Source organism: Lemur catta, chromosome 24 (genome assembly GCF_020740605.2).
Source record: "Lemur catta isolate mLemCat1 chromosome 24, mLemCat1.pri, whole genome shotgun sequence".
NCBI classification, from domain to species: domain Eukaryota; kingdom Metazoa; phylum Chordata; class Mammalia; order Primates; family Lemuridae; genus Lemur; species Lemur catta.
In genome coordinates this window covers 692,473-764,561 of record NC_059151.1, presented here as the reverse complement: position 1 = coordinate 764,561, position 72,089 = coordinate 692,473, and positions in this window count along the sequence as shown.

The following is a 72,089-nucleotide window of genomic DNA, read 5'->3' as shown; positions in this document are numbered from 1 at the left end:
TGTCGTTAAAAACATAAACCCAGCCTAAAATTTTTTATGTATTTCTCAAGCTCATAAATACTAGGACAGTGCTCGATTTGTTATAAACAAGCAAGAATGTTTATTGATGGATAGGCCTTGCTCATTTCAGAAGCGTATCACAACTTACTGAAACATTTATCTTCTGGGAAAACATCCCTTATAACATCTGCCTACTGTATTATCTCTGCTCTCGAAAGGGTTTAGAACAAGTTCTATAATGAACAATTTTTACTTTTTCAGTGCATATGTAATTCTATTCTAGGTCAAGATTAAGAAAAGAGCCTTTTATTCTACCATCTTTCAGTCTTTTCATTTAAAGTGAACACAACATGGACACAAATGTATTGCACCACTCAGACTTGAGTTCACTCCATCAACTGATATGTTGGATGGTGTCTAAAACTGACATTCAGAATTCCTAGACTTTCATCTCGATTCTTTCTCACATTTTACATGAGGCTAACTGTAAAACATTAAGTCTGCACATTAGGGTTCAGAATGTTTGAGTAGAACGTCCTTACCTGCTTGTGAGCAGTGGGCGAAGTCTGAGTTAGGGGCTGTCGGGTGCATTCGCTTCCTTAGAGAACAGCATCGTGTAGACACCAGAACTCATTGTCACTGCGTCTCCAAAACATCATTCCAAGAAATGTAATTCCCCGGCCTGAAACGTAAGTTAAATGACACAGCATACGCTTTGCTTGGAGCAGTGACAATGGGTGAAGCTGCCACCTGGCCAACAGGCCCGAAGAGGACAGCACCGGGGGGGCTGTGATGTCATTTATAACAATGCCTGTACCTTGGATAACAAGGGCAGCGTTGGCGGTCACCCCTGCTGGCTGTCCTCGCGGCTGGAGAGGCTGCTCTGCCTCCCGGAGCTGCTGCTGGGTATGGCCACCTGCTGGCCCTGGCACACGCTGCTCCCTGGCTGTCCCCTGGCCGTGTCCTGGCAGCCTCCCCGCGCTGCCGGGTTTGAGCCGGAGAGCACACGGGTGTCCGAGCTTGCCGCGGCTGACAGCAGGGCGTCCTGGTGCTCCCCGGGGTCCGTGTGCTGAGTGTCATGGGGATGGGCCGGCTGGCAGCATTGGTGGCTGGAAATCGCCCCGGAGAACGTCACAGTTGGCAAGGAAAGGGCTCCGAGGGAGAGGGCCTGTGCAGGAGGAAATAAACGATGCTTTACGTGTAGCTGTGAGCACTCTCTGCTCAGCCTGACTCGCGGGAGGCTTTCAGAACTGCTCTCAGAGCAGCTGCAATGAAACATCTGTATTTGCATCTTGCAACTCTTCATTCCGTGGGTTTCACTTCCAGCTTCCTGCCTAGAACTTAGACGCTCCCAGTTAGCCCGTGAGGGGTCGGTGGCTGCCGGAGTCATGATGGTTTCTGGTGGCCGAGATGTGACAGAGAGTCAGGAGGCTCCCCGGGCAGGGCCACAAGCACTGACACGACGCACTGGGATTTCTCATCATCTGCAGGACACACAAGAGGGTTTGGGATGCACCGTCAGCTCACTGAGGGATTCTCTCTTGATACGGGGGGAGCCATTTCTGAGCTGTCGTCCAAACCGGAATCGTCGCGGACGCTGCCTGTGGACAATCGGAATCACAGCAGCCGACGTGGCCCTGCAGGGAGTGTGACTCATGCCGGGAGACCGGCGTTTTCCGGAGGGTTTTAGGATGCGGATCTTATTTTTATTCGGGTATGAGGGGCCACAGATTGGGAGACGGCCTGGTGTACTCAGCCCCACCCCGCACGCCCGGGCTCCCGCGGGTCACCAGAGCCCATCAGGAGGCCGAGGTGCCAGGGGCAAAACGGGGACAGGAGCATCCGCTGTCGTCTCCGTGGGAAGCGATGGCGAGGCAGAGCGAGGAGGTTTACGACCGAGCAGTTCGAGTCATTTCAGCAGGCTCTGGGGTTAGGAGCCACCCGAGCTGCCTGGTGTGCCGGCCCTCCGGGGAGGACAGGGCATGGCGGCCTGGAGCAGGGGAGCCTGGAGGTGGAGGTGGCCGGGTGGCATCGGCTTTGGCTGCTCTGCACCTGAAAGCCGCCACACAGGTGAGACTTTCCCGGTCCCTGTTACCTCACCCGGGAAGGGCAGCCCCGCCTGGGCCCCAGATGTCAAATCACCGAGGATAAAAAGTGAAAAGATGCGTGTGACAGATAGAGTCTGGCAGCCGCACACTGTCGCGCAGCACTGAATTCGCTACATCAGCACCGTGGCTTATTCGCTCGAAATTTCAAATCCAAGAATCCTTAGCGTTTTCTAGCAGCCAATTTGGTGCAGCAGGGGAGGGTCAGGTGACCCCTGGTGTGCAGATGGCCGGTCATGGTCATGGCATGGCTGTGTGCAGGGAGGGGAGGGAAGAAGGAAACCTCTGCAGAGACAGGACTGTGTTCTGTGCTGACAGGGAGGACCAGGGTGGCAGGTCCATTTGAGACGCCACAAATCTCAAGAGAGAGAGATGGTAGAAAAGTACCAGGTTTTAATTTTGTTTGGTTTTGTTTTGTTGGGTGTTATGGTACATAAATCAGTTTTGTTTTGTTTTTGTTTTTGACTTGATATTATTTGGCTTGTAAGCAACAGGCAGTCGATCATAGTTAAGTTTGCAGGGAGGAGGATCTGGGTTTCGACCCTGGCCCTGGCACGGAGGAGCTCTGAGATAGTGGTTTGACCTTCTTTATCTTTCATATGCAGGTAATATACAGAAATAATAATAGCACCTCGACTCAGTACTCAAAAAATGTAAGCTTTGATTAAGTCAAATCCCATTAGAAAGAGACAACATAAGAAATCAACCTTGTATCTAGTAAGTGATTCTCCTCCTTGTTTAATTCTCTTATGAGTACGTATAGTGTTTTCACTTTCCATTTTTATTCCCTTCCACTGGATGTTACAATATTTCCAGGCTTTCCACCAAAATTGCTTCTGAAAAACAGGTAATGTGAGCTTGTGCTGGCATTAAAAACTATCGTGGGAAGGAAGACTAGAAAGTACAGACATGCTGTAAGGGAAGGCTAACATGTCAACAAATTCCTACAGTTTTGTGTTCAGATTTTCCTTTCACTTACGTAGAATAGTAAAGACATATTTATGGCTTTTTCACTTTTAAGAACCCATGTAGGCTCAGAGCGGAGGACTAGGACACTATTGAGTAAGAGAAGGAAGAAGAAATTTAAATCACCCATAGTCTTTCCATCTCATCTCCCCGTTGTATTTTTCATGTTTCCTCATTTTTTTCTAAATCATGTTCTTAAAGATACAATTTTTAACAGAAGATACGTATAATTTCCACCTTTTTCCTTAGCGTTGTATCTCAAGTATTTGTAAATCTGCCACATGCTCTAGTGTATCACTTTTAATGTCCAAGTAATATTCCCTCTAATACTTTTCAGACTATTATAAAAATTATTGAGAAGACTAAGAAAATGTGACCGTGGTCCACAGGCTGGAGCTGGCCAGGAGACGTATTTGGGAGGGAGGACCAACTTCAACAATCAAACAAAAAACACCAACCTTTAAAATATCAAAGAAGGTTATTATAGATAACGTATTTGTGTTTTTCTCAAAACCTTGGACCTGAAACTATATCAAACCTGTATTCTGCGGTGCAAGAATCCTCAGAATGGGCTCCCCGTGGACTCAGAATAAGCTTTTCGGTTTGATGTAATCTCCATTCCCTGTTGCTCTCATGCATTTAATTTAACTGCATTTGAGAATTAAGAAGACTTGGCGGGAGCTTGGGGCATGGTTGGGCTACGTGTCAGTAAGGCCACGTCAGACTACAAGGTTCTAAACCTCTCTTTTAGCCACGAGGTCCCCAGAACGGTGGCATAAAGAACGTAGAACTAGGCAATTAATGAGGCACTCACTAGAGGATACTTATGCAATTTTGCGTCTGGCTAAGCAGAAGAGTGCAAAGTCCATTGATAGGGGAAGATGGCAAATTTGGATTTTTATCTATGGATTTTTTTTTCCTCCAAAACGCTTTTTGTCTGGAAAAATTAAAAGTATAAATTATGACTATGTATCTACATTAACTGTGTTGCTTCCCGAGGGGAGTTTGACTCCCCAAAGCGGCCAGCAACGTCTTTGATTTCTCTTCCCGATGTTGAGCTGAGAGCACAGGAAGACTCGGACTGCAGCTGACAAAAGCCCAGCCCTGAGGTCAGCAGCGCTAACAGATCCTTCAAAGGCCTTTAAAACTAGAACAGGATCTCCGGAAAGCATTGAGTTTCCTTTCGCCAGGAGTATGTAGTCACGTGCTGCAAAAAGACTTATCAGGGACGCAGAGAAGAGACACAGAACCGGACCGAGTGACCTCTCAAGTCTTACCCAGTCCCCTGACTGCAGGGCTCTGCACGCTCGGGCATCCTACGAAGACCTGCGAGGCCTAGACTTGAGCTGCAGAAGTAGCGAACGCCGAAGCCCGGCTTGCACTTCTGCTGGTGCTGGAACTCCAGAGTGATCTTTCTCCTACTCAGCTCCGCACCGGCTGCCAGGCTGCAGGGGCGGGAGAGTCGCTGTTACCCTGATAGACGAGGGAGAATCCCACACAGCTGTGTTGTGGAAATGCTCTCCATTTCCCTCGTGAGAACACTGAGTCATAAAAGGAAGAAATGAACATTTATTTGCCGACTCCACCTGTCTGTTGGGCCCACAGCTCTATCAGCATCGGGGGAACTTGCCTATGGTGCTGAAATTTTTATCAGTAGGAGAAAAGCAACTGTTCTTTCCCCTAACTTGTGGTTAGAGCCGGTTCCTTTTTGCATCAGAAACTAAGTGATAAGAACTAAGCCTTTGCATGACTCATGCCTCAGTGGTAGCATTTAGGGAAATGTTTGGAACCAAAAAAAAAAATCTCAAAACTTTTCAGCTTCGTATTTTTAAAATTCAGAACGAGGGTGAGAATTACTTTTGTTCTGAATCCAGTCTCAATATGTGAAACAGTCTTTTAAGTTAAAAAGTAGAAGGAAAAAAAGACGATTTACTTGTATTCTCTAGATAAAAGGAAGATCCAATAAAGGAGGGAAAAGAAGATAAGTGAAAATTCAAGAGGAACATTTTCTTTAAATCCAGAGTTCTGGGATTTATCCTTTTCTTCTCTTAAATTTTTTTGGTAGATTTGCTATTTTTGAAACCACTGCCATGGTATCCCTTTCATTATCAAAGAAGATTAATTTTAGAGTTGAGTGAGAAGTCAGTTCTCAATCTATCCAGACTAACTGCTGCACTAATTGAAGGGCCTGTTTTCTTTTTATTTATATCTACAATTCGCTCATGTGCTTCCTTTACATTTTTAGGTCCAGATATCTGTTGGGCAGATTCCTGTTAAAATTTGAATCTACCACGTCAGCTTTGATCCACATTCCTAAGTTGAAGTGTGAGTATTACTTAGTGGGACAATGTGTGTATTTTTCTGTTTTTAAGAATAACGCAAACACCAAACACAAATGATCAAGAACAAAAAAAGCAGATTCTGTGGTCCACAACAGCAAATCAGACCTGGCATCTGAGCCCGACGACCCGTCCCCCGTTTGATTGATAACTGCGATTTGCTGACTGTCGATTACACTGATTTCATCTCAGTGAGACAGTTGTGCCAAGCACTCATTTGGTTCATATTCTCTTTCCAGTCTGCACTTGCATGAAATGCCCAGAACCGGCATTTCAGGAAAAGGATACTCCGTCAGCTTCTTCAGTGTGACCCCTGCAATCACCACGACACAGTGGTCTTGCCTGAGCCCCAGGGGAGACGTTTCCAGACCCCAGTGGATGTCTGAAACCTCAGGTAGCATCTAACCCACCCACCCACGCTCTGCAGTACTGTGATACCTGAGAGGTAGGTGACCAGTGGGCAGGTACGTAAACAGCTCGGATGAGCTGGACAAAGGGGTGATTCATGTCCCAAGAGGGATGGAGTCGGATGGTACCAGATTTTACCACGTTACTCGGAAGGTATGCTATTGAAAACCTATGAACTGTTTATTTCTGGAATTTCCTATTTAATATTTTCAGACTGTAGTTGACTATGTGTAAGTAAAACAGCAGATGAGGGGTGGGTACTGTATTGCACTATCGCCAAAAATCAGCTAGAAATGCACCATCATCATTCAGGGCCTTGCAAAGAACGCTGCCTTAGTCTGTTTTCAGTTCTCCCAACATTGGGCTTTTCTTGTCTTCCGCTGATCAAATCCCCTTTCTGGTCCCAGGTGAACTGAGCCATTTCTAGTGCGTCGTAACGATCCCCTTCCTCTACCTGGTCACATCTCACTCTCCGTTCAATGGTTGGGTGTTACTGAAAGTTCCAGGTACTGCTCTGAGTTTGGAAGCTAAAACTTTCTGTCAAAGTGGGAAACTCTGATTAAGCTCTTGCCTGGAGAGCCAATGATGAACACAGACTCCGGGAACGCCATGAACAGTTCCTATTCTTACAGACTGTAGAGTTTAGTGATCTCTATCCTAAAAAGACGTTCTAATTGTCTCGATCCATGCTATGTTGCACTAGGGTCAGGAATTGGCAGCTATGGCCTGAGGGCCAACTCTGGCCCCCACCTGTTTTGTAAAGTTTTAGTGGCTCACAGCCCGGCCCCGTTATGTGCGTATTGTCTGCCACGGCTTTTGTGCGGCAGAAGCAGAACCGAGTAGTTGCGACAGGCGCCATATGGATGGCAAAGCCTAAAATATTGACTGATCCTTACAGAAAAAAATTGCCACCCTCTCCACTAGGAGAAATGACAACTTATGGACAACTACTTTATCTCTTCAAAGCCTTTCCTTCTTGCACCCAATGAATCCTTGCTCAGAAAACTGAGCAATGTAAGGGATTTGTGGTTCCATGTTACCAAAGAGCTGGATTTAAATAGTCAACAGTAAGTGACTTTGTCTACTTCTATATATCCAGCTGTTGTTATTAGATAGTTTTTTCTAAAAAGTTTTATCTTGCTGTTATGTTATACTATGTTCCTAATTAAAATATCAGTTACAAAATAGTTACATGTAGTCAAGGATGCTCAGATGACTTAAATTTGGAGCAAAATATACAGCTGTTAAAAGATAAACTGAGGCACGAAAAAATTTCAACAAATTTATTTGAGCAAACAGCACTTCATGAATTGGGCAGCTCCAAACCAAAGATTTTCTTAGACTTCACCAGGGGAGCTTTTGATAGAGCAAACCTGGAAGAAAGGCAAAGAAAATATTTGATTGATTAGAGTTATACAGTTGCTGATGGATTGAGTCCATCCTGGTGGGGTAAGTTCCTAGTAATATAAGGCAGTTGGCAGCTTCTGATTGTTTAGCCTTAAGTTTCATATTTTTTTCGTGTAGGTATTTAGAAAACATGGCTTGTTAAGTTTCACCTGTGTTTGCAAATCAAGCCAGGGTTAGGTCGCTTATAAGGACTAACGGGCTTTGTTTGCTTAGGGATTCTTCTGGCCTGGTCTCCATTTAAATTTACTTTAACACTGAGATCAGCATAAAAATGGCAATTCCTGTCTTATTATTTTAGGAAGACTAAGGCTGTAAAGTAAAATATAAAAAGTATACAATACTATTTTCTAACAGCTACTATAAAATTACCCTGGGATTTATTGCATTTTACTAAGCCACGATTCCTTTGTTTATTCTAGTTTCCCTGTGGTCTAGTTATAGACCAGTCTTGTAATGATCGCCTGGAATATGCATTATTTGCTTAAAGTGACTATAAATTACTTGTAAATGATCAGAGCATTCTGTTCCTTGTTTCATATTTATTCTTGAAGATTTCTAGTATCTAAATCCATGGAAACATTCGGATTTCATCTGGCATTTTTGGACTCATCTATACACAGCAACCTTCCTGGGAAGACCATTGCTCATTTGAAAGATAAAACCTAAGTAATTACCTGTGTAATTAAATCCCCATATCATTTTTTTTCATTAGTATATTCTTGTTTAGGAAAATTGACTTTTTGTCCCAAGTCCCAGCTCTTCTGGTAGAGACTGGAACTTGAAAATTAAGTAGATAAAATAAGCCCATCCCCACTGTCAATCAGCATGATGTGGTAGTTCTTAAATGTGACAAGATTACATTTCCATACTCACAGTATACTTGGCTTTAAAATTATCAATAATTTGCAAATTATATGCAAGCAGGATGAATTAGGAATAAAATTACAGGTATACCTAGCTTTTAACAGAAAAAAAGCAGAAGGTAAAAGCATAATTTTAAGTAACAGATTTGATAAGCGCTTGAATTAGAAATGGGTATATTACTTTCAGAAGGGTTCCTATTTTTTTCTTCTAAAAAGAAATTTTCCTATTCACATACAACATTTTTTGGTTTTTAAAAAATTCCATTTGACTAAATGTCTAGGAGAGTATTACTTGTACTCTGCATCAGTCTGTGTCTGATCAGAAAACACTGATAGTTCAAATGGAGAAATGTAATAAGGAATTGGATACAAAAGTGTCAGGATGGCTGGAGGAGCAAAAGTAAGAAGGTGAAGTAACCCAGGCAGTAGTAACTGTATAAAGCAGCCATCACTGGTAGGAAGGAAGGTCACCCAGATTCAGTGATCACTGGACACAGTAACACTGCAGTCCCACAGTCTGTAGCTGCAGACAGAGCCCAGAAGCGTTTTGCCAAAGGGCCCTGAAACACCTGCTGCTTCCCCTTCTGCAGCAGGATCGGAGCCGAGACTTGAAGTCCTCCACCCCCCCCCCCCCCCCCCCGTAAAGGGAGGTTTCACCTCTGCTAGGATTCTGCCCCGGCCAGAAGTACAGCCTGAAAGAAAAAACACAAAAGTCATCGAAGGTTGCCAGGTGTTTCTGAAAGAAGCAATTAGCAAAAATGATTCCATAGTGATATTGAAAAGAACCATTTAAAATAAGTTAGAAAGTGAAGTCAGATAGGGTGATTTTTCTGTTGCTGTTATTGCAGTAATTTCTGAGAAAATTATTAAGCTTTATTAAGTATATAACCTGAATATTTCTGTAAGAAAAATAAATGATTGGGCCGGGCGCGGTGGCTCACACCTGTAATCCCAGCACTCTGGGAGGCCGAGGCAGGAGGATCGCTCCAGGTCTAGAGTTTGAGACCAGCCTGAGTAAGAGTGAGACCTCATCTCTACTAAAAAAAAAAAAAAAAAAAAAATGCAAAGAAATTAGAAAAATTAGCCGGGCATGGTGGCACATGCCTGTAGTCCCAGCTACTGGGGAGGCTGAGGTTGCTGTGAGCAAGGCTGGCGCCACTGCACTCACTCTAGCCCAGGCAACAGAGCGAGACTGTCGTCTCAAAACAAATAAATAAGTGATGGATTTGCTTTAGTGATCTCTTCAACTATGCAATCAGGCAGAGTACAGGATTCTTATACTGGCTTAATGGTTCCTGCTATTGGCATGATATCTTAGAAAATGTATTAAGAATGCTGAAAGTGAACTTAAAAATAGTTTTCATCTCATTTTTCATAATCTTTAGTAGAATAATGATAACTCAACCCACCGTAGGCTCCTCTGCTGACATCTCGCTGGAATAATCTAAGTTATTGATCAAAACGCTTTGGTTCCCTTCAGCCGTAATATGCGTTTGCGCTTGGCCCTGGGCAGCTGAAGTGGACTCTCCTAACCCTCAGCCGTGTGATTTGCTTTGGCAACAAAGATGTTGGCAGATGTGACAAGTGAAGGACTGGGCTGGGCTTGCATGTCTGGGCATGTTCCATGCCTTCTGCAGTTACCATGACAGCGTCCTGGAGCCAGTTAGGGGCAGTTCAGCGGGAGCCTGGAATCCCAGCTCGGGGCGCAGAGCTGAGCCGGACCCGCCGCAGTGACTGGCACCGGCTCAGACCTGCCCACAGCTGGGGGCCAGGATCAGCCAAGCCCAGCCTGGCCCGCCACACCCTCACTGACCCGCAGCCACACAACAGAGAGTCAGTAATTGGCACTGTAAGCCCCTGGGTTGTGGAGTGATGGGGTAAATGACATTACTGGGGCAATAATGACCACTGCAGAAATGGGCACCCAGAACTGGGGTGCTGCCACAACCAAAACATGCAGCATTGGCTTTGGAATTGGGCAGCAGAGGGCAAAGAAACTTTGAGAAGAGTCCGAAAAAATGTTACAGGGGGGCACAACCCGCCACCTATGGGAATTCCCAAACAAGAAAAGAAATACCTGTTAAACTGCCCACACCCTGGAGGACGAGCTTTGGAGGCAGAAAGCCAGAAAGGAGCTGATTGCTGTTGGGCTGCAGTTGACAAAGTCCAATAATGCTGAGATGAGCTGGGAAGGAACGTAGTTACGTTAAGAACCTATTGTTCTTATTGTTGATTATTGTTTTAAGCCCTTGAGTTTTGGGGTGGCTTGTTACGCAGCATTATTGTGTGGCTGGCAGATAAAGGACAAAATCTCCATTAGTTTTAATTCAAGGACCCTACTGTCTTCATTCCTTATATGAATACTGGCAAATGTCTATGCTAGATGTTAGGGAGAATCATTTTAGTTTATAGGAATTTGTAGGTAATTAAATGTTATTTTTATAGAAAGTAAAATATACTTAATGACATGATGGTTAATAATTTTTACATGTCAATATTTTACAAACATGAACTCTTTATATGACAGATATATCTTTAAATAGATTCTGACATCATAATTATATGGCATATTTAAAATATTTAAGGGTTGATGAAAACTCTGAATAATTCCACAGTTAAATTCTGGTGTACTCACTAGTTTCTCCTGTCAGCAAGAGAACAATAAATATTCTTCTGTTTATTTTAATTGCTGGCAAATGCATCACTGACCAGAATAAGATATCCCAAAGTTGAACTGAACCAATACGGCCAGTGTGATTAATTTGGTTTAAATTACTACTGGAGTCTTAATTCTAGGAAGAGACCTCATAAATTCTAGCATGGTACGAGCCAACAAGTTTGCAGTGCCAGGGTTAACGTTTTTGCCTGTGTCCTGGCCCAGAATTTTATCCCCAAATGAAAACCAACCCAAACCTGTCCAGCCAGAGTAGGTTTGCAGCATTATAGCAACTTGTACATATTTATTCACCTCCATTGTCTGACTGAGAAAGATGATATCTATAAAGGACACACGCCCGACACGTAGGGGTATCACAGAATAGCAATAAAAATATGAACATGATTATTATGTGTCTAAGAAGTTCACCATTTGACAACCACCCACCAGGGTCACGCCTTGTATTTACATAGAGAAGTTTCGTGCACTATCTTGTTCTATCTTTCCCCCTCCTTTCTTGGCTACCCCATTCCTCCAGAAAGAAAAATAAGAGCACATCATGTACCCAAACCAGAACAGAAATTAAAAACCCTCACTGTTACTAGGAATCCATGTAATATACTTCAAATTTCAATTGTGTCAAACATTCTAAGTTTAATATAAATATTTAAAAATATTTGCTCGGTTTATATACCCAAGCGTATCCAAAAGGATCACCCATGAAAGATTATTTCTTCTTGTCCCACAGTGAGTTGGAGTCATGAACCCCAAGAGCTAGATACATGCCTTACTCAGTGCCATAGATTTCTTTCTTTCGTAACTAGGAAAAAATAGTCTTTGTCCATTGCTTAACTTGTGTTTTTATTCCCTACACCAGAATAGACCTTTGGTTGTCCTTTAAAAACATAAGCTTTCCAAATATTAAGAACTTTTCAAAGTTTTCTGTAAGAAGAAGTTTGTTATTGTTACTTCATTTTGGCTCTGATTATTGAAAAATGGGATATACGGAAGCCTATTATTTTTAAGGACTTGTTTTCATTTGCTGAGGGATGGCTGGGCTAAAATACGGGCTGTTTATAGGAAGTGGGAAAAGTCAGGAGACCAGGCGTGAGTCAGAGTAAACTGAACCAGCTTCCGGACCAAGATTTGATTCTGCAGGGTTCTGTTTGTGTGATAAAAATCTCTCTTGTTAAAACAATCCAGATCAATCACAATACGAAAGCCAAGGTTATTTGCATCCATCAAACGCAATCACACCCCTCAGGGCTGTGGAACTCTGGGCTCCACTTGCCCTGGGCGTGCAGAGCTGAGGCAATAAACCCTCAGCGTATTTCCACAGACAGAACAGTGGAACGATGGAATCCTCTAACCGGTGCCAAACCCTCGCATGCACCTCCTCTGCTTGAGAATTGAACCTGTCAGCTCCTAAATTGTTTGCATTTTCAAGCAGTTAGCACAGTTTACCGTCTGAACACCATCGCATCACCCCCACTTCTTCAGCAAATTGCTTCATAAATGTTAAGTTAAAGGATAATGTTATACTTCCAGGCATAATTGGCAGACAGAGATAATGTGTTCCATGTATATTTTATCACTGACTTAAGAGGGAATAGCAGAGAGAAGAGTGGGAACCACTGCTCACAATGATGGCTTTTTTGTTGTTTTGTTTTGTTTTTTTTTTCCCGCGAGCAGGTGAATCAAAAAAACCGGTACTCACTTATTGGGAGAGTCTGATGCTATGTCATGAAGAGACCGTGACCAGGTTTCTATGGCATTTCACATCTGCAAGCCTCAGCATTATTTCCATCAGCCGTTAACGATGCTACTAAAATTAGGGCCAGGAACTCAAAAGCTTAAGCAACTTAAGTGGGTTTGAAAATAACATTTGTTCATGCTCTCTTTAAAAGGTTACTTTTTTTTTTTTGTAAGTACAGTATGTTAGAGGAGCTCATTGTGGAATTTATTTCTACAGCATCAGCAGTAGCCAAGTTCAAGAGGTACAGAGCCCGTTCGAGATTTCTCAGCTTCCCTGCACTGGGTTGGAATGCCCTGCCCCAGTTTGGCTCGGAGACGATATTTCCTCTAGACTGGAGTTGTAAAGAAAGCAATTTAAAATGCATAAACACAGTGCCTGAGCCAGGCCCTCCACCCACCATCCAGCAGGGTATTCACAATAAAGCACTGTCTCACTTTTTAATTGCTCAACGGAAGTCCTTGCTCCCTTGCCCGCTATCAATATTTATATGCATTTGTATCAACTGCGTCCAGGCAGAATGAAAAGCAACATAGCAGACCATCATAGAATAACTTGAAAGTTCTAAGACCAAACTTTCCCCAGAACAAGCTCTTCAAAATGAAGAATCGGGGATTTTTATTTTACTGTAACTTTTGGTAGAATGAAAAAAAAAAAAAAGCCAGAATTAAATGTCAAGAAGTCTCAGTTTTATCCTTTTTTCAATCACTAAGTAATTAGATACTTCAAGCAATGTTTGTTGGTGTTTACTATGTGTTTGTCATAGTGGTCGAAATCAGAACAGAGAAAATCCATAGTCCTTGCTCTTACAAAGTCTACGATCTTGTGGTGAGAACCAACTGGACATTTCATTTTGGCTTGTAAGAACTGTACCAGTCTGTGTATCCTATCAGTAAGGTGCAAGGGTTGGAGCAGCTAGTTTGTGGGCTGTGATTTTATTATTCTATGTTAAAAAATGTATCTCACAAGTCACATGTTTGCAAAGCGTACCATGCACCAAGCACTGTGCATTCCACTTTACGTGCACAGGGTCCCTTAATCCCGACAAGAGCACTCTGAGGTTGGGGACTCACACAGAGAAGCTGGGTAACTGGTCTACGGCCACACAGTGGGCACGTGGCAGCGACCTGGAACCCCGGTCTGTCTGCATCCAAAAGCCGAGCTCTTACAACCACGGTCCACACCTCAAAATCAGGGTGGACTGAGGAACGCTTAACAAAATAGCCATAGAGGGGGCCTCCCTAAAAATGATACCAGCCGTATATGACAAACCCACAGCCACCATCATACTGAATGGGGCAAAACTGAAAGCTTTCCCACTTAGAGCTGGAACCAGACACGGCTGCCCACTGTCCCCACTGCTATTCAACATCGTGCTGGAAGTCCTTGCGAGAGCTATCAGGCAAGAGGGGTGTCCAAATGGGGACAGAAGAGATCAAACTCTCTTTGCTGATGATATGATGTTATATCTAGAAAACCCCAAGGATTCAACCAAGAGAACTCCTGGAATTGATAAATGAATTCAGTAAATTCTCAGGATACAAAATCAATACGCACAAATCAGAGGCATTCATATATGTCAATAACAGTCAAACTGAGAAGCACATCAAAGACTCAATACCTTTGACAATAGCAACCAAGAAAATAAAGTACCTAGGAATATATTTAACCAGGAAGTAACATACCTCTACAGGGAGAACTATGAAACACTGAGGAAGGAAATAGCAGGGGACATAAACAGGTGGAAAACCACGTCATGCCCACGGGTCTGCAGAATCAACATTGTTAAAATGTCTATACTACCCACAGTGATCTACAGATGCAATGCAATCCCTATTAAATTACCAACATCATTTTTCACAGATATAGAAAAAATAATTTTACGCTTCGTATGAAACCAGAGAAGACCCTCTTTAGCAAAAGCAATTTTAGGCAATAAGAACAAAATAGCGGGTATTAATTTACCAGACTTCAAACTATACTACAAGGCTACAGTTATTAAATCAGCTTGGTATTGGCACAAGAACAGAGTCATTGACCAGTGGAGAGTCAAACATGGTAGGTCAGATCATTTCTTTTTTTTTTTTTCTTTTTTGAGACAGAGTCTTGCTTTGTCGCCCGGGCTAGAGTGCCGTGGCGTCAGCCCAGCTCACAGCAACCTCAGACTCCTGGGCTCATGCGATCCTCCTGCCTCAGCCTTCTGAATAGCTGGGACTACAGGCATGCACCATCATGCCCGGCTATTTTTTTCTATATATTTTTAGTTGTCCAGCTAATTTCTTTCTATTTTTTTTAGTAGGGACGGGGTCTCGCTCTTGCTCAGGCTGGTCTCGAACTCCTGACCTCGAGCAATCCACCTGCTTCGGCCTCCCAGAGTGTTAGGATTACAGGCGTGAGCCACTGCGCCCGGCCTCTCTTACTGACTTCTATAAGAATGTTCTGTACTCCTCTGCTACTGAGCTGCTGTGACGGCAGATTAGATAACACATGTATACAGTGCTGGGGACCGTGTCTGGCACATAGAACTACTCAATAACCGTTAACTATCACCATCATCACCATAATTGTTAAACTGACCACACCATGTTATATTAGCCCCTTTGATTCCCTGTGTCATCTACTAGTGTTGTCCTTGGGAGGGTAGGGACCATGGCAGGCTGACTTATTATGACATCGTCAGCAACTTAGCACAGTGATTGACAAGAATAAGTAAATATTTTAAAATTAGTTGATGTTAAAGAACACATAGCAACTCACATAAGACTTTTACTCATTCAACAAAGTCAAGCCTTTATGCCCTTACATTCTAGCAAAATAGACTGACACGTGCAATTTAAAATAATTTGATGTCATGAGGGCTGTGATAAAGTTATGAACTAAGTTTTGTGGAGATATAGAAAAAGAAGTAATTAATCTTACCTGAGGGATTGACGTATGCAGCCATGGAGTTGGGCCTTGAAGAACCAAGAGGATTTAACATCCATTCTTGCATTTTTCAAGAGCACAACAATGTGTAGAAAACATGGACCAGTTCACAAATTTGCTGTGGGACCTTGAGCAATAATCATTTTGTCTCTGTGCCCCGGTTACTTTATACAATGGCAATAATATCACATTAATAATATAACATAATAATATAAAAATTATATAATTACATAACTAGAATACAAATATATTGGTCCTAATTCTATATAGTAAGACTTAATGAATATGAGTATATATAGTGCCTGGCTTATAAATTAGAAATTCTGGTTTAATGTTGCCATTGTTGTTTTTATAATTTTTATAATTTATTCCATGGTACAGGGGGCAGTTAGTACTGTGTCGCAGACAAAACTGAAACATTGTTTAAAAAGATATATATATTGGCCGGGCATGGTGGCTCACGCCTGTAATCCTAACATTCTGGGAGGCTGAGGTGGGAGGATCATTTGAGCTCAGGAGTTCGAGACCAGCCTGAGCAAGAGCAAGAGCCCGTCTCTACTAAAAAATAGAAAGAAATTAGCTGGAAAACTAAAAATATATAGGAAAAATTAGCCGGGCATGGTGGCGCATGCCTGTAGTCCCAGCTACTTGGGAGGCTGAGGCAGGAGGATTGCTTGAGCCCAGGAGTTGGAGGTTGCTGTGAGCCAGGCTGACGCCACGGCACTCTAGCCTGGACAACAGAGTGAGAATCTGTCTCAAAAAAAAAAAAAAAAAAAAAACTTATACATATTTAAATGTGACTATATGATAATATTATAACCTATTATACTAATGTGAGTGATATCAAACATTTTAAAATACTTTATGAATAAGGACAGACAACTAAATGCAAAATAAAATAGATTGTCTTTGGTCTGTGATGGTGTTTAAAGGCAGATGTATTTAAAAGCAGGAAGTTGAACTCTGGAGGCCCTCTGCAAGGCTATAATGCCATAATATAAAAGGAAATATTTCCAGTTTTGAGACTAATGCATGTACATTTTCTATTAAGATATACATGGATAAAGAGAGTTAGATAGACATATATTATAATTCAGATTTGTCTCCTTACAGATGGTAACATTCTGTGCAATAATAGTGCTCTCGAAACCATTTGCAAATTTGTCCAGCAACAACTCTGTTTTTAATGGCGAAGTCCCCACTGTGGCAGATGGCAGAGTGAGCAGTGAAGGATGCTGCCGACCCACCGGGGTCATGTCTGTCAGTAAAGCGATCTGGCTCCAAAAGCCAAAGTCTGTTGGGGTCAGACTGACTATTGCTCCATTGGAATGACTTGATTGATCACATTTGTGGGGAGATTCCATAAATGATGACCTTAGAGAAGGGGCCCGGGCAGCTTCACTCTGCCGCAGGAACGCGATGCAGAGAAACGCGCAGTGTCTGTAGCCGATCGACACATTGTAACATATTATAGAAACAAAGGGACCATTTCTGAAAGCTAAAAAAGTACACTTACTGATGCTGCTGCTTCCTCCTTGCATCTGAATGGTTAGGGGGCCGGTAGAAACAGTAGTGATAATACTGTTAACATTTGTATCACATTTAAGGAGAGAAAAAGAAACCAGAGTAAGAAAAGAAAATATATTATTTAATGAATTAAAAAAATCCAGCAAGATTTATTGTTCTAAGGAAAAGCATACAAATATAAATCAATATCCAATTAATTATTCTCTAAGCATCTAAAATTGGCAGATAGTGTAGACGAAAGAAAATAAAATAATTTTGATGCCCTAAGGAACCCTTGATATACTTTGAAGAAAATCATATACTGTTCTATGGGAAGTTTAACATAATGTGATCCTGCTTACAAACTATATGTGCTGATATTGCCAAGTTCCATGTATGTTGTGATATCAATGGACTCATTCACTGTGTGGCAAGCGTGTGTTGATTCACAGAACGTATCTTAGGCGCTAGAAGGAGTGGATTGTACCCATTCTTCCCCCCCACGCCCTTATTTATAAGGGTAACATAGAAAAATTATCCAAAATTATTTCTCTCGTGTCACTTAGTAAAATAAAGAAGCATAAATCCTGTGAGTGAAGTTTCTATTACTAATAATGATACTAATTATATCTTATAATTACTTGCTTTATGTCAGAAACTTCTAAGTGTTTTACATGTATTCTCTTTAATTTTTATGATAACCCTGAGAACTAATTCCACAAGGAGCCAGGCCAGTGGCATGCTGAGCCAGTAAAAAATTTTTCAGGAATTTTGCAAGCTCTTTGTCAAACACAGCCAATATTAAAAATTAAATTATGTAAACTTGCATTAAATGAATTCTATTAAAACAAAGATAATAACTACTCAAAACTCATCATAACTGAATTACTTTGTTGCATTTCACTGTTACATATGTTTTTGAGAGTTTTTCACATCGGCTGTTTATGTAGGAGATACTATGCAAGGATGTGCTATTGGGCATTTCTTCCCAACTCCGTATTTCAGGGATGTTACATAAGTAGTTTGAAATCAGCCCTAGTGGGAGTGTTTACACCATGGGAATTGGCCAGTGCTGTAAATCAGAGGTCTCCTGCCCCGGTAGTCACTTGTGGAACATTTGTCAGTGCACCCCTAGGTGAGATGGGCCTTTCTGAGTTTAAGGTCCATTGTTCAGCTGCCTTGGACAAACCTTTTGAACGGTTTAAAGTATGAGTTTTTAATGTGGTCTCTATTGGCTTCAGGAGAAGACTATGAGCATGTGTATCAGGCTTGTCTGGAGAGATAGTCCACAGCTTCTACTAGGTTCTCAGAGACTCCATGACCTAAAAGAAAAATTTTAAAAAAACTTACAGAAAGCCATCTTCACAGAAAAAATTCTGTGTCTTCTGCAAGCATTCCTTCCCTGTGAAATAAAGAGATCAAGTAGCTTGCGTTAGACATGTTCCTGAATTTTGCCCCTTCTAATGTAGCCAGAAAATGTCCCTTACGTAGATATTTTACCCACTATAATCTACTTAAGCTTCTTCTTTCCTTGCCATTTTCTCTCAAAGAAATAAGGCTCCCAGATTTAGCAAATAAGACTCCAAGTCAAATTTTGAATTTTAGATGAATAATATTTGGCACATATCTATTCTAAAATTTTATGTCTTTTTTAACTGGAATTCCAATTTAATGAGGCATCCTCTATTTAGTCTGGAAACGCTATTCCTAAAGGCCTTCTTTCCTCTTTTTTCCATCTTTTCCTTTTCTTCTTCTTCTTATTGGGTTTTATACTAATTATGAGGATAAGATTTAGTTATGCCTGAATCCAATCCCAGCTCCACCACTTTGTGGCTTGGATGTTGGGTAAATTATTTAACTTCTTCACGTCTCAGTTTTCTTGTTTGTAAAATAGGCTTTCTTAAGATTGCTCACAGGAGCAAATAAGATAACACGTGTAAAACAATTAGTGTGGTGCCGGCCACTTAGCAAGCCTGAAATACATGCTAGCTCTGGGGATGATGATGAGGATGATATCATCGTCATTTTCATTGTCACGGACTTGTAGCCATCAGGATTATCAACGAGCTCACCTCATCCTCATCTCTGCACACATGCATCTGCTTTCTAGCCTCATTCACTTTTTTTTTTAAATGAATCATCAAAACTCAATATAATTAGACCCATACATCACCGTCAGGGGAATCCCAAACCTTCACCGGATTCTATTTCCTGGTTTTCACATTGCTGTGGCTAAAACACGCTCATTTACGCCGAGGGATCAGAGCCGACCTAACCACAGCTTTGCCAGCACTGGCCAGAGAGCTGGCCGGTGAGGAGGATGATAATGACCCTTTATTGAGTCTGAATTCTGCCAACAATTATGCCAGAGCGTTTTGTGTATGGTCTTTTGTTTAATTCTCATAGTAGCTCTCCATGTATTAATATTGACATTCTAGAGGTAAGCAAAGAGAGAACCTTGGAGGTAAAAGAAGCAAAAAGGGAAAAAGTTTGGACTTGGGTATTGGTGGGATCTTCCCCATAGACCGGTAGCTATAATGGCTTGCACTGGTGTGGGTATCCTTGAGGTTTTTATTTTCCTCTAAGAATGTTCATGGGAACTCTCACTTATCCTTACATCTGTCGTATAACTTAGGAAAAATAAGGTACTACTGTCTCCATCACAGAGGCTAAATCTCTTGCCTAGAACTACGCCATTGTTAGAGTTATTACCAGAACAAAATGCTCTAACCGAACACCCTCAGTTTTTCCTACTCTACCAACAAGGGCAAATGGCTTTCATCACATGTAAAAATGTTAATCAATTGCTACAGACTGACTGGACCTCACATTCATAAGAATTCTGAGAACTTTTTAAGGTTCAACTGTAAAAAAAATGCCGTGATGAGTTACTAAGATCTGCCGTGGACAGGAAGGGGGGGCCAGGAATAGCGACCCCCAAGGGTACCAGAGACAAGGTAGTTGAGGGAGGTGTGAGGTACCAACTGGAAATAATAGATAACCAAACTTCAGAGTGACCAACCCGGTCAGTTCTACAAGTTATTTATTGAAAACCCAAAAGTGTCGTGTAATTGCCCCCAAAACAAAGGGATAGAGTCATTTCTCCCAAGCCACCATTGGGCCTCCACTACAGTTTGTTTCTCTTACAAAACCAAAACTCTCCCTGACCTGTTTGGGTTTAAACGTACCTTTCAGTCATGGCCTACGCTGATCAAACGGTGGTTCTAGAAGTGGTGTCTCTGGAGTGTAGACTTGCAGAAGGAAGAGGTGTGCAGATGCCCTGCATTCCTTATGGAGCAATGGTTAAACTCCTGGAAGAAAGATGGGATACATTTGTCAACCTGTGTAGATTATATATGCACATTTTTAATGTTTGTCATTTAATAATAAAGCATTTATATGCATTATATATATTTAGGAAATGTGGCCGGTTTGATCTTCTGTTCGGACCACGAAAACTTCCTCCACCTCAGCCATACAGCTGCTTTACTTGCTAATTATTTGTGTGTTCACTGCAGTAGCACTTTTTAACTCCCCTGAAGAACTTTTCCTCTGGGTTTACAACTCAGCTGTCTGTCTGGTGTACAAGGTTCAGCTTTCAACCTGTCTCAGCTTTTGACATGCCTTCTTCACTACGCGTAATCATTTCCAGCTTTTAATTTAAAGTGAGGGATGTGCATACTTGGAGGCCATCGTAGGGTTAATTCACCTAATTTCTATATTTTTGCATTTTAGGGAATAAGGTTAAGTTTGCCGCCTCATAGGGGCACGTAGTTCCACTTGTGGCTCTTTGAGGACGACTTTCCACAGAGATTGTCCTAGTTTGCACTCACACGCTGCTGGGGGGACTGCAAACATGTTAGCAAATCTTTCCTGCTCTCGAGCTTCCTCTTCCTCTGTTTCATGACGAAGTCTGAACCAGCAGGGAAAGGCCGGCCACACAAAACCCTTATCTAGCACCTAACTGGCAAGCAATGATAACCACGTCTTAGTTACAATGCTACAATTTAAATATTTTTGCAATTGTAGATAAGAATCCTCAAGGATTATACATTTTATGAACAAGAATTTATGCTTCAGTTACTTGTGGCAGAAAAATTGTAATGCCATTGAGAAAAAAAAAGCTTATCTTGAGAAATTTCCCAACAGTCCACTTAGATTGATATTGGAGATAGCACAGAATCTATTCGGATGGTCGGAAACAGGTATTCCAAGTCCTCATTTCAGTGGATGACCAACTCTTCCTATGACTTGTAAAACACTGAAACATTGTTTCAATTGCCTAGCCATGCCTGACGTTCCCTCTTCCTAATTCCTGAGAGAGGTTTTTGTTCTTATAAATCAAGAAATGACAAACTCACAGATGTGATGGTATTTACTGCTTGAATTGCCTCAGCTCTTGATAATTCAAGCATCAGAGTCCTTTGAAAAGTGTTATGTCCTGGGCCTTTTCTTCCCGAGGAAATGAAGATTCCGGAAAGAATGTAACTTTGCAATAGTCTCTGTTGAATATATTTGTTTTTCTCTGGTGATTTCTTATGACCAGAATCTATATGCATACATTTTACTAATAAATAAATAATTGTTTTAATTGCAAAATTAGCATACTTTTTAAAAATGCTACTGATTCTGCTCCAAGAACAGTGAAAAACACTTAGTAGTCATGGGGTCAACTTATCGTAATATAAATGCCTTTTTGCCCATGAGGTGACTACTTGTCTGCTCAATTCTGACCACCTGCCTTACGCACGAATGAAACGCACCAGCAGAAAACAGATCAGATGGTAGAATTTGGGAAAAAGCCAGTTTGCAGAATGTGAGATTCTACTGAATACATTATCAAAAAGTCCCATATTGAACTTCTTTGAGCACGGAGAGGAGACGGTGGTCGTAGCTAACTCTCGCCACTTGGTCCAAGTTGAACGACTGGTTATTATCTCACTGAGATTGTGCAAACCTTCTTCTTAGTACAGGGAGCATTCCTCAAGAAATTCCAAAGTAATTCAGACATCGGAAATTCAGAATTTGATAAGGAAGACTCCCCTCACTGTTGTTAGGTTAAAAAGCACCAAGTCCTTCATCCATTGTGCCATTCAACCTGACCCCACCCCTCAAGGTCCCTGCATGTCGATTTTGATGTAGGCTTGTAAAATAAGGATCTTGCTTAAAGTCTTTTTTTTTTTTTTTTTTTTTTTGAGAGTGTCGCTTTGTTGCCCTGGCTAGAGTGAGTGCCGTGGCGTCAGCCTAGCTCACAGCAACCTCAAACTCCTGGGCTCCAGCGATCCTCCTGCCTCAGCCTCCCGAGTAGCTGGGACTACAGGCATGCGCCACCATGCCCGGCTAATTTTTTCCATATATATTTTAGTTGGCCAGATAATTTCTTTCTATTTTTAGTAGAGACGGGGTCTCACTCTTGCTCAGGCTGGTCTCGAACTCCTGACCTCGAGCGATCCACCCACCTCGGCCTCCCAGAGGGCTAGGATTACAGGCGTGAGCCACCGTGCCCGGCCTAAAGTCTTATTCTTTAGAGCCAAATTTTAAGGACTGTAGGGACTAATCTGGACATCCAAGTTTTTATAAAAAGTTTTTCTTCGATGAAACTATTAGATTATTTCTGGAAAAGGTAAAGCATTCAGCTTCCAATTTGTTTAAATGCGGTTGAAGGAAAGGAGAAATTTTTTTGACATTCATTAGGAATCTAAATGCACCAAGGAGGGTTATAAAATACGTTTTATTGAAGCTCATTTAGGTTGGAAGCAGAGGAACATCTGTAACTGCTCTGAAGGGGACTCAGGAAGAACTTTTTATGAGTAAACTGGGATTGTTGCTTTTAATTATTCGAGTGTATAGATTGGTCAGTAACGTGTGTAAAGGGCTTCTCTAGCCACCACCTCCAAGCCCCATCACTGAAATACAAGAGAATATGGTTTCAGTTCATTTTGATTGTGGTCCGTAAATTAAAACACAATCTTGAAGGGAACTAACACAAGTGAAAGTGTGACTTGTTTGCAGCCGTGACTCGCTGTGGAATCCCTTTGTAGATGTACTTTTCCGTGAGCGTATCGTTTTGCAAGACCCAGTGATAGTTAGGTTGTATTGTTTTATACCATATTCCAAAGGCCTATGACACTTTTTTCCCCCCAAGAACTACTCATATGTATTCTTGTTTTGGAATTATTCTGCAGGAGTTTCCAAAATGAAAGTTAGTATGGCAAGCCATTCTCTATCTACAAAGTTATGTCTTAAACCGTTTGCTCTAAAATCTCACAAGGTATTTTGTTTTTGAGAAAGCCAACATCGTGATTCCAAAGATAAAACGGTATCTTCAGCCTCGAAGCTGTTAGTTACATTGCACAGGGGTCAACTATCGCTGCTCATTTATCAACACATCCTTCTGTGTTTGGAAAGGAAAAATAGCTAAGCCATAGCTTACTGTCACATTGGCCCTTATTTGGTGGAGAACACACTTAATGAATGAAAGGTCATCATCGTCACATCTTACCCTTTTTCATAATCAGTCAAGTAAAGGCAACAGAGATAATGACACACGTATCCTTTAACTATTACAAACTCCTATTTTTTGTTGCATTTTACTGAATGCATCTTAATGACAGAGAATCATTCTAAAACTGCTGCTAAACAGCAAAGCATCAGCATTTGCAAATCAAAAGGTTATCAGGATAAAAGGATTCCCATTCTAAAATATAACATTTTTTTATAGCTCGGATAGAATCATTAAACAGGAATTGAAAATGTCTCACCAGTCTACACAAAGCATTGCTAAAATAGCATCAATAATTTGTGAAAACAAAGTCACTAACAGCATTTTCATAGCTTTTTTTTTTTAACCCCACTTAATTTGGGAGTAACTTGGCTTTCATGGAAATTCACTAAATTATGTCTTTCTGTCCACTCTGTTTAGTGCCACAATTAGGATGAATTTTCAAAAGAATAAGCTTTAAAATGGTCACTCCGGCACGGCAGATTTTATTACGGATGGCTACGTGCTCCTCAGAAAGACACTTCTTGACTCCCTGGGAAGAAAGCATATGACTGAATTTCAGTAGTTCAGTTTTTACATTAAAATATGGCCAGTGAGGAGTTCCAATCTGTCAGGGAACAGTGGCCATCCGGCCAGAGTTATCATTTTACTTTGGGGGTCTTACGTTTGCCAAGTGGTCAGCCAGCTGTCCAGACTTTGAAAACGAGGAAACTAAGAAAAAAAAAATGAGAGGTAAATTGCACTGGAACATTTAATATTCTTTAAACCTGAAGGATTTTTAATAAAATTAAAAGGTGGAGAGCTGCTGATTGTAATTTGGAGTTTTAATAAATATTCTCTTAATTTCCATGTACACAGGCAGGAAATCTAATACCCCACAGCTGTGAGCATTGTTACATGGTACAAAGAGGTTGGATAAGAAGGCTGGTGGAGGCCGGGCGCGGTGGCTCATGGCTGTAATCCCAGCACTCTGGGAGGCCGAGGCGGGAGGATCGCTTGAGGTCAGGAGTTCGAGACCAGCCTGAGCAAGAGCGAGACCCCGTCTCTACTAAAAATAGAAAGAAATTAGCTGGACAACTAAAAATATATAGAATAAATTAGCCAGGCGTGGTGGTGCATGCCTGTAGTCCCAGCTACTCGGGAGGCTGAGGCAGTAGGATCGCTTGAGCCCAGGAGTTTGAGGTTGCTGTGAGCAAGGCTGACGCCACGGCACTCACTCTAGCCCGGGCAACAGAGCGAGACTCTGTCTCTAATAACACTACTTAACTTGAAAAAATGTGTTTGATGTACAGTAATATATTTAAAACGCCCGACAGAGAGATGATACTACATTACAATTAACTATTGAAATATACCTTAACGGTATCGCAGCCAGAGGCTCTGACTGCAAATTGGTTGCTTTTCCTTGTGAGCATCTATCAAAAAGTTCACAATTCCAGAACATGCATAAAATAAAATATCAATGCAGGATATTGATAAGGAAAATGAGCAGAGCTGTGCCTTCTCATCTGAGTCAGGAGGTTGAAAGTTCAGCCTTAGGAGCACCGGATCCAAACCACAGAGATTGTCCTGCTACCCGGGGTCAGATCCGGTCTCCTACTTTCATCGGGAGCCACGGGGGAGGCTGCAGGGGAGGTGCCAGCCGGCCACGTCTGCGTGAGATGAATAATCGGGTGTGAGCTCCGTGTGTGACTCTCGTTAAAATCCAGACATTGGAACAGCTCCCGAAACACGCTGCCACCGCCACCACCGATCCCTCTTTTGCATCTCATTGGCATTTGAGGACGTTAATTGACTCGTTATTGCAATTCATATTCAGGACAGGAAGTTGATTAAGGCAGGCAGATGCGGAATCTCCAGGCACAATCACGGCTGCGCTGTTTGTCCCGGCCGTTTACTTGAGTTATTAGAGCACTTAGGACGCTGTGGCCAGAGGGACAGGGGACGTGTCCCGCCGAGTGTCACCCTCACAGAATAGACTTTTACCATAAACAATATCCTTTGGAATCACCTCATCCTACCTTAAGGTCCCAGTAAGCAAAATTATTTTCCTAGCTCTTTTATACTAATTATGGCCACTTTATTTGAATCGCTCTTCTGGAAAATTGGCCTCTGATACCTGCGTTGTATCAGGGAATATTTTTTTTAAAAGTCGATACAAAAGTATCTCTAGATTCTAGTGAGTGAAAGAACATTTAAAGTGACCGCGATAGTAAAAATCTTATAAGTGATGTTTAGTTTCCATAGATTGCAATCCTTGATTTTTATTAAAAGCTGCGATGAATTTATAGATCTAAGATATTGCGTTATTCACTGGAGCGATTGGTTCCTTTTGTTACTTGGCTCGTTTTTAAACAGCTGGGCTGGTTTTCATTCCCAGTGGGAATGGGCTCTGCGGGAATCAGTGGGGGCAGCCCCTGAAGACGGTTGTACCATGCACAACCTAGTTTGGTGGAAGGAGAGGAGTCTGCAAAGAGAGTCTTTCTGCTTTCCAGAGACTTTAGTTTACGGAGGCCTAGAAAATACGGGAAGCTAAAGACAGAGGAGTGTGAAGAAAGAGCCCACAGAGACATAATTACAGCAACCCAAGGGCAAAAATGTCTCATTTTTTTAATTCAGTCATCTGTTCTGCTCTTATTTACCGTTTACTGAGCATCTCTGTGAGCCAGGGATTATGCAAGGTCTCAAGATACACGTGGTGGTCCTAAAATTCCAGACTGTTCTTGGTAACCTCATGCAATCCCTTGTTGATCTTCTATGTTTTTCATATTTCCATTGTAAGGGTTAATACTTACTAAAGCTTTTCCCTCATGTGCAATGATAATCATTAATTTATGACTATAATAAAAATAGTACTTGATACTTAAATAATACTCGTATAAACATTTGTTCATTTCATCCTCCTCACAATCTTGCGAGATAGATAAGGCAAGCATTGCTATTCTCATATTTAGATAAGAAGTGAAAGTATCAAACACAGTATCTAGGATGCATTCAGTACTCAGTAAAAACTGATCGACCAAATTCTACAAACTGATTATTCCTAAGACTCCCTCAAAGAGCTAGGCTGTAATTTTAAATTTAAGCATTTCTTCCCCCTCGCAAAAACGCTCCCCCCCCAAAGCTTAGAAAATAAATATCAGGTGAGATACTATCTACTTTATTTTTTCAAACCAAAACATTCTCTCTCTTTTCTCCTAAATACTCCATCACTAAATACTCCCTAAGTATACTTGCCCCAGCAAGTATAGATGTTATACCCAATACCTTCTAGGTTAAGAAGGATTTTGGAGCCATGTCTGGGTTCAGGGGGAGAAAGTGCCACTAGTGATTGTCAGCGACTGTCACACACACAGGACAGGAAAGAGAACACGTGTTGTTTTAATGGCAACTTGAACCAGATTATCCTGGGATCAGACTATGAGATTTCCAGAGGAAGCAGAATCATGTTCAGCTCTCTTAAGGACAAGGTCAGGCCTGCTGGCAGGTGCCCCTTAGAGAGAAATGCAGCCTTTTGTCAAGACATCAGCATGTGACACTCAAGGTGGCAGTTGATGTTTTAATCAAACGCGGACGTAGACAGCTCTTTCAGTCCATTCCTAACTGCGTGTTTGCAGATACTCTTAACCTAAGTCTCAGCGTTTCCTGCATTAACCAGTGGACGTTGATTGCAAAGGGAAATATAGGAATTTTAATCCAAATAAAAATTAAGCAATTGTTCTAGATTTGCAAAATGAATTGCTCTCCAGGGGTCCCACAGGGCTGGTGGGAATGGGCGTTAGGAACGTACATTCGCAGGCATCGACTTAAACAGAAATAACTAAACGCAACTGATGATGGCTATAGAGAAAACTCTCGGGAGGGCTTCGTGCGCTTGGACACATCCAAGTGTTATTTTTGTTGGTTGAGCTTTTCGTGACGTGGGACATCTCTGTAGTCCACTCTGTGCACAGTGCATTGCCGTCCCGGGCCCTAGATCATCGCTCCAGAGCCAGAGTTGCCCCCGCTGTAGGTGACTTGCTCAAGGTCACTGAAGATAAGGGACAGAATTAAGGATGTTTCAAAGGCGTCTGAGTTCCAGGCAGTTGCTTACCCACTGAACCTCACAGAGGAAAATGCAGAAAACCCACAGATCTATATGTCTCCATCTTTCTTGGGCTGAAACTGTGCATTTAGAAAGTGATACCTGCACTCAGTCACAGTCCATCCACCTCCGAGCGGTTAAAAAGAGTTTTACTCAACCCCAGACAATTCGTGGCTTTGAATGATTCTAGGATCCCGTCACTTCGACATAGAAAGACTTTGTAGATTCTTTAGTGCCAAATGCAGCAAGAACAATCATTTGAAAGTGAGAACAACGATAAAAGCTATCAGGTATTTTACATGTTTTGAGGAAAGTGAATCTCCAGATTGTCCTAAAAAAAAAGTCCCATTTATATCTTTCATCGGGCGTTTTGTACCACTCTTCCAGCTAGTATTTCGAATCTGTTTGCTTTACAGAATATCTGTCCTGACCCCCTGTGTCGGCTGCAACAGAAAGAGCACATCTGCAGCCAGTTTGCCGGGAACAATCAGACTCCAAACAGAAACCAGGAACCAGGACTGCGCAGGTCATGAAAGAGCTCAAGGCCACATAGGGGCTGGGGGGCAAACACGAGACCAGCAACGGCAGGAAGTACCGTTCCCAGAGCTGGAAGAGCAAGGCAAGGGGGTGATGTTCCCAGAACCCAGGGCCAGCTGGTGGGAGCGAGGACCATGCGAGGAACTGAGGAGGTGGAGCGAGACCACAGGGGGCTCTGCAGGGCAGAAGGTGACATCTCGGAGGCAGCCACTCGGCAGATGCACGGGGGACAAGGTCGGGGCAAGCGCTTTGATGTCCCTTCCTCACCCTGAGAGTGTCTAGCACAGCCTCCCTTAGCAAGACAGCAAGAGAGTTTGGAAAATACAGTTTTCTGAAATGCAGAGCAAGAGAAAAGAGAGATGAATCTAAGAGCAAATAAGCAGTCCATCAGCTGAGTACCTCACTCACCAAAGGATTCTACCTACTACATTCTGTATTTTTAAAAAAGCCATTTAGCTTCCTTCCCATGAAGAAAAAATCGATCTTAACTTTTTGTTTTGGTCTCTTTCTGTCCAAAGTGCACTGGTAGGATTTTATGTATTTTTGAGTAAGAAGTTAGACCAGAACATTTGGGGAGAGAAGGTATTCCGTGGCATTCAAAGTGAGAGTAAAGGGCAACACAAGTTCCTAGAACAAGTATTTTTACCATTGGTAAGCAAGCAGTTCCCCCATTCCTGGATCCTGGCCTCTCAGCAGCCATCTGACTGTTATTACTATTAATAGACCATCTTTTGTTCTGTTTAGAGACTTTTTTGAGAATATGATGGCTACTGTCTATATGCACATACACAAAAATCTTGAATATTATTTCAAGGCACCTCCCCGCAAAAAGCCTGATGCTCTGTATCTCTAGGGTGAAAACAGTTTTGCTCTGTTCTTGGCTGGCTTTTTGCTAAATGTCTTTATAACTCTTATGAGGACTGAAACATCACGCCAGGTAAGAGATCACGTGACAGGGCTTCAAACAGTGTCCTGGAACTCAGAGAAATCGTATGCTAAATGTTGTGTGCATGTGCTCATGTGCATTTTTAAGGGCATTTTCCAAACTCAAAAAGTAGTTAGAGGTAACACCCTAGATAGTCCCTGAGTGATGTAAAATGTGGATGTATGATAGGCAAGACCATCTTTAGGTTGATAGAGTATAAACATACAAATAGAAGGAATATCTGAAAGGTAGAAAAATGGTCTTATAAGAAGAAATCTCCTATTTCCCTTTTATCTGGCTTTTTAGAAAATCCCACAGTGGTTCCTTAGGAGTAGAAATTATGCCCCTCTTGGTTTCTGTGCTGAATTATGTAGTCGTCTTCATATGTTAGAAGTGAAGCTTCCGGATACGGCTTCTGTTTCTAGAAAGAAACACATCATGAGCACGTAATGAGTAGAGCTATGATTCTTTATACCGAATTTCATACATAAAAACAACATTCTAAAGCCTCTCTACCACTGAAGATTCATCGTAAGGTTGTCGAACGTCCGCCATGGAAGGAATCCTAGAACTTCTCCGTTTCCACCGTTCACTGTCTACAACCAGGACCCGCGACTTCAGGAGAGAATGTGCTTTGGCCCCGACCGGTCCCTTCCACCTGTCGTGTTCCCAGCTCCTCACTCTGTACTTGGCAAATCCAGTACTTGGGGCCACCATTTTACCTGCTATGAGGGTCAGTTTATAATTGCTGAGGATTTTCAATTTTCTACCAAACTTTTTGGCTGAAGACAGCAAATGAGCAAGTCCAGAAACAATGAAAATAAATATCCACCAGCTCTTCGTCCATCTTCTCTCTCTACAAGCAGATGGTTAAAAACTGCCAGCTCTTGAGAAAAGCTACTTAGGTGCAAGCTCTGATTGACGAAGGCCAAACATGACCAAAGATGGACCTTAAGAAGTCACCTAAGGTCTCATTTGCTTTATCTGTAAGATGAGTCTAATCAGAATACCTGATTCATACGTTGTCATGGTGATTAAATGAGCAGAAATGCATGGAAAGGTCTTACGACACGTAATAAATTCTTCGTACATGCTAGCAGTTGTTCTTAGGTGCTTTACTCACACTTTCCAGAAAGGAAACTGGAAAACATTGCCCTAATCATAAGCCATTGCAAACACTAAACCTCGCATCTGCCAGAAATTTATGGCTGATTAAAAGCAGGACAGAAAGAAACTTCCACTTGAGAAATGGTTAAATTGAGTTAGGAGACAAGAGCTGAGAGATATAAGACGATTCACTCTTTATCAGTGACGAGTTCACAGTAGGTAAAAATAAGTTGCTAGAAACAATCTTGAAGAAGCAGAAATGCACAATTGCAAACAAATTCTTTAAAGCTTATAGCCCAAAGCCCAGAGCCTGTCCAGAGCAGAACCTTATAAGCTGTCTGTCTGTGTAAGCAAAGATTTTGGAATGACTGAGGTAGTTGGCAATGCTATGATGGAAGAGAAAATCCCATTTTGCCTCTTTAGAAGCAAGGATTTTGCCCAGATCTCTCTTTATAATTGGGTTTTGCTTGTTGTCTGCAGTTTGGCACAGTGTGGTCACAAGGATGCCCCCGGCTTCTTCCAGTCTGCTTCCCCCCCCCCCACACCGAGTCCTCAAAGCCTTAACTCACAAAGAGGGAAACTGTTAAAATTGTTTCTTTCAATCTTGAGGGTTTTTTTCTTTATATTACTTTTGCTTTGGCAAATGCATCTACTCAGGCATAGTCTCGTCAGCACTCTAGAAAATGTGATACCATTTTGCACTGAATTTTTAAATGCAAAAAAAAAAAAAAATTGGCCGATTAACAAATATAACTTCTTGTGATTCTGTTCCAATCATCTTGGCGAATTGTTATACTGTAAACCCAGAAAATTAACATTGCCAGACAAACAGTTTGATCATATCTGGCACGATCAAGGTTTCGTAGTGAGAAAATGTACAGTCTCCCAAGACCTCTGACAGAAAGCCACTCTCAGACCTTGTCAAAGGTTTTCAGAAGTTATTGCTTAAGATTAACCATGGCGTGAACAAAAAGGGTTGAAGTCTTGTTTACAGTTAGCCCGTGGCTCTGAGTTAGCAAGTTCTCTCTCAGATGATGAGTATTTGAGTTCCGGGTGCTAATGAGCCAAGCAAGGTTAGCCCAGAGGGAATGTGGATAAAGGGAGCAAAAGACGAAATCATTCTCCATTGGGGGAGGGGGAGAAAGAAGCATTAAAATAAAATCTCGATGATTTTTAGAAGTCGAGTTGTGTTTTAATCAATGCCTCCCGAATACGCCGAAGAAGTCCCACTGCCGTTCCCAGCTGTAAGAGTAGAAGCCTGGTTTCACATTTGCATGATTTTGAAGGTCAAATGCCTGCTATCCAAGTCTTGCTGATCCATATGGACTAGAAATGCCACAATATGCAGTCATCACGAAGGCAGATTGTCTCCCGTAAATCTGTCCTTTCTGTAACACATGCAAAATGTACCGTATTGGCTGGATTATAAATCCTTTCAGGAAATGTGTGCACATTTGCAGAAGCAGCTTCACGTTGAGGGATGATGGCTTTGGTGTTCAGAGAACCCTTAAAATAATTTATCATATGTGTAAATCTGGTTTTGCATGTGTCTGGATTTCCTGTGGCCAGGTATACCTGTAACTCAAAATCCTTTTTTTCCAGAAGTGAATAAAACCATCTTCAGGCTGTTCCTCATGTTTTCTGTGGATATAAGATCTGAAGATTTTGTATTATTCCAAACCCCAACTTTATTTGCTAAGTAAAAATGTACTTAAATGAACCCTTAAAATTTGAGAATGCACGTATTAAGATTCTTCTTTATATTGTTTATTTCCATGAAGTAATCAATGTCCCTAGGATGTTCAAAATATCACTCACTGTGTAATTATTCAAATATATAAATTTTCAGAAATGATCGTGTAAAAGAAAGACAAACTAATTTGGTGGTGATTCCAAAGCATTCTATTATATTGTGGGGAAATTAGTAGCTTTTGCATACCTATTTTTGTGAATCTTCTAGTATGTCCTAAATATTATTGAACCCAGCAAATTCCACTATTCTCTAAGTAACTTCTCTCATTCTACTTGGGAAAAAAAAAAAAAAAAATCCCTTCTTCTGTCTTAGCGATCATGCACCTTTTATAGCATTGATAAAAGTAGCATTTTCCATGCTCCTAAATAAATAAATTAGATCCACTTCATGGACATTTGACGACTACTTTTCTTTAAAAAAAAAAAAATCAGTTCAAATTTCAATTGTTTGAAAATATGATAGGATATCTGAATTAGGAGAGATTGCTTTGTAGATAAATGCTCTTACTTAACAAGCAAAGAAAATGAAGCCCAAATGGAAGTGGCCACATAAAATCCAAGGGTGAGTCTGCGTTTGCCCGGGAGCTGGGACGAGACCCTGAGCTCATGCTCACGGGTTTGTGAGCACAAGCCCTTCTTGCTCTAGTAAAGATGTGCATGAGACATCAAATAGATGTTTCACAAGTTGCATTTTGTTTGTTTTGTGCAACTGATAGCCTGTTTCTCACTCTAATCGGTTTACTTACGGCATTTTCCCGGAAAGTAAGGTATCATTCATTCATTTACTCATTCATTCCACAAACGTTTCCCGAGAATTGGATCTATGACAGGCACTCGAGTGGGTGGCACGAGAGAATTGACCATCTAGTGACATAACCCCGTGTACAGGAGCCCAAGTATAGATGTCCAAAGAGCTTCCTGATGTAATCCTGACATATTTCTCCGGGTGACCTCAAAATGGGATGTGAACCCTGGCGTCGCTACCTGGTCCTGCTCTCTGCTCCACCCCTTCCTTCCACGCCCTCGAGGTCACTAGATCTCTCTGCCGTCCCCTCCTAATACGCAAAGTTACGGCACACGCCTTACAGAGTTGCCGTGATGATTAAATCAATTGCATTAATCAATCGACATAACGCGAAGAGTTTTGAATCACACCAAATACCTCAAAAGCATTCAATAAACAGAATGATTATGACTTTTCAAAAAGGAAAAGTCCTTTCCCCAGACAGGCCCCCAGGATGACTGGGGTCTCAATTCCATCTCATGTTATTTTAATCCCTTCCGGTTACCCCGTCTCCCCTTTATTTCCCACGGAGTCTCTAAGGTCAAGATCCACTTTAACGGCTATTTCTGCAAACAGAACATCCTGCCTGTGCCGATGGAGCCGGGGCAGTTGGAGATGCCGCACGCTAACTAGTTACACTGCACAAAGCCTAACAGTTTGCTTTCTGTTTTTAAAGAAGCTTTGCGTTTAGCCATACTTGTGGCAGCACATGTAATTGAAAAGAGGCATATGGAGACCAGCATGCGAAGCCTAACAAACACTTCGGAGTGGCTTAAAAACTATGCTAATCAGTTTGGGAAACCATGTTTTAATCTAAAAAAAAAAAAAAAAAAAACCCTCCTCAAACCTAAGGTGATTTTTAAAGCAATGTAGTCATTGTTGGTGCTGCCTAAGCACTGGTTTATTTCCCTCTGCTCTAGCAAACGTTGGAAATAAAATTAAGTAATATTAATGAGGGACAGAATGAGGACACCCACAACCCGCAGTTTTGTGGGGCAGAAATGAACTCTCAGCGGGGGTAATGAGGGTGCAGCCTGCGGTCGGGGTGCAAACCGCCCCCCCTCCAGGACTCAGAGAAGCGACACAAGCCTACGACACCCCAGCCCCTGCAAGGAGACGCTGAGCATTACCTGAAAACAAGGAAAGCATCAGATGAACAGACCTTTCTAACAGAATGTGCATCTGCCAAGACAAAAATACACGACAGGCTTCTGGTGCTGGCAGGCTGACAGTCTTAGCAAGCTGTCTCAGTAGTGATTTTGCAAATCATTTCAGTTTAGATTCTATATAGGCCGTAGGGCCCCTGGAGCATCACGTTCTATATTTGGCCTCCTCGTTTAGCCATGTTTGGAATAAATAGGCTATGGCTAAAAATCATGCCCTTTAAGAGTCTCGCACACACACGTTAGTCATGCATAGAGATCATACATGAAGTCGGTGATGGATGCAGGTCTGTGCATACATGCACCTACACACACACGTGCATGCAGGCTTCCAAAATGTATTTTTAAGTTGTTTTCCTTTGTGATTTTTTTTCTCCCTCTTTTTTTTTTTTTTTTAAGTTCAGCTCTCTGGCATTTAGTAACCCACAAGCTGCTGTTTCTTTTTCCAAAGAAGTTCAGCTCCGTGAAGGGGCCAAGAAAAAGGAGCCCAACTGACAACTGCAATCTCGAAAGAAAATATGCTTTTTATCAGAGACCACATGTTGCCAATGCCAATTAAAGTAAAACTGGGAGATTTCATTCGATACCAACCTGGAGAGGGGACAGGAGGTGCCAAGTGTAAAGAAAGGAAGAGTATGTTTCAGGTGGAATCTCTGGGGTCTGTCTCGTGGATGGGATATGTAAAAACTGAAGGTGGAAAGTGTCGCACACGTTGCAGACTGAGCAATTTATTAACCGTCTAGACAAGAAATTGTACAAAGCCAACATCATGGATCTCGTGTTCAGCTGATCTATGTTATATCCTGGCTCTGCCACTGACGGCTTGAATCATCTCCACATCTTTGAGCCTTGGTTTTCTCCTTTGTAAATCAGGAATAACAAAACCCTGTTTGGATTTAAAAAAGAATCATGTGGATTAAGGTACCAGTTGCACAATATTTACTTGGCAAATTTTGAAGGGAGAGAAAAAATAATTAATTTGTGCTAAATGCATCAATAAGAAGAACATGTTCCTTTTCTAAAGTATTGTGGGCAACCATTTAGACGCATGCATCTTGCAAACAAATTAAGTATTATGTTCCTTGTTCTAATGTCCTTCCAAGGGTAACAAGGAGTATTATAATGGCGTGGAATGTTCTTAGAGTCTTATTCCTGACACTAATTAATAATATATTCAAGAGATCATCTGACTGCATGCCATCAAACGAGATCACTGTTTGCATTAGCTTGGGAAGTATAAAATGTCAAGGTTAAAAGTTCCACTTGGAGGTTACGCTTCCTAAGTTTCCATCATTCCTAAAATGTTCATACCTATCTTGAAAGATTATTGTAAGTACAAAGTGAGAAGAACCACACAAATTTGCTTGTACCATTATACAGTGAAGGTTACTTCCTTACTTCTTTTCTTTCTTGTGAGTTGAATGGTTTTTGTATTTTTAAGAACCAGTAGGAGTTTGTTAGCTAACTGGGCTGGGTGTGCAGATCTAAAACTGGGTTCACGGGCTGAAATATGCAAATGGAGGCATGGGAATATTTTTATGCTTTCCAACAATGTTGAACTTGTGAGAGTTCTTAGAACTTAGTGAAAATAATTATTTAAAAAGTTACACCATGTGGAATATAGTAATGACGATATGAAAACCACATATCGAGCATGTATGTAGAACACCCTGGATGTTCTACCCTCCTACCCCTGAGTACAAGCTCCGAGAACCAGATATAATCCATCTCAGCTACAACTCTTGTTGCAAAGAACATCCTTTGCTTGGCTGAGAAGTTCTGTATTTTCCTATTATGTTGATCCTTCAGGGTGTTTTATTCCTCTTCCCACATAGTCCCAGCTTTCTGAAATTGCATGAAGACATTCTCAGGAAAAACAATATAAATGTCATTCATACGATTCATCTGAATTAGTCACCGATAGAAACAGCTATGTTATTTCCATAAACGTAGGCTCAAGTGGGGTCCATGCAAAAACAAAATTATAACACTCACTTTTTAAGCAATTTCTGGGCCTTGCTGTTCCCAGGTGCCGAAGGGTTTGTCTCAACAGCATGCAATTTGTTTTCGTGGGGTGCAGATGTATGTGAATTTCTCTACCGGTCCACTACAGCTCATCTTTATTGTTACCATGTTGCTATGGTTTGAACGTGTCCCCCCAAGTTCATGTGTTGATCACTTGATCCCCACGGTAGCAATACTGGGAGGTGGAGCCTAAGAGGAAGTATTGGGCTCACAGGGCACCACTGTCATGAATGAATTATGCCATCGTCACGTAAAAGAACAAATTCGGCCCCCTCTTTGCCCTTCCAGCATGAAACATTGTAGCAAGAGAAAAGCACCCCTTCCCATACCAAAACCCACAGATAATCAAGTCCCTTGTGTAAACTGGCATCGTATATAACCCACCCACATCCTCCTGTACACTTTAAATCATCTCTAGAGGACTTCTACTACCTCATACGGTGTCAATGCTATGTAAATAGTTGTTATGCAGTATTACTTAGAGAATAACAGGACAAAAAGTCTGTGCATGTTCAGAACAGACACTTTTTTCTGAATATTTCTGATGCGTGATTGTATTCCTATATGTAAGGGAAAGAGTTATATAATGACACCGTGTTTGAGTAGCAGAGTCATGGGCCATTTGGTCTTCCTTATAGATGAACATTGCATTTGCTTTTACAGAGTTACGTGTTATTTGCAACTGGGTCTATATGGCTGCAAATCATCCGACTGAAAAAAAAAAAAATAACCAACCAGATACTTTCTAGATACCACACCCATCTGTTTAAATGCTATGTTTAATAAAAATATGAGCTTTCTCTATATGAGCCTTCTTTGACTCAAGCGATTTTCCTCCTGATTTTGTCTCTTCCCCTACATCTACACTTACACACACACACACACACACACACACACACGTGTGCAAACATTACCGCTTACACTGAAACACTTCCAACCCGGCAAATTCCCACATGTTGTTTAAAATGTGGCGTCGAAGTTATCTTTCCCGGCATCTCTCCTTGATTCATTTGCCCAAACTTTCCTTCAAGGATTTGCCCAGAGACCTCTTCTCTTTGCCCTCTTTGTGTTTTTGATAGTCTGAACTATCAGAAACACAAAATATTTATATATCAATTGAAAAAAAAAAAAAGAACAACTTCTGTCTTTGAGTCTCACTATTCCAGGCCACCAGTTGTCACCAAGGATGAGTTACAGGTGGGTTAACAGGGCACATTTTCTGAGACAGGTGGCTAAGCAACCGCAGCATGAACTGGCTCCACTTCCTGCTCATCCCAGAGAAACTTCCACTCGGTGTGACACTTGCATTTGGCCCGTAAGCAGAGAGTATTATCTGCTATAGGGTGACCCCATTAAACATAAACACCTGTCTCTTCCAGCCCAAGCTTCCTCAGTTAAGCAACACAGCTCCCATTAAAGGTATTACCGGGGGACTCAATCACTTGTCCAAAGGGGAGAATGCATTGGACAGTACGGTGGGGACAGAGGTGGCATTGCCACGGATAAGAGGAGACACATCAGGCTCAGTTCAAAGAGTAGAAGTGACAAAGCTAGTCCCTGCTGACCAGCAATTACCTCTAACAAAAATAGCAACCATGCTTCAGAGAGAAACATTCTGCGTGCAGCTGGCTCTCCAGCCTCAGTGCTAGGGCCTGTCTCCCGAGCCCACCGCCCTGGGGTCTCATGCCCGTCCAAACTCCTGCAGGGAGGGTGCATGCCCACGCCTAAGTGGTTCACATCCCCTTGGTTAAAACATTTAAATACATCTTTCTGCCACTATCTCTTTGTGCAAGAAATACTCTTTTTTTTTTAATAGAAATTGGATTAAACAGCATGCTTTGCAAACACCAGATAGAAATGCTAATTAAAGGACAGACTTCACAGCCACGCAAAAAGCAGCTCTGCCCAAAAGTGTTCTTGTTTCATCTCAAATGTGGTGTCAGTGACTTGGTCAGACGGAGCTTATGTTAATTCCACTCACTAAAGATAGAACGGCAGCACAGAGTCTTAGCAAACAAGGGAAAGCCACAAATTAAAGCAATGATTTCCTTGCATGTCTATTATGATTGGTGGTATTTAATCGGTACGGGTGAAAGCTAATGTCTTGATTACCGATACCAGCAAAGGAAGTGTTGGAAAAGCGTGAGCTCCTTCTTAGAAAGGCAAAAATGCAAAGTTAAAATGTGATCTGTCTGCTGAAATTTAAACCTGCTTTTTAATTTGCTTACTGGGACAAAAAGTTTAATTAAAAAATTTTAATTTTAAAAATACCAACACAGTAGAAGCATGAATACACTGTAATCACTACTTTTACTATTTTTTTTTCTAATTTAGACATCATTTATTCATTCAACAGGTTGATATTCCATACATTAAGCCCTGACCTTTGTACTGAGACTGCAAAGATAATTAAGTCATAGTCTTCAATCCCAAAATATCATATTCTAGGGAGGATGAATGATGCTTGAATAGATAGTTACAAAACAAGGTACAAGATAGGAGGCTTTCGAAGTAATCTCAGAGAGTCCAGGACGATCTAAAGATAGAGGTAGTAATACTCAACAAAGGGGATAAATTCTAGAAATATTTAGAAAGTAAAATCAACAGGACATTATTATTGGAGGGAAGACAGGATGGACTTGGGGGGGAGAGAGAGGGAGGAAAAAAGTTAAGAATAAATCCCATTTTCAGCTTAGGTTATTGGGTAACCTAAGAAATAACACCAACCAAGATAAATAACACACCAGAAGTGTTCGGTCTTTATCCATGGCCATATGTAAAAGACATGGGAAAACCCCACGTTACATGCAGGGTTACATGTAGTGCCTACGTTACACGTAGGATTAAAATAAGACTTTACAGCGTCGATCTGTAGTGTGCCAGGAAAAGATAAAACATTTGATGACATACCAAGAGAATTTCAGAAATAGGACATTTCTATTTTCTCCCATGAAATGTCTCATCACATTAGCAGAGGCTTTAAATAAAGGATCTCAAACATTCCAAAAGTTTGAATTTGCTTTAGTCACCACTTCCTCCTTTCTGTATTCATCATTTTTTCCTATTCCCACTGGCAAGAACCAACCACACTCAGGTAAAAAAGCAACGCAACTGACACTCTGTTTTCCTCTGCCAATAACTCAGGAGGGAAGGAATCTACAAATTAGGTTGACACATGGTGTCTAGAAAGAATTAATTCCCACACGATTCTGGGCAGACGTACAAGCTGGGTTCCGTCCATAAAGACTGATGGGAATTCTGGGGTTTGGTTTATATGGCGACGCTTTCTGTTGCCATCGACAACCGGACAGGCACGAGCACCGAAGAACATTGTGTTGCTTTTGCTGCTGTGTTACCCAGAGACGCTTGGGAATTGTTCTACGCTTGGAAGTTGTTCTTGACCTGCACTGGATGGTTTTTCTGTATTTGTCATGTTGATATCTTCTGGCCGGAACACCGAGAACATTTATTGTAAGAGCTTTATCAGGGGACGAAAATATTTTGGGTACGCCAAATCAAATTACAGAGCATTTGAACCGTCATCATCCATCTTTTATCCGCCATGAGCATTCATTATGCAGCGTCGGGGGGATTTATTAACGCATTAGGAGTAATAGACATCATGGAAAAATATCTTTTTAAATGCTTCCCACTGAAACCTGTACTACTTGAGGAGCAGTTGTTCAGCATAACTGGATTAACTGCACCCATAATGCTCTCCAAATACGTCTAACACCTCAAATTAGCTTTAAGCAAAATGGTGAAGTAGACCAAATTTTATCTTTGGATTCCCCTTGATTTCAATTTGCCCTCATTTATTCAAAATGTATTTATTGAGTATCTACTATGCAGTGAACACTATTCTAAGCAAAAAGGTCCGACCCTCCCAGAAAGTATCCTCAGATCTTCTTCCAATTCTTCTAATCCCCAGCCCCTCTGTTCCCTTACTGTAGTTTTCCTGGAAATACAAAATACTAACTATTCTTCTTTCGCATTTGCTGTTCCTCATCAAAATTTTAATGTTTTCACTTATTTATTTTTACACATGTGGACTCACAGATTACAGTTCTATCTGCAGTTTTGCAATCCATTACTGCCATTCTTCATTCTGATGCTAAAATTTTCCTAGATTTGGCCAGTGGAAGCCCCTTCAAGTGGGCTGATGAGATTTTTTGGCATCATTGTTACAGAACCACAGGATACTGTAGCCTCATTTTTCACTTTCACTTTCACTTTCTCTGCCTCAGCCCTGAGCATCAACAATTTCTCCAAGAATGCTGTCTCTTTTTGTTAGAAAATGTCATAAAGAAACCCAATATTTGGGTGCTAACTGCTATTGAGGTATCCCGTCTCACAAGTCCTCTCAGCAGACAAATCTAGATATTAATATATAGATATTTGCCTCTGTATTTATTTCCATAATTACATAACATACATTGAAAACCATGAGATGTCATGGATACTTCCTCATCCAATCTAATGCATACAAATCATATTCTTAGCTCTCTCAAACCTCACTCTTATCTGTAGCACAAATCTCTCAAAGCCGTCCACAGATTTTTCCCAAAGTGGAGCTAAACACTTGTGGCTGACCATTATTTACTGCATAATTTGCATATAATTTCTTCTCATCAAATTCCATTGCCTTTGCCATGAATGAGAATTTTGAAGCCAGGACATACAAAGTAAAGCCTTAGGAGTGATTCTTTTTATAGAAACATCTCCGTCTACCTCGTTGGAAAACTATGAAGCTATTGGCTATCTTAATTCTTTGGAATAAGAGAATGCAAATCATCCCTTGTTTTGTGTTTGTTTTCTCTCTTTGTTTTCCCTCTCTCCCTCCCTCAAAGCTGTGATCTTCAAAATTTCTCCTGAATCCATAATTTGACTACTGTTTTCATTAGCTAATCTCTATATCGTACATTCTTCATATATTATATATTACCTCTCTGGTCCATACTTCCTATTCGATAGAGTTTGCTAACTGTTCCTCATTTATCAATCTGTCTCCAGCAAGTATATCTGCTGGCTTATGAGCTCTTACATCAGAGTATATTATGTATTGTGGTAGATGAATGACATTACTAATTTTAATTAAGGGCAATCCTGAATGCACACCCTGTAGTTTAATAGTTCATCCCACTCAGACTCGAGCATTGGCCGTACGACTTAATTTGACCAATGGAACGTTAGCAAAGGGAACAAAAGCAGAGGCTTAAAAAATGTACGTGCATTTCTAGTTGCAATCGCAACAATCGAGCTTTCTCACTCCTATACCTGTCTTTTCATGAGAACATGTGAAGAGCTGAGGCTATTCTAGATTAGTCATCAGCCACCAACCTCTAAATACCTAGGAGGGCTCAGCCCAAATTAACCTTCCCGGCACACAGCTATTTGTCTACGGACAGGGAGCACAGCTGAAACTAGAAGAACTTTCTAGTCAATCTGTAGCCTCATGAATAATAATAATCTGGTTATTTTTTAAGCCACTGAGTTTTGGGATCATGTATTAAGTAGCACTAGTGTGGCTTATTGAATTAAACTCTTCTATTAATTATAATTTTTCTGCAACGTTTAGTATTCCATAGGCATTGTTTTACTTAAAGATGGATAAACTATGGTCAGATTTCAAGGTAAGATAGGTATGTATGAATGAGACAACCGTAACAGGATAATCTCATCTCTGATTCGTTACATAACTTCAGACAACAACCCAATGCCAGAAAACGAGCTTTTCAGGGGCATGAGCAACATGTTATTTTTCTTTGTATATCTAGCACCTAGGAGCGCACCCTCTATATTTGCACTACTGCAGGGACCCTGTCAAGAAGTGAATGAATAAAAAGACACGTGCATTCTGGTCAGTTACTTTAAAAGTTGAGCGCAATACTTATTTAATGAATGAAGGAATGAGGATGCAATTTCACTCAATAGGAAGCACTCTGTTTATTACAATTGCTTCCTGTAATAAAAGTAAAGAGTGGAAAAAACAATTCAGTAGATCTAAGTCTACAAATAATGAAATAGGTAGGAAGAAAGGAGGGATGGGCATTGCTGATGAATGGAACATTTTTGTCAGGAAGCATCAGAAAGAAAGGGGAAGAAAAAACATTCCAGTTTGCTAGGACAGTAGATTCCCGAGAACTTCTCATGGAATGTTTTCAAAGGGAGTGTGCAAGAACTAGACCCAGGACTCCTTATTTCTGTAAATGTGGCCATGTTGCCTTAGAAGGGAATGTTATGAGGATGCATGTACTGTGATTTCAATCAAAATGCATTCTGTGGTTAGAGCCTTTTAAAAGTAAATGTAAAACACTGGCTTTCCTTTTCCAGATTTCAATTAAAGGCAGGACGTTCATAATTATTCTTGGAGACCGAGGGATGTTGACGCATTACTATGCAGATAGCTGTGTGTTGTAGCGGTGATGTTTTGTGCTTGGATGATAATAACTGTCAACATCCAAGGGGCTGGTGAGCAGGACCCGTGGGGAATGGCAGGATGACACTCTATGCAAGACAGTTTGCTAATAGGTCTGAGCGCAGTGACTGTATGGTGTATGATCACTACACTTAACCCTCTCCCTCTCGGACTGTGGGAAGCCAGCAGACCGCTCGAGGAAATGCTCAGCACTCCGTGACGTTTTATCAGTAAAGTCCATTTAAGGAACACGTTACATCGACGGCCAGATGTGTCTGTATGTTAGAAACACGAACGTCTATGACTTAGCTGCTACCCAGAGCACGAGCAAAACAGAGAAGCCTGGGATCCTTCAGAATCCCCCGATCCTGAACCAGCCTGTTCTAATTATTTGCATTTATAACTTTAAATCCAGTGGATCAGTTGCTCTTTTCTTGTTTTGTGAACTGCCTGTTTGCATTGGTGTTAAGATCCCTTTACGTTGTACTCGAGTGTTGTCACGGCATCTCGCCAGCCCCGTCTTCTTTAAAGAAAATGCAATCACAAGACTTGTGTTTACAGAAGACAACGCAAGCCCTTCTTCGCCCACCATTCCACATTCTTTCCAGAATATTCCACATCTGCCTTTTCCTTTCTATCAGACAATGAGATAACCTTGGCTTCTCAACAGTATCATTTTTTCTATACACCGGCACCTGTTCTGTCATTTATTTACCCCTTCATCTTCCACGATGAAGAAAGAGGAGAGAGTTGTCCTCAGATGTAAAGCATAACTAGGAGCGTGGGGACCATACACAAATGTGGTTCTCGAAAGGAAGCTTCAAAATTTAGGGATTTGGAAAAGGAGAGTGACAACGTGGTTGAGGCTAGATGTGACATTGAGCCACTAAGTGACTGGGAGATAGTTTCTGAGCCCACAAAACTCAGATGTAAGAGGTTTATAATTCTAATCAGCATGCTTTGCAGCGACTGACAAATTAAAAATTAACAAAATGTTATCTTCTAATTTGATAATTACATAGAACATAAGCATTTTTACAAGTGGCTACCATGAGGTTCTTCCAACAAGAGTGAGAGGAAAGTGTCAGGATCTTTTTGACAATCAGCTCCCGTGGGAATTAATAGAGTCAGAATTCATCCCCCACCCCCCCCAAAGGAAACACATTAATCTATTCACGGGGGATCCACTCCCACGACCCAGACATCTCCCACTAAGTCCCACCTCCGACATTTCAAATTTCAACATGAGATTTCGAGGCGACAAACATCCAAAGTATAACAACCAGGGTGTGATTTTTTTTTTTTTTTCCTTGAGAATCATGTTTTTCTCCCTTTTCTTCACTGGTATGTTGTGATGAAGGGGAAAGCGACTATGCTAGAAGAAAGGGGCTTTGAGGAGGTGATGAGGTTACGCGAGGCCACAAGGATGGGCCCCTAATCTGACAGGACCGGTGTCCCCAGGAGGAAAGGAAGAGGCGTCAGGAGATATTATTATTACATCACCTGTTTCTCAGTATTTCTCCTGTGGCTGATCGTTCACTTTCGTGATTCTTGGAGCTTTCCAACATTTTAGCATCTGCTCCCTCTTTTGAACATGCTGCTTCCCCACCCAGCCTTTCTGCACGAGGCTAAGCCCTCGTCTTCTTTCAACGATGCACATACTTGTTTCTTCTTTATAAAACCTTCTCTGATCTCCTGGCCACAATGTTGCCCTCTACGTTCTCAGGGCACATTGCACCTTTGTTATGGCTCTTAATACAACATGGTTTGTATCAGAGTTCCCAGCTACCATGTTCCATTAATTCTAGGATAAATAGATTTTTGCACTAAAACATCTTTGAAAGCAGCATGCATCTTACCATGAATGCAGTGACATCTTATAATTGCTTGGCAGGGTCTTGTTTTGTTTTTCTTCCACTTTGGGTTACATAAAATGATGGTGCCTCTCACAATCGATGGCATCTTAGTCATTTGTGTGTCCCTTAAGTTTAGAAACATTGTCTCATTCCTCTCTATTTATTTCCCAGCAATGAATACAATGCCTTGCATGAACTAGAAACTCAAAATTTGGATGTTGAACAAAATGCGTGTTTTAGATAGTGCTGGGATACTATCATTGTCTTTAGTGTCCAAAACATGCCCAATTATAATTTCATTCAAATTAAAGAGGCTTTGATGGGATAGTCATTACTTAAAAAGTAACATTTATTAGTCTACGTGTTGTGATTGGAGCTTTAATGTCATCAGGAAGAAGTTTAATCTGACTTCATTTTCACTCCATTAAAAGCCTTGTAACAATGTTCATAAATTAGATCTCCAGAGTCATAAAAGTATATGTCACAGCCCCAATCTGCACAATTTTGACCACATTTGGATATTTAGGATAGTTTTAGATTTGGAAATCTCCGTCATTTATACACATTAATGTTTTTCATAATTTTAATGAGGGGACACAAACATATAAATTGCATAATTTGTCTGCTCCTGTTGTCAGTGACACTAATAAACCAGGGATACATTGTAGCAATTAGAGTTCATTTCTTTGCTTAAAATGGACACTTTCTTTCATTGTGAGCTCATCACAGACTTGCCTTGCTTACATAAAATTATAATTAGGGATTATAAATACATTCAACTAGACTTATTATTCTAGGAAAAAAATGAGATCTTTGGGAACAAAATGAACCCAAATAAGTAGTACTATGGGATGGCTGTGATGCTTAAATACCTTCTTTTAATCACCAAGATTCTCAATTTAGAATTATTCAAGGGCACACATTTACTAGCTTGCAGGTAATTTTGTTTGTTTACAGGGGCGTCTGAAGAGCTTAGAGCAGAGAAAGAAAAACAACAATAGAGAGAGAGTCCGCAGCAAAAGGCAAGCCGGTCACATCTCAAACGCTTCCTCTTTTGGATGCCAGTATGAAAATAAATATTTGGGATAGGAGAACTTATTTCATGCGTATACTGAGTGAAAATATTTTCATATGCCAGGTAAATCTGCAGCTTTCCATATTTCATTAATTTTGTTCTTAAGTATTTGCTAAGTTTCCTAAGAAACAAAAAGAAATTGCTGGAATTCTAAGAGATGACGAGGTCATTCATCAAACAATGTGTTGCCAGGGCAATAGTTCCAGAAAATTCAAATTCTATTTTGATGATGTTGTTGTGAGTAAAAGTCCTCAGCCATGAACACTACTACTTGCATTTCATAAAGCGCTCGCTCTCTGTGCACATCTACTAGTTAATCAGTGTTCACAATAATGCTGAAAATCGGGGTCATCACACTCGTTTTAGATAAGAAAACAGAAATGGAGTGAGTACTGACCTACAGCAAAGCCAAGATTTGAATCTGGGTCTCGCTGCCTCTGATGGGCACATTCTGTTCCCCTCTCGATCCCGCTACAGACTGGAAATTCTGCTATCATTCTATTTTCTCTAAAGTAGAATTATTCCTCAGGTTAGTCTTAAGGTTATTTAAGAACATCAAATAGTGAAAGCATCATGTTTCGATCACATTACCTGTTATAAATACTTGGCCCACCTCGATATACCCTAAGTGAAATTTTGGTTTCATATATGAAAGAATATTCTAGCGCTTTTGAGCTCGTCAATGATGGCATGAAAATAACTCTCATGCAGGGGCAGGAACCCTGGCAGAGCTACTGAGCTACCCTGCTTCGGAGGAAAGTTTAGACAACGTAGATCTGTAAGGTCTTTTCAAATTTTTGACTATTCATGTTGACACTGTCCAAGGTCGCTGTGATGAGATAAAACGTGTAAAGTTATGGCTCATAAGTCTGGAGTCAGCAGTCAACAGATCAAGTCTGGACTTTTACTCTAAGCCTGTGTGAGGGTTAATTTAGCTCCTGGGCCTCAGTTTATTCAACTAAATAAAAGAGGGGGCATAATTGCCTACTCCACACAGCCACTATCAAAATGAATCGAGAAATTAAAAATAGAGACATTCAATAAACTCAAATATATTGGCCACCATGTCATGCGGCATATCGGGTATAGTGGGTCTAGTGATGCACCTAGAAGTATTCTTTAAGCTGGTCTTTATTAGGGACTTCATACGTCTTTAAGGAATTAGTTCATTTTTATTATATAATCCTAAGTCTCTCCTATTTTTTCAACCATTTTTTCCTTCTTCACTTACTTAGAAAAGTCTGTGTTTTTCTCTAGTCCCATGTTTCTGATTCCTTCCCGAGTCCAGCACGGGTTCCCTCTGTCAGAACGACTCAAACTTCCTTTAAGTGCCGGCAGCGTGTTGGATATTTCAGAGGCTCCTCTCGGGGGCTGTCACTCCACGCTAACCTGCAGATACGCGAGGAACCTGCTGTCCCCTGCGCCATTTTCATTTGTCCCTTCTCTCTCGCACACTCGCTCTTTGAAAGGATTTCTTGGTCAATGTCAAAATATGCCTGAATGTAATGATTAATTGTCGCAAAGAAGGAAAAGTAACTGTTAGGACCGTCCATGCTGTCAAACAAGTATCCTCTACTCTTAACAATCATTAGTAAAATTAAAATTTCTGACATTTATTTTCTGCCAACCATTGCTTGCTTAGACACAGTGTAGGATTGTTCTGTCTGGGTCTTAGGGCTACTCCTTATCTAAGGTAGTGGGGTAAAAAAGAGAAAATTCCTGGGTTTCATTTCATCCATACCTGTATGTTTCCCTAAATCATGTAAGCATTTTATAATTTACAAAACCTTTGCTATGAATGAGAGATCCAAATATGCAGAATGCTAAGAGCCCACACCTGAGGTGTTCAGTCTGTGAGACACAGCAGGTCACAGTTGGGACAGTCGAGCAGGGCCAAGATGGCAATAGTGGGGTCAAGGTCAGGGCCAGCACTTCCACCCAGGACTTGGAGGGCAATATTTAGCTCATGAGGTGACAGGGGAGATAGCAAGTGGCCAGGATCAGATACTGTAAATTGAAAGAATAGTTTAAAAAAAAGGTCAACATTCCTTAGCCAGTATATGTTAATTGCAACAAGATATATATGTGTGTATATATATATACACACACACACACATATATGCATAAAACTATGTATTTTTATATGACTACAAGTCTGCAAAGTATCACGACAGCTTAATTATTATTGTGCTTCTCTGAGTATCCTCTTTAATCCTATTATGCTTAAACAAATAATAAAATAAAGAGATATCTAATTTACAAAGTATTATGCTTTTAACAAAATTTATTTTTACCATTATTTCAGCAAAATCACCAATTATGTTGCTATAATCAATATTTTCACACAATTTGGGTTCTATTTATAGCAGTGACAGGTTAACCATTCTTTCTTGAAACCTTGTCGCCCTTTGATGGTTCATTTTAATTAATTTCCATTTAGAGACTCTTCATTTTGTTGACAAAGTAGCACCTGGAAATGTTTATAGCATTTTTAAAGCATTCTTTATATTTGGAAATTAACCATGAATTATTCAAATCATGTTTAATCATTGTAATGGGGTCATGTCTGACTATTATTGCAAAATTTATTGGGACAAATTTTAAATGTATCGATAAGTCACTATCACCTGTGTAGCAATTTAGCTTTCTCTTGAAGCAATAACTAGGTCTACAAAATATTTAAGCTCTGCTTTAAAATTTTTCAATACTAGAGTACTAGAATATTATCAAGAAAAATTAAAAATGTAGTCTACTTCCAGGTTTCTTTTCAAATTTCTCTGTAATCAAGACTATACTCGATCTATAATATACAGAAAATAATTTTGATAGAAATTATTTGGGGGTAATTTGTATGTGAATCTTCTCTTTACAGTCATGCAAAAAACATTCCCATGTCCTTCGTCCTTCTACATATTTTAAAAGAATGCCGCTTTTGTTGCCTACTTTACACCTAGTTTCTTATAATTTAGAAAAAATTGTCTAGGTGTTTTTTAAAAAGAAAATCAATCTTTTAAAAAGTGAAATACTCCAACTTAGATCTGCTTTGAGTTTTTGGTATCCAATAACTGTGAATAAGGCAAATTTTAGAAATTAATTTTTATTTTCCATGGAAGACTATGAGTCACTCTTTATCTGATACTTTGTTGTTAAGCTTAGTTCTTCCGATGTCCTTTTCTAAATTCAGTCTAATTGTTTTAACCTTTTCTCATTTGTCTCAGAGGTCTTAGGAAGACACCCAGCAGGGAGGGATGTTGGGGAAGGTTCTCTCTCTCCAAGACCAGGGGAAGCCAGAGAGCACGGATAGACTCTTGCTCTGCAGCCCAGAGCCCTGAAACCCCTCTCCACGCTTTGGGGGTTCTGCTCACTCCCCAGTTGCTGCAGGTGCTTCTGCAAAAGAACTTCACCTGCAACCTCTTCCAGAGGCTCACCCTTGGGTGACTGCGGTCACCTCACCTGCAGGTGCCTGGGACTTACACCTGCTCTCTGCACCCAGGAGCCGCGGGCCAAGCACTGGCTGGGGAGGAGCCACAAACACCCCGCTCCCTGGTCTCAGGCTGGAAAAGACCCTGCGTCCCAATTCACACTGCAGAGCTCTGCACGGTGTCGCGTCACATTCTCTGTGGCTTCTTTCACTCCCTGTCTGCCTCCCTCACTGCCCCGAGGGTTTCTCCTACATCATGAGTGTCCTCTGAAATACCGTGAGTGCTCACACCCCCGTCTCAGGACCCAAGGAGGCCGAGCCAGGAAAGCATGGGGGCCTCAGGGTGGAGAGAGGGGTGGAGAGAGGAGTGGGCGAGGGTGGGCGTAGGGCTGAGGGGCACAGCGAAGATTCTGGCCCACTGGGATATCATGCCACTGTCGGAGGCCCTGCCAGGCGCCATGGCAACGCCCATCACCCCAGTCTTCCTCACTAGCAGACCCTGTGTTTGGGAGTGAAAACTACTAAACTTGCCCACATCCCTTGAAGCGAGGGATGAGCCACAGCTCAGGCCGATGAGATGCAGGCGGAAGTCTCAAGGGAGATTGTCTCTTCCCAATTAAAAGGGCAAAGCTACACTAGGAGGAAGACATTTAGCCCCTTGCCCCCTCTTTTCTTCATGTCTGCAACACAGAAGCTGGGAGCCCAGAAGGGTCACAGCCACCCAGTGACCATGATCTGAACAGCGTGAGGACAGAAAGACAGCGTGTTGGGACAACTCAGTGGGGAGAGATTCCCAGCCTGTTGTGTCAGTCTCGGCTGCCTGTCCCTCAGTATCTGCTCACGCAAGAAAAATAAACTCTTTTCTTTTTAAATCACTTAGTCAGATTTTCTGTTATTTGTAGCTGAGCTCATTCCTGTGCCAGCAGCCATTAGGAGAATAAAGTAGAGTCATACCAGAGACGCAGAGTTTTATTGCGTTAGAGCAAAAGCCACCCGTAACTTAGTCTCTTTCACCTCTAAGCATTGAGTCCAGTTCATGGCTTTTGCCCTGAAGAGCAAAGCCAAGCGCTCTGGCAGGACACACCAGTGTTTTAATCATCCACAGACACATGGTTCTGTGGCCTGAGACAGAATATTTGCAGAGGACGAAGGCTGCTCGGCGTGCGGAACGATTTTAACAGGTGCAAGAAAATTAGCCAAATGGAAACAGGCTGAAGCTGAAGGTAATTCTCTGTGTCTCATCCAAAAATTTGTCTGGGAATCATAAATGCTCACGACCCTGGTTTTGCATCTTGCCCAAGAAAAGAAATAATAAGTCTTGTCACGACCAAGTCTTCAAGTGCCCTTTTGGCAGATATTGTGCATATTTTCCAGGAGGAATAGTTTTCTGGGTCAAGTAACATTTGTATTACATGGACACAGACGCAAATGCCTTATTTAAATAGCAGTGTACTGTTTGATAAGTGTTAATACTTCTGACAAGTGTTATAATTTGGGATCTATTTTTTTAAAGCCTTGTGGGTAACATCTCTTTGTCTTTGTGACATATATACAATTTTGTAGTCAAGTACCGGGAGCAATATCGCTGAGATTGAACTGAATCATTTGGGGGCTGAAGAATTATGAAAAATAACTAAGTAATAATAACCCACACTAATTTATCGCATCCTATATTAATGTGCAAAAGAGAAACTTTTCATAATTTTCAGGCAGAGATGATGAAGTGCTGCTTAGTCCAAAAAAGATGTTTTACAAGATGTTTTTATGTGACCTGTTAATGTGGGAAGTGGACCGTCAGAATGTACACTGCACACATGCACTTGACACATGCACACGCATGCACACACACTTCACACACACATGCACACTACTTCACCCGTGCACACACATGCAGACATGCACACGCACTTCACACACGCACACACATGCATACACACACTTCACACACACATGCACACTACTTCACCCATGCACACACATGCAGACATGCACATGCACTTCACACACACATGCATGCACATACACACACTTCACACACACACAGACATGCACACTACTTCACACATACACAGACATGCACACACACTTCACACACGCACACGCATGCATACACACACTTCACACACACACATGCACACTACTTCACCCATGCACACACATGCAGACATGCACACGCACTTCACACATGCACACGCATGCACATACAGACACACACTTCACACACAGACACGCACACACACGTCACCCCTTTATAATCCCTCACTTATTCTATTGCCTAAACCCAGTGTTCTCTGTAGCTTTGAACAGTTTTTTTAGGAGTCCCATAGTTGAAAACAAAATTCAGCCAACATTTATATGAGAGAGAATCTACCCTAGAGGATATGTATAAGAAACTTTATTCCCAGAGATATAATTTCCGGATATACGATGATATTCAAAAGAGGAAATTTAAACTATATTCTTGCCAACTAAAAAAAAAAACCAAAACACAATGAGTCTGACTACATTGGCCCAGTGCACAAATCAAAACACATTTGACCAGTGTGTTTAATACGATTAATGACTACATGGAGAAGCAATTTGTGGAGAAACACTCATTTTTGACAAGAAATGTTAGATTTGGTTTCGTACTCTCAATATTCTGAAAGTTTTCATGCGAAGTGTAAATACAGTGAATGACAGAAGAGGGTTCGTCGTCTAGGTCAAGTGGGTGGCCGACTTCACCTTCCGTTCATTCTCTCACTCATTCATTCGGAACAGAGACTGACCGATTGCTGTGTGACTGGCTGAGTACAGGACTTCAGAGACATAAATGGCAAAATTCCTCAAAGAGCCTGCAGCCAACTTAGCGGCAGGCAGATCTGTAAGGGAAGAGCAATTATAAGTGTGCACACCACACACACACACACACACACACACACACACAGAGAGGCTGTGACACGATGCAACTCCAGAGGGAACAGAGAAAAGGAACGTCAAGAAAAGATTCACAGGACACTGGGGCGGAATCTTAGAGAACTGGCGAGACTTTGTCAACTTACAAACTGAGGGTAAGAAGCGAATACCAAATAAAATGCATTGCACAGAAAATAAAAATGGTTGTGGGAGCAGTTGTAAGCCTAAGTCTGTAAAGGATTTGGATTTAAATGGGCGATACGGCCGCGTGGAAGAATTTTAAGCATATAACACGAGCATTTACGTATTTTTAAGAACCTGACTTTGACTAATGTAGCTATATTGGAGAGAGCACAAGTAGAAAAAGAGGTAACAGTGCAATACAAAATTCACAACACTAATGGGAAGAAACCAGACTAAAATGGTGATTTCAATGATAAAAAATAGACAGTATCAAGAAATGCTTAGATGTGGCTATTTGTAGGAAAAAAGCTAGTAAAGTTTCCCAGATTTCTACTCTGGAGGATTAGGTAGATACCGCAACATTTAATAATATAGGAAATATAAGAAAGAGAACAAATACGTGGAGGATTAGGTAGATACCGCAACATTTAATAATATAGGAAATATAAGAAAGAGAACAAATACGTGGAGGATTAGGTAGATACCGCAACATTTAATAATATAGGAAATATAAGAAAGAGAACAAATACGTGGAGGATTAGGTAGATACCGCAACATTTAATAATATAGGAAATATAAGAAAGAGAACAGATACGTGGAGAATAATGGAGAAGGTAGGTCAATCTGGGTTCTAGGGGGCACACGGGACCATTTTCTGGGAGCATTTGGAAATATGGACTTCAAAAGAAAGGTAAAAAATGTAGGGGTAAGAGCAGAATTTAAAGTAAAAGGATTGGATGCAATCTCTCTCTCATAGAATGCATTATTGAAAAAGAACTATGGACAGATTCTTAGAGAATATTCCTATTTAAGGATCAAGCCAGAGATAGGAGAGTGTTAATTTTAATTCTGTTATTACATCCAGTCTACTTATGTCTCTTTTTGGGTGCATTTCTGATTTGTTTGAATCTTCTGATCTGGATGGGATTCCATTGACCAGTGTAATAGGAAAAGAGAAAAAGCTTGAATTTGAATACCATATCATTAAATAGTATTAAATATTTTCAGATGAGTCTCACAAAATCAATGTGAACATATTAAAATATCATGCATATTTTTTGCATTTGCATCAAGAGTTCCTGAGACTTTTGAAGACTTTTGAAAGCGTCTGCATAATTTCACAAAAATATATGTAGAAAACCTCCCCAAACTACGTAAAAACTCTAATACACTGTTACACAATTCTTTCCAGTGACCAGACCTTAGATTACAAAGTCAAGCATGAAAATCTGGAAATCTGCCTAGGGGAATATAAAGAACACGTAAAACTGTGAAAAAACATGGCATTTCCAGGTATATATGTTTCAAGAAAGATCTACCACTGGGTAAATAGTCTTTCATATTTTTTTAATTTTCAGAGAATCTTAAGAGAGATGAAATATTCAGCAAATGAAATCTTCCTATTTGGAAAATAATTAGAACAACAACAAAATACAGTGTCTCATGTGTTAATTGAAAAAGAAAAATTTAATTGAAATGGCTATTTCCTACATATGACATCAATATGTTTCACTTTATAGATGCAGGAAGATGTAGCTTTGTCATTGACAGATAGTCATAACTCGGGTAGGAGCGACCTCCGTCCCAGTTTTACTTTCTTGCTGTTAAAGCAGTAGACAGAAGAGAACCATGAGATTAACATATCTCCTGGCAAGATATTTTCTAAGCCTTAACATTTGGCACTGTTCTCCAAGTACGTTTCTGCCCAAGAAAATCATTTATAAATTTCCTTTTCATATGTGTAGTTTTATATCCCACACTGCCTCATTTGATACCCAAAACAACCTATCGCATATAGACAAAGATGATATGATTATTTCAATCTGAGAAATGAGAAAACTGAGTCAAAATAATAATAAATATAGTATTAGTAACTTTTCAAAACTTAGCGTGTTGTAAGCACTGTGTGCTAGGAACATTTCTTTCATAACTCATCTTCACAGATTAATGCTGTTTTTTATTTTTTAGAGTCCAGAGGAAGAAACTGAGTCGTAGAGGTTTGGGAACGTGTCCAAGGTCGTGCAGCTGGTGAGTGTTACAAAATGGGACCCAGGCGGCTCTGAATACCGACACACTTGAACTACATGCATGGCCAAGTTCACTGTCATCCATGAACTCTGTCAATAGAAAACTAACTGCCAACTTTGAATTTTAAATTTTCATATCATTATATGATTATTTATGCTGACAGCCAGAGTCGCTGAATTTATTTGGCACTGACGTGGACTCTACGTGTGATTTAAGAACAGTTGACAAAAATCTCACTTGCATGCTAAACCTAAAAGAATCATAACAACAATGATAATAATGTCTAAGAAGCACTTCCTATGTTCCAGCACTTAGCTCCACGATTTATAAACATTACCTTACCTACTCTTAAAACATCCCCATCGTAACTTTATTTTTCATATATTTAAATTTCAGGAGGCATCGGGTTTTTAAGCGAACCAATGTCCAGGAGATAAAATTGGGCTTTAAGAACTGATAATAAGACTAGAAGACTTCCAGAAGCAATGTATGGGGTTTTCCAGAAGAGATTAGTGAGATCAAAATATTGCAAAAAGAACACCACTATGAAGAACAAAGAGAGAGCGTTGGAACTCAGTCCTATCACGAGACAAAATGTACCGAACACGCACAGTTAAGGTAACGGCCCGTGTTTTTATTCGGCAGGCAACCGCGTGCTAGCAAAGAACCAGTTTGCCCACCTAGAGGTTATATATGAAGAGGAGTAACAGCTTCTAAATTAAAATAATACTGTTCCTTCGGTGACTGTACGTGAGCATAATATTTCACAGAATCTTTTCCCCTGGACAGTTAAATTAACTCATTGGAAATGTAGCATACTAAATGATTCCTTCCAAAAAGTAACATGTAATCATTTCTTTTTCAGGCTTGATTAAATTCCCTCTGCCTGTACAAATTTTATGTCTGTGCCCAAATTTTATGTATCCATTTCTGATCATCGAACGGAGCACAGAGCCCACATGATCCGTCTCCAGTATCAGCCGTTCCAGGGCACTACCCCACGTCTGGGGCTATGTTCTAAGGGATGCTGAATGCGTAGGCTGTGGGAATGATGCACACGCCCCAGAAAAGTATATTAGCAGGATCTTATTTTTATCGAGTGGTAGAAAACAGGTCAGCTGAAGCAGGTCTTTGTTGGGAGTGAAACTCACAGCCACCTCAACCCCACCCTCTCATCAAGGCCTCTCTGTCCATAACGACCTTCTCAGGAGTGAAGAGAAACCAGGTCCCCTGGGTGACCCCATCTCACTTCATCTCCACTCCTACCACCCAACATTCCCATTCTGCTATTGCATGCCGATGTCCATCTGGAGACTAAATGATCATCAGCCAGGTTTGGGGTACAGGGGGTTCCTGTGCAGAGCTGGAGATCCGAGCAGAATCTCACAGCAGAGTTCAGGGGACAAACCAGAACAGAAGGTGGTTTCCAGGGATGGGGCACATCAAGCCAGGTTAGCAGCATTTGCATTCAGAGAGTCACCTCTTGCTCCGCCCAGCAAGGTAGGGGCTTAAACCATGAGGACAGGTGGAGCAGGCTCTGCGACCATGGTCCTGCCAGCCATGCTTGCGTGGCCATCTCCCTCCCCCCTGCGTGGACCTCAGCCCTTCAGCCACACGGAGCAGGGTCTAGGGCCGCCCTGGCTTTGCTGAGGAATCACAGACGAGCGACAGAAATAGAAACCAAATGTGAAACTCTGTAGAGCTTTGTTTAGTTGATTACTGTGCACCCTTTTAGCTTGAAAGCATTACAGGCTGTGTAGCAAGTTTATGAAAATTATTTAGCTGTTTGTAAACTTATCTGACCTTGGATTTTATTGCAAGGTATGTGAAGATGGTAAGAAAAATGAGTAAAAAGGGATTTTCTGTCTTAAAGAAAATTAAAATCAGGGTCAGAAATGAGTAGCATCCAAACTCATTGTAGTTAATACTCAGAAGTTGGCTGCCATTTTTTTTTAACCTTGCCTAACCAACAATGAACCTATCAGAGCTCCATAGTGGAAAATAAATGAAACTTTGGAGAAGATAAAAGGGAACGTCCTTTGGGTAGGCAATGCCTAAGCTTTGGAAATCCCAATGTCTTTGCAATAAAGTCCCCTTCTTTTTCTTAACTTTGCTTGAATAGCATTTGTCATTCTCACTCAAAAGAATACCAATGAACAACCCAGCATAATGACACTTGCCTTGCAGGTGTGTGACAAGGTTTGGATAATTAAAAGGGATTGGTACACAGTAGGCATTTCACAAATGCTGGCTGTTCATAGCAGGGTCAGTCCATCATCCTAAGTTTATCTGCATGTCTGTTTGCATTTTATACTCAACAAAAGAAAAGGAAAATCTACTCCTTAATGTTGGAACTGCAGAAGGGATGATGGTTGGTGAGAGGAAGGTGGGATTAGCACAGAAGCAAAACCAGCGCTGGAGGTCAAAGGTGACAGATATTGAACTACGTCGTTCTCACCATGTTAACTCAGTTATCTTGCCATGTGAACCCCAGTGTAGATCTTTAACCACACACAGTGCCTTCAACTAGGATTAGGGGTTCAAGGTTCTGTGGCAGAACAAGACTTAAACTGAGAGTTTACTTCTAAGAAACATATTGATTTCCTAAAGGCTCTTTTTAAATTTCATATGTAAAGCCAATGAAATTTTAAGCTAAACTTCCATTAAAAATGTTAATGCTTTGATTAGCACTCTAATAATAAACAATCTATTTATCAACATGTTTCATGTCAGGAACATTATCGCATAATACGATTAGGCCAGCCATGTTGAAAATAACTGTACAGAATTTCTGATATTTTATGTCCTTCTAATGATTTAAATCATTGAAAGGTTGACCTATAGTTACTTTGTGAAGACGTGATGTTAAAAATCAAGTATCTCAACACAAAAGCAACTAAATATCACACTTGCCCTGTATACACGTCTTAGTGTGTGCTAGGCTGAACAGATGATGATTTTAATATGCCTATTAAAATATAATCTATTTAAATCTGCCCATATGAATTAGTCCAAACGGTCACCCTTAAAACCATCTTTATTTTGTTTGGAAAAAAATACATAAAATAAATAATCCATCCACCAGGAAAAAAAAATAACATGCAATAAACCCAGGTAACAGACAAATGCTGTTGTGATCTCTATCACACACTCTCATTATAGTTATATAGATATTTGTGGTTTAATTGTGTTATGGCAAAATCATCTTTATATTAAAAGGTTGAAGAGTGGGTATAAATTTTTTTAGTGGAAGGATTTTACCTTAAATAGAAAGAACTACAAGAATTGTATGTAGATGATGACTGACGTTTCCAGTTTCTTTTTTAAAAAAAAAAAAAAAGTATCTCTCACGATTTGAAAAGAATTAAGCAAAACGTCTGGCTTCCGGAAGACACACAAGCAAAGTGCTAAAAGCAACCCTCTACAGTTTGCATCCAGTACAGTTTCCAATCAGTAGAGGGCCCCTTGTCTGTGCAAGACCCGCAGCCAACACGCACGGTCTGCACACGCAGCAGTCATCCGCCGTGTGCACACGCTGTCGCACACGCCGTCCTCGAGACCAACAAAGCTGTCATTTCTTGTCGTTTTCAAATCACCTTGAATAGCTGTGGATTTTAAAGCTCAGGGTAAGCCACGCACAGGCAGCACCCGCTGGCAATATGTTAGAACATTCTCCACCTAAAAATACTGATAGGTGTTTGCGAGTTTCCTGCATTTCACTGCGACATTCCTCAGCTCTGATGTGCATTTGGCTGCTTTCCTGACTTCACACGTCTCTCTGTTTGCTCATGCGCTTGTGCATTTTTCAGAAGTGTCACTACCCCAGCTCCACAAAATAACCGAATCTTCCAGGCGGTGCTGTGTGTGAGGCTGTGTTTATGATCCCCTCCAAAATGTGAGCCCTTAAGGAACAAAAAAGTCAAAAAACAATGCAGCTTTGATTGAAGTCACTGAGCCCAGCTGTGTCCCCCCCCCCACTGAAAAATAGATGAAGACATCCTAACTGGGTTGACTTTTATTTGGGATTTCACTCTCTCTCTCTCTTTGGCCTGTAGGCTAGCAGAGTCACTGATCCGTAATGAAAATGCCAAAACTATGCAAACCTCAATGGGGTGGAAATTTGTAGCAGAAAGGGAATTTCTGGTTGTGCAAAAGCAGGGCTGGAATAATCTCAGGCTGCACCCCCAGGCCTGTTTTCAGTTTTCATGATACACTTAACAACTGGCTGGGCTGCCAGCAGAATCGACTGTTTAAACATCTTGCTGATGGTTTGTTGTCATTGCCCAATAGATGCTTAAAAACATTGGTTTTCATGGACCTCTGGTGGAGACCTCTTATATCCAGCTGATCCTAGATTATTACTCATGTATTTATTCAGCAGCCACATCCAAGCATCCATGTGGATTCTCTCAAAAGAGAGAGAAGGGAGAGAGCCTCTGATTTTTCTTTAATTCGAGGATCACCAAGTGTGTGAAACTCTCCCCTGCCCACTCTTCATCGCAAGTAGAATCGGTTGTTCCTCCCTCATGAATGTCCCGCACTAGCCTCTCTGTTTACCTCTGTGATAAACTCACTAGTTTATTTATGGATCACATATTTGTATTGGTCAATCTGGCCTGGAGTTTTAAACGAGAAGACACATATTTCGTCCAAGCCCGTAGGAGGAGGCTGCAGCGTGTACCACTAACTAGAGGTGAATTTCCAGAGTTCAGGGTACCGGGCACACCCTGGGGTATAAGAGGGAGGACAGGCACGAGGATTCAAGAAAGGACTAGCAGTCTGTCCACAGATCCACTGTCTACACCCGGGAAACAGCGCCAGCCATTAATCAGAGCTCAAGCCAACATTTTAAAGTTAGAATCACATAATAGTTTCAATGTTACCCTTCCCAAAAATACATTTTACTTTACCAACTGATGTGATGGTCACATATTCTGGGGCCATGGGCTGAGACGGCATAGTGTATCAGTAAAGTGCATGGCTTCTAGAACCAGCCTTCGTGGGCTTGAATTCTCACCCTTCTATGTCTTAAATAACAGTTCTGTAACCTTGAGAAAGTTACTTAACATCCTTGTGCCTCAGTGTTCTCATCTGTTAAAATAGGGATACTGACAGTACCGCGGGGGTCGTGTTTAAGATTAACTGAGTTAGTAGCTGTAAAGTGCAGAGGACAATATGAGCATCTTGTACACAGAGAGTGATGTTTAAGTTTTCTTAAGATATAAATATAAAATGTAGATTTAAAACTTTCATCAAAACATCGTTCTCGATGTATAATTTGCCTTTGAGCTTAAAGACAAGTAGCTGTGATAAAAATGCTCATTGGGGTAACTGATTAACTGTACATTTATAAGCGTAACGATTTTATCTGTCCTTTTATGTCATCCCAATACTTTGGGAAGATAACTGCGGACAGTAATTATAATAGCAACGTACGGCAAATTTTTTAAGTTCTATTTTATAATAATTTAGATTTTTAGGGCAAATTTAGCAGCAAGGCCAAAATTTAGTTGTTTATTTTTCATTCCTACAAACAAACTCCATGTTTAATTGTGATTTGGCACTTTTTTCTCATGTGTACTGGTAGAACTTCCTGGTACCGGAAATTTATGGCTTTTCAATCCAGAATTATTGTAAATATAATAAAGGACATTTTTTCCCACTAGAAATCTGGAACAAATTTTCATTTCCCAAACATAAACTTTTTACAATAAAATAATTCTGGCGGTGGTCAAGCTCATTATGCCCTAGTGGTTCTGTTTCCCTCCGCACTGGATTTTTAAACTTCTAAATCAGTGTCAATTCCAGAGATAGCCAAGTTTTTTTTAACTAAAACAAGTTAAAATAGAGCAGAAAGAACCTTTCCTGCCAGTTCCGTTCAGCAGCATGTTAATCAGATTGCAGTAATAAGTATGAAACAATGCATGCAATTAGCAGTGGTTAATTTGAAACTACTTCATGTCAGTTTCTTTCAGGGAAATACGTTAGTAGAGTAATTATTTATTACCCCGAGGACATGATCAATGATATCCCTCCCTAATAACGTCTGCAAAAAGAGTAGGCATCTTCATCTGCATAAAAAGGAAGCTATAGACACTGATTTTTTTTTTTTTCCCAGCTAAATAAAAGCAGAAAACGGTTTCTAAGCTGTTTCCAACTATTTCATTAGCGGTGATAGATAAGCAGATCATTTGTCACACTTCAATATTTTTATGGTAACATCAGGCTGAGGGGGGAAAAAACAGCATTAGTGATTTAAATCCACAAAGACGATCGTTATTGAGAAAGGGGAAAATGACCCATTTCTAAATGTCACTGTCATCATTAATGTGTGCGTGGGATGGTCCCTTCCAAACACAGACAATAATTCACCAGTCTTTTAGCTGGAGCTTGAGGATAGAATTTACGGGAAGTCCTGAGTGGTAACACATGGTCCACGCAGCTGAGCCACAGTTGTCCAAAGGCGAGGAAGAGACGCCATATTAACCAGGTGGCTGCAATTAGATGGTGCATGTCAGTCATCGGGAAGGTTGTATTAGAGGCTACCATCTTCCCTTTCTGAGTTCACTGTGTACTGGACAAGAAATCCTATATGTCTTCACATCCAATTAATTTATGTCATCATATAAAATACTCATCATTCTGAGAAGGACTAGACAATACTGACCTTTGGAAGTATTTAGTCTGGACAAAGAAGGGGAAGAGATAGCAAAATGGAGGCAGCTGGAAAGGCTATACTAGACGTTGGACCAAGTGGATATGGTTAGAGTGATGCTCAGCCCTGAGAAGGGGCCTCCAGGTTTTACAACCCCAGGGGGCTCCGTTCATTTGGGGGAATTGCACTGCCAGGAGTTGAGTACTTGACCGCCTGCACAGCTACGTGGGGAGGACCCCACCAGAGATGGTGATTTGGGGGAGAGGAATGCTTTGTATAGATATATACATTTACCATAACATGAGAGGGAGAGGGAGAGGTCAACGTCCAGAGCAGGAGGACCAAATGGGGGACACAGGCAGGTTTAGGAGGTCGAGTGAGGTCGTGGTCTGCAAATGCCATTCATGATGACTTCGGTACTTGCCCATCCAGGGAGGAGCCCGTATCTCTAAGAGTCAACGACGAAGCTAAACTGATAAAATTACCAGTTATGCTGTGCCTTACATAAAGTCAGCATGGCACCGTGTGTAAGAGAAAGAGCACCTTTCAAATGAGTAAAATGAAAGTAATAATTTTCAACAAGATAAAAATATTTGCTTTTAAAAGTGTCGAGAGTTTTACATGAGAATTGTGTGCATGGTGGACTTCTACGTTACAACTGCCCAGAACCTTTTCCTTTTCCTCGGGAGTATTTCATTCTTACGAGAGCTGTTCTCCCTCCACACCAGGATCTCTGCTGGGTGTTGTTACATTTGTGTGTTACTCAGGCTCCTTGACCATATATCATCAATCTGGGTGCGGGAGCTGCCTGCCCTGGTATGTAGGCCGGTTCCAGTCTTTTTTTTTTTTTGTCGTCAAATAGGGAAAGAGTAGGATCTGGTGTGGTGCCCGATTAAACTAAGAGCTGTCAGCAGCAATGGTCCCCACAGCATGGAAGACACTGGTCCTTCAGCAGGACAGCCTAGAGCCCACACTCACAGAAAGGACAGAGTCCCGACGACTTCCAGGTTCCTGATCTTACCGTCTCTGAGACCCAGCTGAACCCTGGCTCTTCTGCAAGTTTATTTAGTCAACTCTTCCTTCAGTGCCATTATACACTCTGATTCCCCTTCAATAAATCCCCTTCTTGGCCGGGCATGGTGGCTCATGCCTGTAATCCTAGCACTCTGGGAGGCTGAGGCTGGAGGATCGCTCAAGGTCAGGAGTTTGAGACCAGCCTGAGCAAGAGCGAGACCCCGTCTCTACTAAAAATAGAAAGAAATTATCTGGCTAACTAAAAATATATATAGAAAAAAAATTAGCCGGGCATGGTGGCACATGCCTGTAGTCCCAGCTACTCGGGAGGCTGAGGCAGGAGGATCGCTTGAGCCCAGGAGTTGGAGGTTGCTGTGAGCTAGGCTGACACCACAGCACTCTAGCCCGGGGCAACAAAGCAAGACTCTGTCTCAAAAAATAAAATAGAATAAAATAAAAATCCCCTTCTTGCCTAAGCTACTTAGAACTAGGTCTCTAAGTAAAGCAGAATGTAATATATTCCCTTAGCACCAAACACATACTAGGTTTTAAAAAAAAAATGAAAGAAAAGAAAAAGAAGAAGAGTAGGAGAAAAAAGGCAACACATTGAACATAAAATCCTACTAGGCTTATAGATAGTTCTTTGTGGATGAGTACTTAGTTGCCTTTTAATTGTTTCAGGTATATTAGTCATGCCCTGCTAAATAATATTGGATTCTCTGAAGATAATATATATTGTATATGTAGATACCTCTAACAATATTCACTACAGTTCCAGGCTAAAAATAGTAACCCCTCCCCAATATTTTCTAATTAATTAATTACATAATTTGCTTTCTGACCATTCACTGTTGACTTTTTCAAGACTCTTGAGTTCCCACTTCATGCACTAAAAATAACGACTTCCTCATAGTGCGCCGAAGATACAGACAATATTGAAGGACATCTGGGAGTTGTTACCATTTTTCCATCAGATTGGGAACAATATTGGTATCGTTCAGTGTGTTACTGATTCGGCAAGGATGATTTCACTTCAAAAAAAAAAAAAAAAAAGCCTGAAGCATAAAGTAGAATTTTAGCCATTTTCTTAGTTTACCCATCAACCAATGAACTTAGTAAAGCCTAGAGCGACAGATAGATCCCAGACATCTAAGCAGAAAAGTCCGGAGAGTCAAATTGCTGAGATTTTTTTAGACTTCTCCTCTAGTAAATGGGGTAAGTACGGTTGGCAGCAATAGAGAGATGTTTCCTATTTGATTTTATTAACTGATTGATGTGAATTAATGCATTAGGATATTTGATTATGTCATAAAATGTGTATATGAGTATCATGATTCAATTTAATGTTCCTATTACTGGCTGATGTGCCGTTATATTAGGCTAAATTAAAAGAATTTTATGGAAAAAAAAATTACAATTAAAGACTCCAAAATTGATTGCATTCATAACTTAAAAGAAGATATTCCGTTCCATTAATATTTTGAGTCATTATAACAATAGATCAGAAAACAAGGTGGAAAACTCGAGAGGTAGACAAAGTGAAGCAAAGATAAATAGATGAAAGAGTCAAAAACAAAGTCTACTTTCAATATTGAAGTCAGTATTTTCTCTTGAGCTCAAGTTTTCAAGAACTGAAAGAGTAAGAGAAGTCGCACGGTTAACAGCTTGTCTCAGCAAGTAAGTTTAGGTCCCATTGTCATAAAAGAGATGGATTTTCCTTCTTTCATCTTCCAAATTACAAAATAACTTACATCCAAGTAAAGCATTTTAGTTTTTAAAATGATGTTTTCATAGATAATAAAACTTTGAACACACCAAGACTATTCTCTTAATGCAACCTGAGCCTTAGGAATGGTGGTGGCCCCCCCAGCGTGCCCGGCACTGAGGGGCTTCCGGAAAAAGGGACTTTCAGAGCTAATATCATCAGGAAAATCCTTCTGGCAAACAGAGGTGATTTTTCATCTTACATGAGCAGATTATTTGGCTTTCGTTGTAAGCTTAAGCATCTACAGGCAGATTCGTAACATTTCGTAATTTACTTCTGAAGTCTTAAGTATATTGCTCTCTCATTATAAGTAGATGAAGAATAATTACAAGTAGATGAAGTCTGACTCCTAAAGGGAAGTGTGGGACTGATATCTAGGAGTTTTTCCAAGAATTCTTATTTCTCTTCCTTTTAGGAATCAGAAAACATTCTACCCTTCCTACTAGGCATGTGGTCCGTGGGCTGATAGCATCAGGATCACCCCAGGGGCTTGTGAGAACTTCATAATCTCAAACCTAAGCCCCAGCCTACTGAGAACTTAGAATATGCACTATTAACAAATTCCCATGTGATTCAAATGCACAATAAAGTTTGAGAAGCACTGATCTAAACTCTTTTATAAGAATTTTCTAAGTGGAGTCTACCCAGTTTTTCTCTTTTGTCAACTTTCTTCCGAATTGCTGTCTAGTCCACTACAAAGATAGTGCAGCCTCATTAGCTCAGCTGCAATTAATTTGGGATGTGTAATCCTTTGACCTGGGTTGGACTGACAAGTTTGCCCTACAACCCTTGCCCTACATTTGAAAAAGAATTTTCTAACCAAGAGGGAATCGTTAACCAATTTAGAAAAAAACCTCTTTTTAACATGTAACAAATTAATTCTTCATAAAATAATGGATACTATCCAGAAATTAGAGAAAACTTGTCTAATAGGAACTTTATTTGGAAACCTTGTTTGCAGGCAAGTCAAATTAGTGAAAGAAAGCAAGCTATACGGGATTAAACAACATTTACACAGTCCCGCCCCAGTTGGCCTGATTTTGTGAAGTTTTAGTGACATTTTAGCAAACTCTTGTCTAATTAGTTAAGCTCATTTTTTCATACTTTGCATATTATACTGCAAAATTGACTCTAATTCTTGGAACAAGCCATTATTTTTTAGGTCTCCCTGATTTGTCTTTTTTTTTTTTTTTTTCTGCTGGGAAATTTCTCCCTGCTACCCTCAACTCCCAAACCTGTTATCTGACCGGAAAACTCATACTCCATCCTTTAAATGTCACTTTAAATGCCATACCCCATGTGATCAATCATCCGGGTTTAAGTTTTCCTCCAGTGTATGCTCTCTCTGTTGTGTCCTTGAATAGCATTAAAGTGTTACATTGGATTTTTGTCCTCCATTAGCTTGAAACACTTGTTACATTGAATTATTACGTTCTGTATGTGGAAGATCCTCCATTTGGATTGTTGAGTCCTGCAGGTAAATTAGTTTTGTTGACTTAACACCTAACTCAGACTAGAGCCTTGATAGATATTTGTTGCATGCATGAATGGAATGAGAAACTGAGTAAATGGATGAATGAAGTTTAAGATATGAAATCTCACTGTGGATGGACGTTTTGAATATTCTTTTTTTTTTTTTTTCAATGAATTTTGGCCATCCTACAAGCACTAGAAGAGAGAGTTCTTCTAGTGATCTGGAACCTGATGCAGAACGATCATTTCAATACACATAAATGTCTTGTTTTGAAGCTGAAACTAAACCAATGCTCTTTTGCATTATCTCTTCAAAGTTTCCTTTGTTTAAAGAGTCAGCTCGTTTTTGTACCAGAATGCAGGTGGTTCTATGGTTTGTGGCAATATCTACCAATACCGATCTGTGACAAGAGGGCACACACTGTCTTTCCCCTTATAATGTAAGTGGATAAGACTTTAATCTCCTAATTCATTACCTGAATGAAGACTAGAGTTTGAGATTTGTTAACACCTGGCAAAAAAATGCCATTTAAAAATTTACAAAGAGTGATGAACTTGAAGGATGGAGACTAACATTTAACTTTGAAGGAAAGTATACTTTTGAGAAGATAACTTTAATGCAAGCTTTAAGATGTGCAATTTAAATCAAATGCTTCCCTATATTTTTTAGAAAAGACCTATGTGTAGGTCTTTGAAGTCACCAAAATGTAACATTCCAGATCTAGAAATGTAATGTTCTCTTCAACAGTATAAATTAGTTATAGCTTAGTGTACTCACATCCTTGCAGATTTGGAAGCAGGGACTGAATCTCAAATACTTCAGGGGGAGGGCTAACAAATGAGTGAAGGGGGCAAGGGCGGGGTTAGGGTGAGCCGGGGTTAGAGTTCATGCGCACGGTGAAGGGGTCACTTTTACTCTGCCTCAACAGCTCATGGCCATGAAGGAATAGGACTTCAAGGTCGATGTATATTTTAATTTTTCTAATATCTAATGTTCTAGATATCTATATGAAACACCCCATTTTTAAATGTCGGCACATAGCTCAAATTTTTGTGAACCACTGCATGAGTTAAATATAATATGTCTGCAGAGTGGACATGGTTCCTGAACCAACAGTGTGTAAGCTCAGTTTTCAAGGTACATTTCTTTTTGAAATCTGGATTTAGATTACTCTGTCTCCGTAAGTTAGCGGGTGTTCTCGCAGGGTGGAATGCATCCCGTGAGCAGATCTTTCTGAGGTGACATTCTTAGATGGAAGAGCCTGAAGAAAGGCCTCACCGGCTGCAAAGGACCTGGACAAGGTTACGTGCAGCACAACCTGGAATGAACCGGGGATGTGTCATTCACGGGGCTGGTGTGGTACTTACGGCAATTAGTTAAAAATAAATAATCCAGACTTCAAAAAGTGCATTGCAAGACTCTAGTGATTATTCTTCTGGGGACATCGAAGTCTACATGTGGGTGTTTCCCTCGTGGAGAAAGGGTACTCTGATATGGCCACTTTTCACAGGGGATGAAGCCTCTCTGTTGTACTTCACATCCTGAATCCTGTTTCAAGTTATTCTTTTGTGCTATGGAAAATTAAAATGTGACTACACCGTGATTTAGGAGGAATAATCAATGGGAGAGTCACGTCCTCTCCCCAAGACCATACGGGGAGTTTCAGGAATAGCTATCAGGGAAGAGCTACTGCACCCAGCAGTGGGAATCTATCAAGAGTGGCTGTAGCGTAAGGACACGGCAATGAGGCAAGAGAGCCCAGTGGAAAGAGCTTCCATGAATCAGCCTGCTGGGAATTCTCCCTATTTCCCCAAATAACTGACGATCTAATTTCTGGCAATTAAGCCTGAAGGGGAGTAACACCATAGTCCTGTATATATAAAAGGAATTGTGTCTTATATTTCTAGACTAATGAGGTTTAAACTATATAGGATACACTCTACAACATAAATATTTAATTTCATCATATAATGCTTTGAATTTTGGGAAGACTCAATGAACAATTTTATGTGTCTGAAAACTAACGTCAGTATTTGCTAATATCAGCATTACTGCTGTTAATGTTACAAGAACGAAGGATGAAGTAAGTGGCTTGTCACCCGTGTTTTCTTCTTTCCCAATTCTTTGGTGCTACCCTTGCAGCTTAGCACCCCGATAAACCAAAAACATTCCTTCTGCCCTTCCAGAACCTCTTCTATGTCACTTCATACCCAAATCCATAACGTAAGATCACCTTACCAAAATAAACTGAATCAATTTTAGAAGCTGTTTGAGTAGGAACACATAGCGTAGAACCTGCCCGAATTAAATCACTCTATTTGAAAATGTTGGCATCATTGTTTGTTTCTTAATAATCATACTATTCCTACAAAAGAAAAGACATCATTACAAAACTGCTGAGAATATGGGATTTATGCTTTGGTTTGGTTTGGTTTGTTTCTTTAGATCAGCTCTATTTGTTGCAAACCATCCACTCTTCCTGGACCTCCCAACATCTTATTCCTCTAGCTGTTCTGCAGACCACCCTTCCCTTTTCCCTTCCAGTAGATCAAAAGGACCCTAAACCTTAGTTCTCACATTCTCATAATACAAAGCATTTCTCAGAGCGACTGGAATAACCCCAACAATTAAGAATTGGTTGGCCACAGTTTGTACTGCTTTCTCATACATCCACTTGGGTCAAGGTACGATTTGACCAGTGGGCTCTTACATACGTGCACGAATTTCTGCTGCATTGCAGAAGCAGCCTGTCGTCCAAAAACCCCGTACAGGACGCAACGCGGGACATTAACTCAACCTCTTTTTAAATCTTCTTGTCTCTGACGACATTGCTTTGCTACCTGTTCTACGAGAAGAGTAATAAAACACCTCCAAGTCGTTATTCGATTGATCGCTGATTATCCATTTTTACGTATTTAGGGAACTTCACTTTAAGTGTCATTTTATTGAGAAGCAATATTTGGCTTTGGAGAGAGGAGACATTGGGGAAAAGTCGCTGATGCTAGAGGGCTTCGGCTTTTTAGAAAATGAGGACGGGGAAAGACACACTCATTTCAGCTTGGATTCGCACCACACTGGCTCTGCTCGTTTGTTTCTAGGTGAGAGAAACGATTAAAATGGAAATCTCAGCTCCAAGGGGACAAAGAGGGACAGGTCACTGCCTGTCACTCTGAGCGAGTTCTGCAGGACTCATCCATCCACGCCGTGAAACCACTCTGGAGGGCTGAAGTTCTCACCTTATCTCTAAAGGATAATTTGCTGTCTACTGGAAGCCCGGTATTATAACACTGATATTAATTACCACCCAAATCAAAGTTTAAATTGTACGCTGTTTTCATTTTGATTGGGGGAGGGGGTGGATACGGGTTTCTCTCTCTTCTAGCCATGGGCAGAAACCAAGGTGACTTTGGCGCGGAAGTTGCCTTGTGATACTATCATTATCAGTAATTAGCCACAGTTAGTAAGCTTCTATTAATCAAATCCACATCTGGAAAGACTTTAACTAATTCTGTGAGATGAACAGCATTGTTTGCAAAATTTAAAGCGTGGAAGGTAACATTGCACAGTTTTGCAAGCTGATGCAGAGGGAAAAAAGGAGAGAAAACTTCATCCTCAAAGCATTTTTAAATCATCTTATTTAATGAAGCCTTATTTTCTATCGAATTATACGTAGCATCTACATACATACTACAGAATAATTAAAACTATTCTCCTTGACAAAACTGGAAATGCAAAAAGAAAACAATTTTTAAACTACCCTACACAGATCCCTCTCATATGCTCGTTAATGAGATGTTATAACAAACCTCTAAGCATGTTGTAAATAAATAGGCGAAGACAAAAATCTTAGTTTCGAGGTGCTAGGAGTGTTAATTCCTTGGTGTTTTTAGACAGAGAGAAAAGGTTCAAATTCTGAGGAAGAAGGTAAGGGCTGAAGACATGATATTATTCCTTTCCTCCACCCTGGGGAATGGCAGATGAAACACCTTTTAAAGAGAAAGCTGAGCCACCCCTGCCCTCCTGCTCCTACAGCCAAGTGCTCCGGGGACTTAGGCAGCTCTGCGGGGACCCATCCCAGGCTGGGAGATGTAGAACTGTGCACGGATAGAGAGAGAAAATATGGGGAGATGACAGCTGTCCTTCCTGCTCTAGAAAGACTAAGACTAGCACAAAAGAAAATGATTCTTCTCTTCAGAGTCTTTCCTAAAGTACCAGAGAGGTATTAATCCATTCGAAACACAGAGCAACTTCATCCTCCAGACTCAATTCTGCCCTTGGACTCCTCTTAGTCATTAGCCAACTGCATGATGCTAACGCTTTATTTAATTTTACTACCTGTAATCCAAAGACTTCCAAGGAACTGCATTTGACTTAAATTTAACACAGCACCTACTCTATCTGCTTTCTCTTCTAGATTTAACGAAGACAGCACCAGACTTGAGTCAGAGGACCTGCATCCGAATCCCAAGCCTCACCTACCGTTTTCTAGCCGGGGAACTTTGGGCGATATAATTAAACCTCACTGAGTCTTGTTTTTCTCCTCTAGGTCTTTTGCAAAGGTCAAATCATTTCATGCATTTCAAATTGCTCTACAAAGGAAAGATGATGATGTTCTTACAAAACGGACACCAAAGGGCTACTGTATTTATATCCTTTTTCTCTTGTTGTTCTTTTTCTGGTCTGACCTTAACTGAAAGTTGGCTCTTTCCTGAAGACGTTCTTTTCATTCCTTCACCCCTCATCACAGTGATGATGGGGATGTGGTCGATGTCCTTCTTTCTTCCTAGAGCTAGTTTCAGGTAACCGTCTTCCGCCACCCCTGAAATTCCCTGGCTTTAAAGCTCATGCTGTTGGAGTATCTCACTCTTATTCCTCCTGATGCATTTGCAGAACCTTGGCTCACTCACTCTCATTCTTCACATATTTCAGTCCCTGAATCACACTCATTCTCTCTTATATCGCAGCTGCACAATTCTTGATTATCTTAATGTTCATGAAGATAATATTTTCAATAATCCATCCATTCATTTCAGGAATCAAATATTTATCGAGTGCTTAAAATGTGTCAGGCACCATTCTAAGGGTGGGCAATAGAAAAGCAACTCAACTCCTGCTTTGAAACAAAAGGTGGGAGAGGAACAGGATTACATGAAAAAGCTTCTGCACAGCCCAGAAAACAACCCACAGAGTGGAAAACCTACAGAATGGGAGAAAATATTCGCGTGCTATACATCTGATAAAAAGCTAATAACCAGAATCTACAAAGAACTCAAGCAAATCAGCAAGAAAAAAAATCAAACAACCCCATTAAAAAGCAGGTAAAGAAAACATTTTTAAATTCTCAAAGCTTGTGTCCCACTGAGACAAACATTTCATAATGCATTTGTCTCCATATCTAAACTCCTTCTTTGCTAACAGTGTGGACATTTTGCTTTGCCAAAAGTTGATCAGCCTTTTTCACTCATGTTATGACAGAAGAGAACAATCGTTCCTATAATCATAAAATTGCTTGGTTCAGATAAAGAGATGAATCCACTGGGGATATCACCAAGTCTCTTCTTACTTGCGTATCATAACATTGCTACACTGTTGGATTCTTTTTCATAAGCTGGGTTACAGTCACCGCAGATGGTACATCTGACTTCAGAGCAGGTGTTTCAGCAGGCCTGGACCACAGCATCCCAACGCTTATCACCTGGACAGCTTCCAGCCACAGATTGGACTTCGAGTCGTCGGGGAGATTGTCAGAGAGATTGATAGTGTGAGCCATATTGGAATCACCCATGATAAATGACACAATTTCTTCTACTCTTCTCGAAAGACAAGCTGTGAATCACAAGATGGTTCAGCTACACTTGATGAGTATCTCTTTCCATGTGGAAGGTGTCTAAAAACACATTTATATCCAGACTGGAATCACCTGAACAAATCAGAGCATTTAAGCTTCAGTGACGGCCAGGTGCAGTGGCTCAGACCTGTAATCCCAGCACTCTGGGAGGCCGAGGTGGGAGGATCGCTTGAGCTCAGGAGTTCAAGACCAGCCTGAGCAAGAGTGAGACCCCGTTGCTACTAAAAATAGAAAGAAATTATATGGACAGCTAAAAATACATGTAGAAAAATTAGCCGGGCATGGTGGCGCATGCCTGTAGTCCCAGCTCCTCGGGAGGCTGAGGCAGGAGGATCGCTTGAGCCCAAGAGTTTGAGGTTTCTGTGAGCTAGGCTGACGCCACGGCACTCTAGCCAGGGTGACAGAGTAAGACCCTGTCTCAAAAAAAAAAAAAAAAAAAAACCCACCAAAAAAAAAAAACCTTTGCCACCTCTATGTTGTCTACACATAAGGACCCTGACACCCAGAATGGCATTCAAAATCTTCCCCAGCCCGACTCCTGGCTAGGCTCCGAGCTGTTTCCTGACATTTTTCTCATGCTGCCCTCCAGACTAATAAGCTTTAAACAGAGCATGGACTTCTTCTTCTCTTGGATAATGTTCTGTCCACAGTGTTCTGACTTTGACGATTCCCTCTCTTTTTTCACTCTATTTTCTGCTCTCAAAATTTCCTCTATCTCTAAGGCCAGCTCAAATTCACCTTTGGTGGTGAAGTTTTTTACTTCCCAGTCATTCCAAGTAAGTGCTCTGTTTTCTGTGCTCCTGTGGCATTTTGCTTGTTTTCATACGGCATATACGGGTTTTGTACTTTTATTCCGAATCATTCTGTCTGTAATTACTACAGACGGCAGACAGTAGCATCGTGAGACCATAAGCATCCTCAGGACAAGAACCTCCTGTTTCTCTCCCCCCAGGGTTCCTCGCTGCACTCACGGGTGGCTCGATGCTTCTGCAGAGTTGGGGGCTCAGTAAGTGTTGAGTTTAAATTCATTTTCTTAAACTCTAGTTTAGACAAGAAGATTTTCGTTGTGGAGGTCAACGTATTAGCGATCGCGTTCAAAGAATTAACATGATGGATAAGAGCGTTTTTAACAAGCATCTTTTAATAATTACAAATGCCAGATTTCATCAGAAGCCTAGAGCAAGTATCATCACTGTGAGGCAAACCAAACGCTACATGTGTCAATATTTACACAGGCAGATTACAACAGTGTGGGCTCATCAGTTCAGCTATTGTGTCTTGTGAGCTTAACCGAATTTCAGACTCCACGAGGAACTGCATTTCCCCCTGAAGTTATTAAAGGGTAGATTTCTTTTAATTAAACTCATTTGCATGACTAAATTGGATTTAATTACTCTCATTCATTTCACTAATACCTTTCTTTGATTGGAGAAGGAGAACTTTTATAGTTGATTAAAATAGGATGCTCTGGCCTTCTCTGCTGATCTTGGAGAGTAGTTCTCATTTACGCTCTTAAATGACTGGGGGAACAGAAATGTTTTTGGTCTAGTGCTACTAACGCCAACACTCTGCAGGAACGTGGGATGGACACACGGTCCCTCTGTTCCTCAGTTTCCCCACCTGATAGGCACTCTGGTACCAAAGGGAATG